The 71,925-nt window shown below is 47.8% G+C and overlaps 1 protein-coding gene across 1 annotated transcript; it reads left to right on the forward strand.

Annotated features, from left to right (window-relative positions):
- Window positions 1-36,809: 36,809 nt before the first annotated feature.
- Window positions 36,810-51,319, forward strand: STC2 (stanniocalcin 2). The gene is made up of 4 exons (XM_060094935.1): window positions 36,810-37,453; window positions 39,517-39,659; window positions 42,464-42,675; window positions 47,770-51,319. Exons 1-4 carry the CDS (start codon window positions 37,303-37,305, stop codon window positions 48,170-48,172), a joined length of 909 nt encoding a protein of 302 aa, XP_059950918.1. The 5' UTR covers window positions 36,810-37,302; the 3' UTR covers window positions 48,173-51,319.
- The last annotated feature ends 20,606 nt before the right edge of the window (window positions 51,320-71,925 follow it).

Consider the following 71,925-nt stretch of genomic DNA (forward strand, 5'->3'; position numbering starts at 1 on the left):
AATATTTTTCCTTGGGATGGGCCAGATTGGATAAACTTAACAGGATGCGTGTTTCCCTGACATGATATGGTCTGTCTTAAAATTGATAACTTCTGGTAAGGATCTGCATGTTACTTTAGGTTCCTTCTTGGAAATTAGAGAACACTCTAGTTACATCAATATCACACTTAAAAATCATCAACTAAGTTAGCCATTTTCTAAGATATTTTTAAGAAATCAATCTTGTCATATTAGTTTCCAATGTAGAAAATAGCATATTATCTTTATGAAAACTCTATGAGTACATTGGATTTCATTCACCTTCACGCACTCAAAAAATTTTTATTTCTCCATCTGGAAGAAACATGAAGTTAGACCCTTACCTCATACCATATAAAAAAATTAATTCTTAATAAAGTTCTAAATTAAAAATAAAATAATATCAGAGGAATATTTTTATAAAATCTGTAGGAGACTTTCCTAGTAAGCAGGCATAAAAATTAGAAACTCCAGAAGAAAGAATAGCCAGATCCACCAACATAGTATTTTTAATTTTTTAACGTGTAAGCTTCTTAACCCAATTAAAAGTGAATAAGCAATAAGGACATTTAACCACCAAAAATAAATAAGATAGATCCTGGATTGATTAATGTGGTTTTCAGTATGTCATTGAGAACCCAGGCTCTATGTTTCTTCCCTCTGCAATCCTCAACTTTGGCTTTTGCCCTTGGGCTTGTCCCAAGATGCTACAGTTGCTGCAAGTGCTAAATCCTCCCTCAACAATGTCCAGAAGGCAGAAGTACCCAGCACTCCTTGGGTCCCTTTTGAAAGATGTGAAACCATCCCTTAGATTTCCCTTCTCAGAAACCACCAGTAGACTTCCATCATTGGGGAAGTCTACACTTCCTGCCTCTCAGTGGCCATAATCCCATCACAAACCTATGCCTAAAGCACAGAACTAGTAGGAGGAGTAGGATTACCATAGTTGGCTTGAACTAACCAAAATTCGCCCTCTGGGACTGGAGAGAAGCCCATACCCTACTCCTAAAGCCCACCGCTACCCCATTAGCAAGGAAGAAGAGGGAGATTGTTGTTGGGTAAACAACCCACAGCACCTGCCATGGCTAATATAAAATCTCCTCCTCAAAGTAAACAAGTTTACTGAGTTAAGAATATGTGCCAAGTTGCCCTCTAGAAGCTCACAGTCTAGTGCAAGAGTTGGCAAACTTTTTCTGTAAAAGGTCAGATGATAAATATTTTAGTCTCTGAAAGTCATTTGTTCTGTTGCACAACTACTCAGCTTTTCCATTGTAGCTCAAAAGCAACCATAGATAGTGTGTAAACAAATGGACTGTGCTCCAATAAAACTTTATTTATAAAAGTGGTGGGCCAGATTTGACCCAAGGTCCTATAGTTTGTGAACCCCTGGTCTAGTGGAAAGATAAGTATGTAAACCAAAATCTCACAGTGGCCTGCAGACATGTTTTGTTTGCCAAACCCTGGGTGTAAACAAGATATTCACTTTCTAATTGACCATAGTCCCCACTATTCCCCATTGCCCCACACCATGGCACTCTCACATTTACTGTCGTGACTCTTGAATAAAGGTAAAGGTTGTTTCATCCAGAGTTCCAGGAAACACTCACTTGTTTATTTATGGCATCTTTGGGGACAAATTTTTTTGTACATAAATTTCATTAACAAATACCACGCAATGAAACCGTTTGTGCCACTGTGATCCTTGGTATACTTTGGGACCACAGACACATACACAATTTAACGGAATTATCTGGGCACTGATTTTTCTAGGCATGCAGTCCAGAGAAGCCCCATGATAATCTTTTCTCGGGAATGATCAACAGCCCTGAGTGGTCCCTGTAGACAAGTTCCGTGGTAACCCAATCTCTACATTCTGCTGACAAGCCACACTCCCGTGGTTTATGAGCTCAGTGGAATCCCTGAATAGAATTATACCCTTTTATTGAGTCCTGAACCATATATTATCATGAATACTAAACCAGTTCAAATGGTCCATCCCCTCTGCCTTAACATTAGACAAAGCCTTTAGCAATTACCCTTCTCTTTAAAGAATGTGTTTTCTTTGGCACTGAATCCTACTGAAACCTGATGTGCCTGGCCTTCTGCATTTACCTCCAGGCTCCAAGTTAGGCTGCCCCCAACCCCATCGGTGTCTGGGGTCATTCAGACAAAGTCATTGGAAAGCTAAGTGTCTCCCCTTTCCATAAAGAAAGGATTAGCAAGGAGAATTAAAAGCATGGGCTCAACTTCAGAGGGAAAGATATAACCCTTAAAAAGAGGAGCAGCTCTTTGTCACCTGACATCTTCAGGTGATGTCAAGCACTCGAGAAGCCCGCTTTCCAACCTCAAGGAGTCCAAGGCTCTCCAGAAGGTATTCCTTTCTTTAGTGATTCTAAAAAAGGAGACGTGCTATTTTTTTTCATTCATTCAAGAAATATCTATTCGGCATCTGCTGTGTGTCAGATGCTGTGCCAGGCACTGAAGATAGAGCAGGAAATGGAAAAGATCCGAATGTGACAGTGACAAGTGATGTTGGGGAGTTGGAAGTAGATAATAAATAGATCACCAAGTTCACAACGTGAAAGTAACTCATCGTAAGCAATATGACGGAAAAGAACAGAATGCTGTGTGTATGAATTCCCTGTGGCTGCTGTAACAAAGCACCACACACTGGGTGGTTGAAAGCAACAGAAATGTATTCTCCCACAGTGCTAGAGGCTAGAAGTCCAAAATCAAGGAGTGGGCAGGGCCACACTCCCTCCAAAGGCTCTAGGGGAGAATCATCCTTGCCTCCTTCATCTCGTGGTGGTCCCACATGCTCCTTGGCTTGTGGCTGCATCGCTCTAATCTCTGCCTCCATCTTCACGTGGCTGTCTCCTCTTCTCCCCATGAGTTTCTCCTCTGTGTGTCTCTTAAAGAACATTTGTTGCTGGATTCAGGTCCCACCCAGATAGTCCAGGATGATCTCATTTTGAGATCCTTCACTTAATTACATTTGCAAAGACACTTTCTCAAAATAAGGTCACAAGTTCCAGGGGGCCTGTGGAACCTGGAACTTGGGAGTCACCTTTCAATCTACTACACTATAAGAAATAATAACGGGATAACTTATTTTAGATCAGAGGGTGGGGGGGGTCACCTCTAAGGAGGTGAGATTTAAGAGAAGACTTGAAGGATGAGGAGAAACAAATCATGCAAAGTGGAGGAGAGTATGATATGGTATGATATTCCCATACCATGCATGGGCATAAGAAGAAAGGCATTGCTGACTGAAGGCACAATCTATGCAAAGGCCCCAAAAGCTGCTGAGTTTACAGCCCTCCAGAAACTGAAAGACCAGTAGGGCCAGAGCAGAGAGCAGAGAGCAGAGTAAGTAAAATGGCCTGAGATGTCCTGGGAAGGGTGGGCAGAGGCCTAGCCTGAAGCCACAGTTAGGAGATGGGATTTTACTTCAAGTGCAAGGGAGAGACATTGAAGAGCTTTAAGCATAAGAATAGCATTAAATTTACATTTCATCTTGAAGATATTTTCAAATAGCATAGCTGGCCTCAGTTTAAATTGAGAGTTATTATTTTTACTGGAGTCTTGGCAATAACAAATGCATAGTATTTTATCATTTACACCACTAGATGCATTAATTCATTTAATTTTAAAATGCATATAACCCAAATACAAACCAGGGCGTCATGTGGTCCAGTGTCTGATATCCCATTTCAGGAAGTGCAGTTTAGAGATCAGAAATAATTAGAATTCCAATCTTTGCTGGCATCTCTTCTAGAACATCAAAGGGGATCTAATTCATAATCCATACCAACACTTAATCAAACCCTCTTTCCCCATTTCTCTCCTTCGCATCTCTGATCTCTTCTAACTCACAGCTTCCTCAGCAATCTCCCTCCTCGTGCCCAGTCTTGACTAATTCCCTATCAAAGTCTCTCCCAAAATCCTAACCTAAGGCTCTTGGCTTATTCACCTCCTAAACCCAGCAGACAGACCCACAGCCTCCCTTAGCAGAGAGAGGCAGAATCCGAGCACCAGGGACAGACTCCAAAATCCAATCTCCCTCTCCCTCTCTCTCTCTCTCTCTCTCTTTGAGGAGGTATTGGCAGTAGGAATATAAATATAATTTAATGTCTTCTTTCTCTTCACACACTAATTTTTAAGATTTTAACTGTAACCTCCACGAGGGCAGAAACGACATGTTACACATTTTGCAGCCCCTACATTGTAGAGCTGACCTCTTTGAACAAAGGACACACAGATGCATAACAGGAGCTTGCCTGAGACCCTGAATCCTTGCTCTGTGATCAAGCATTCTTCCCACATCATCTATAAAGTTCCTGAGCTGAAACTGTCTGGTCTTAATTAAGCTTTGGCGACATCTGTCATGAGTGACTGGTGACATTTTTCCATCCACTCATCACTCCTAAAAATGGACTTGTCCCTGCTCAGGAGGAATCAACAGACCAAGGCGGCCTACAGCATAGGTGAGGGAGGGTACAGGGGTCAACCAGGGGGATGTGCAGGGGAGAGAGAGAGGCAGCTGCCACACTGGGCACCCTGTTTCCAGTGGCAGGCAGTGTGGACAGCAAAATCCCCTTCCACCAGAGGCATGTTCTATTGGTAAGACACGATCCTAACAGGATAGCAGAGGATAGCAGAGAGAGATGATCTCCAGGAAAAGCTTGGAAAGGCCAAGAGGCTCTGTGCTTCTCCATGGACTGCAGGCTCCTTCAGGGCAGGAACTGTGCTTAATTCAACTCTGTACTTCCTGCCCCCTCTCCGAACTCCATCTCCTGGCTCCTAGGCCCCCATAGACTTGGACCCAGCACACTGTGAAGCTGGTGGTATGGTTGGATGCATGGTTCGTTAAATGAGCAACTAAAATCTCTAACAAGAGCCTTCCCAAGTGCTGTTCCTCTGAGACTTGACACAGGCCATAAGGTCACATATGCCCCTACTCCCTTAAGCCATCCCCCAACTTCCCAGACTGAGAAAGAAGATTCCTGATTTCTTAGGATGCCAGTGTGGTATAATAGAATTATATAGACAGTATTTGGTCTCTGTCCTAGGTGGCTGGCACAGAGCTCCTAAAACCCTTGGAATTTTCTGAGTGATGGGAATGTCTTTTGTTATTCCTCATGACTTCCTTTGACCTTACCTGAAATTATGCTAATGAGGTGACCTTTGGCAGACCCTCTAGATGGCTTCAGGATGGCAGCTGGATGCCAAAGAAACCGACCACAGGAGTAGAGGGTTGGAAATTTCAGCCCCACCCTACCCTGCACAGACATGACCTCTAGAGAGAGGAGAGGGGCTAGAGACTGAGCCCAGTCGACAATGGCCAATGATTTAATCAACCGTGCCTCTGTAATGAAACTGGGATAAAAATTGGAAACATGAGGCTGGGGGAGCTTTCAGGTTGGTGAACACACGGATGTGACAGGAGGTTGGCACCCCAGAGACAGCACGGAAGCTCTGTCTCCCCCCAACTTCATCCTATGCATCTCTTCTATTTGGCTGTTCTTGAGTTTTATCCTTCATGAAAAAACTATCATTGTAAGTACAGCACTTTCCTGAATTTTGGGTCATTCTAGCAAATTATGGAACCTGAGTGTGGACGGGGGTCATGGGCACCCCTAATCTGTAGTTGGCCAGACAGAGTGAAGGTAGCCTGGGGCCCCCATTCACACCTGGCACCTGAAGTGGGGGCAGTCTTGTGGGACTGAGCCCTTAAGCATGAGGTCTGTGTTAACTCTGGATAGTTAGTGTCAGAATTGAACTGAACTGTAGCGCAACCGGTGGCAGAGAATGGAAGAAGTAGTTGTTATTGGAAAAATGAAACACACAGAGACCCCAAATATGCTCACCAGCTGTCAAAAGGTGCACATCCAAGCCATGCATCAGAGAACCTTATTCATGAAAACGTTCTCATTTTAAGCTTGTATGACCACTTTAACTGTATTCTTTCTAATGTTTTACAACCTTCACTTAAATCCCTCTTCAAATACAAACATTTTTAAGCACCCACTATGTATAACGTGCCATAGGGCCGATGGTCTTTAAACCTTTAAGCTCATATTACTCCTAAAAGAATTTCGATACACTGTGTAGGCCCTTGCACATTTTCATCATAAAGTTAAATAGTACAAAACATGCAATTCCCACTGTATTGTAAATACTGATATTTTATAAAATATAAAACTGTTACATCACTCTTATGTTTCCAATGGAATCCAAATGCCATGGCAATTTGATACGCACCATCAGCTATTTGAAAAAATACATGAACAAACTCTTCTTTACGAGTCAGAAAAGTTTACATTTTTCCTTTTTCCTCCTTGAAATCATACTTACGTTTCCTCACAGAATTTTATCATATTGTAATTTTTATGCTAAAAAGTCTTTTATTAATCATCCTATCATAATTTTATGCAGGAAAAAATATATAAATTGAAATTCTAATTTACATTTTTATTTCTGCAAACATTAGGCTCTGAATGTTAACAATTTTTCCTTTGGATTGAGCTATCATTGCAATTATTTTTTCTACACGTATGATCAAGGCATTGTAGATATATTACAAAGGTTGGTGTATACAGTCTTAATCAATATGAGGTTTTCACAGACATCAGTATTTTGAATGTCATTGTTTGGCACTTTAGGGTTGGGGAGGGCTGAGTCTTTCTTTGAGAAAGTGAGAGAAAAGCATCTGGAAGGAGTAGGGGAAAAGGAGAACTGGCCTCCACAGTGGGTACGTTCTCAGGCACGTGTGCTTGAGCAAAGGATGCTTAAGTGGATTCCTTTGGAATTACCTTTGCTCACATCCCCTTGGAAAGTTCTCCCATACCCCCAGGTGTACCAGGAGTCCGGGTTTGAAGATCAAGTCATAGGCAATTCAGGTAAGAACGAGTTACAATTTTAGTCTTTGGGGAGTTTACATCTGGATAGGGAGTTTACATCTGTAAGCAGTCCACCTGAAATCAATAACAGAAAATGATCTAAAAAATGGTTCAAACATGAAAAGATGCTCAACATCACTAATTATTAGAAAAATGCAAATCAAAACTACGATGAGGTAACACCTCACAGTGGTCAGAATGGCCATCATCAAAAAAGTCTACAAATAATAAATGCTGGTGAGGGTGTGGAGAAAAGGGAACCCTCCTACACTGTTGGTGGGATTGTAAATTGGTACCAACCACTATGAAGAACAGTATGGAGGTTCCTTAAAAAACTAAAAATAGAGTTGCCATATGATTCAGCAATCCCACTCCTGAGCACATATCCAGAAAAAAACATAATTCAGAAAGATACATGCACCCCAATGTTCATTGCAGTGCTGCTTACAATAGCCAAGACATGGGAACAACCTAAATGTCCATCAACAGAGGAATGGATAGGGCTTCCCTGGTGGTGCAGTGGTTGAGAGTCCGCCTGCCGATGCAGGGGACACGGGTTCGTGCCCCGGTCCGGGAAGATCCCACATGCCGCAGAGCGGCTGGGCCCGTAAGCCATGGCTGCTGGGCCTGCGCGTCTGGAGCCTGTGCTCTGCAATGGGAGAGGCCACAACAGTGAGAGGCCCGCGTACCGAAAAAAAAAAACAGAGGAATGGATAAAGAAGATGTGGTACATATATACAATGGAATATTGCTCAGCCATAAAAAAGAATGAAATAATGCCATTTGCAGCAACACGGATGGACCTAGAGAATATTAAGCTTAGTGAAATAAGTCAGAGAAAGAAAAATAATACATGGTATCACTTATATGTGGAATCTAAAATAATGGTACAAATGAACCTATTTATGAAACAGAAATAGTCACAGATGTAGAAAACAAACATATGGTTGCCAGGGGGAAAAGGGGGGAGGGATAAATTGGGAGATTGGGGTTGACATATACACACTACTATATATAAAACAGATAACTATTAGGAACCTACTGTATAGCACAGGGAACTCTACACAATACTCTGTAATGAACTACCTGAGAAAAGAATCTAAAATAGAGTGAATATAGGATATGTATAATTGACTCACTTTGCCGTACACCTGAAACTAACACAACATTATAAATCAACTATACTCCAATAACAAATTTTTTAATTAAAAAAATTGTTCAAGACAATAGAAATGGTGGGCAGCAAAATGGCCCCCAATCATGTCCACATCCTAATCCCCAGAACATGTGAATATGTTACTTTCCATGGTAAAGGGGAATGAAGGTTGCTAATCAGCTGACTTAATATAAGGAGATTATCCTGGATTATTCAGGAGGGCCCAATGGAATCCCCAGCATCCTTAGAAGTGGAAGAGGGAGGCAGGAGACGAGATCAGAGTAAAGCTGTCTCAGGAAGGGCTCAACCTGCCCTTTCTGGCTTTGAAGATGGAGAAAGGCAGCCTCTCTAAGCTGGAAAAGGCAGGGAAATTCATTCTCCTTTAGAGCCTCCATAGGGAAGACAGCCATGCTGACACCTTGATTGTAGCCCAGTGAAACCCATAGTGGATACAGAACCTACACAAGTAAGATGATAAACTGGTGTTGTTTTACCCCACTAAGGTTGTGGGAGTTTGTTACAGCAGTCATACAAATTTAATACAATAGAGATCCGTTCCCCACACAGGAGAACAGGAGATTTGGGGGCTCAGAAAGAGACCCGAAGGGTGTGGTGGTCAAGCACTGACCACACCTGAGTGCGAATCCCGGCCCCTTCCAGCTTGGCCTGGGGGCACGGCCAGCCTGAGGACACAGGTGTGAGGCCTACTCAGCTGCTTGCCACTACTGTCCCCATATCAACCCTGTCAGCTGTGGGGCCCCAGCAGGTCTGAATAAAGGCAGGGTCCTCATGCCCCTAATCCTCACAACAACCTTGCAAGGTGTACTGTTATCCCCATTTTACAGCTGAGGAAACTGAGGCTCAGAGAAGTGGAGGATTTGTAACTGGCAACGGCTAGTCCAGCCATTATCCTGGGAGCTTTTCAAAATCTAGATTCCTCAGCCCTGCTGCAGACCCTCTGAATAAGAATCTCCAGAAATCTCCAAGTCCAAGAATCAAACCCAAGAATCTCTTCTCCAAGTTCTTCAGGAGCTAGGCTTGGGGACTACTGCACGGTGTAGCCTTGAGCTGCCAAGGCAAATCCTCATTTCTGCAGAGTGAAAAATGGTGAACTGAGGCACGTGAAACTTTGAAGACTTTATATGAGCAAGGAAGGCAGGGGCTAGGGTAGAGAGACGGAAGCAAAGCAAAGCAATCATTTAATTGGCTGTAGCTTAAACAGTTACCTTAATTGGGAAAATCTAGTTATTTGACTGATAGGATAGTTGTTCTTGAGTTTCATTTTCTCAGATTCAAGTAAATCTACTTGGCTGTTGATAATTAGTTGTTCCTGGATTTTGTTTTCTTAGATTCGGGTGCACTGACTCTGGCTTAAGCTTGGGTTTGCTTATGCAGGCTACCAAGGTCGCTAAGGCCACCCCAGTCTAGTGGCCTCTTTATCAAACTACCTTAGCAATAGGCAGCTCCCAACCACTGCCACCTGCCCCCCCCTAACACTGAAGTGTTGTTGTCAGTCAAAGACTGGGCTGGGCAGCCGGCTCCCTCTCCACTGTATGGTTCTCAGCCTCAGCTGCACGTTAGGATCATCCGGGGGAGAAAAAAAAAACAGCCCTTCTGCCTGGGGTCCACGACGATGACAAAGGTTCTGATTCCATTGATCTGGGCGGGACAGAGCCACCAGTGGTATTTTGGAGCCACTGCCCTAAACCTGTAATACCTGCAAGCAAAATTCATGCCGTACTTATTGTAGACCAGACACTGTTCTAAGTGTTTTGTCTGTGCATATTAACTTAATCCATACAACTACATTATGAGGTAGATACACTCATAACCTTCATTTCATAGACAAGGAAACTGAGGCACAGAGAAAGATTTGCCCAACATCACAAAGCTAACATGCGGCAGTAGTGGGACGTGAACACAGACAGTTTGGCTCCAGCGTCTATGTGAACCACGGCCTGCTTCCCTGGGAAGCGAGCCCTGCATCACTCTGCCCCATAGCCAGGTCCCAAAGGGTTCATATTTCCCCGTAACTACCCTGGTGTCGGTAAATGCCAATGGCAGCAGGCTGTCGATCTATCCGCTCGCACCTGGGCTGAAAGCCATCTCTGGTTGCAAGAGAAAAGTCAGGATGGGGAGATGCTTTTCCCACCCACATTCTAACTGCATCCTCCGTGCCCTTCCCACAGGAGTCCATGGCTGGGCCACCCCTAGGTGCAGTCAGTCCAGCTCACTGCCACCTCACAGCCCCCTCCTCTCCACTTAGAGTGTACACAGATACTGCATTTTTCCTGGAGAAGCCACATCTCATCTGATTTAAAGTATTATCTTCTTTTAAAAATAATTTTAAAGTGGGGGAGGGATGTAGTGGGAGTGTGGAGTTAGCAGATGCAAACGATCATATATAGAATGGATAACAAGGTCCTACTGTATAGCACAGGGAACTATAGTCTATATCCTATGATAAACCATGATGGAAAAGGATATTTAAAATAAAAGAATGTTTATATATGTATAACTGAATCACTGCTGTAGAGCAGAAATTAACACAACGTTGTAAATCAACTACATGTCAATAAAAAATAAATTTAAAAAGTTAAAACAATCATTTAAAAACATTATGGATAAGACTTCCCTGGTGGTGCAGTGGTTAAGAATCGTCTGCCAATGCAGGGGACACGGGTTTGAGCCCTGGTCCAGGAAGATCCCACATGCTGCGGAGCAACTAAGCCCGTGTGCCACAACTACTGAGTCTGTGCCCTAGAGCCCACAAGCCACAACTACTGAAGCCCACGTGCCTAGAGCCCGTGCTCTGCAACAAATTCGAAGCCACCGCAGTGAGAAGCCCGCACACCGCAACAAAGAGTAGTCCCCGCTCACCTCATCTAGAGAAAGCCCATGCGCCCCAACGAAGACCCAATGCAGCCAAAAATAAATAAATAAACAAATTTATTTAGGAAAAAAAAAACATTATGAATAGATGGACATTATGACACGGAGGTAGGGGCTATTTACAAAAAGAATGGCACAACAATTCCCATTTGGTACAAATACATATGTATATACATGTTTAAAACTGGAAGGATGTACAGCAAGATGCTGACAGGAGGGTGATTTTTGTTCAGATTATCTGGGTATTCTAAATGTTTTACAATGAATTTGTATTACTTTTGAAATAAGGTTGGAAAAAATCAAAGAAAATAGTTTTTTAAAGCAATGGTCTACAATAAATTAAGATGTTTGAAATTCTAACCAAAAGTATTTTTGTACCTAATCCTATATTAGTGAGGGTTGCTAAGGAACCATGTGATGCAAATTAGGAATAATCCCCACTATAGCTCAAAAGGGTAAAAACAGAGACAATCAGGTAGACAGAAGCCTATGGATTGGAGAAAGGAATCATGAAGAATGTGTCTAATCATGCTGGCTCCTTCTTTTCCAGCTCACGTGGAAAAGAAAGACGGTTTGTTCCCCAAATCACAAATACTTGGGTGTTGGAGTACAAGAGCCCAAGACAGCCAAGAGCCTCTCCAAAGAGTAGTCAGGGGCAGGAGGAAACTAATCATTATTAGTATTTATCAGATACATCTTTGTGCCAGTCACTGGGCTCAGTGTTTATTTAATTCTCAAAACACCCCCAAAAGGTGGTGCTGTTATTATCCCCATTTTACAGACAACGAAACTGAGGCACAAAGAGTTAGGTGACTTGCCCCAGTTCACACAGCCAGTAAGTGTCAGAGTTGCCCTACAAACCCAGGCAGGCTGATTCCAGATGCCACAAAATGCCACCACACCCAGAAAAGGCGGAGTGAGAGCTTTCATTCTGGTCAGAGCCGAAAATAAGGCTCAAGGGCAGCTTTCAAAGCCAAAGTAAGAGCGAGAAGCAGCGGCCTCTCTTCTTAAAGAGGAATGAGAAAGAGAGAAAGAAAATGATGAAGTATTCAGTTACAAGAGTAGGGAGAAAAGTATGAGATTTGGGGCTGGCATTGATCGTATTAATTTCTGCTAGGTTTATTGCTTCTATAAATAGGGTGTTGTTTGATGCTTATGTTCTCCTACTTAATAAAGGAGCTACGAGGTGAGGGTGTGTCCATGTGTGCGTGAGTGTGTGCTCGTGTTCATGCATGGATGGCGTGTGTAGGGGCACGAAGGCCCGTGAGTGTGTGCACACAGAGGTGCGGGTGCACATGTGTGTCCGCACGGGCAAGGGTGTGTGCATGGGTGCGTGCATGGGTGCACATGCGAGCACCAGACCATCACTAATGCAGTTGTGTTTTCCCAGCGGCAACCTGGCCTAACTGCCAGCAAAATTCCTCATCAGAAATAAACAGGCTCCTGGGAGCCGACCCTCCACCCCTTGCTCCTAAGTCTCCCCTGTGCCAACAGAGCCCCACCGACAGAGCCCCTCAGCCCGAGTTGTTGACAAACTGACAGCCAATGGGGCTGTGGCCGGGGAGTGGCCTGGGCAGGCCGGGTGGGAGTGCCAGAGACACAGTTAGAGGCCACTCCTTTCTGGCCTGACACTCTCACCTTTCACACATTCCTCAGATTTGAAAGAAGAAAAAAGCTTGTTAGTCCATGCTCCCTGCAAATGCACCGGCTGTCAATGACCAGCGCTGTCAAGCATGGTACCGGCAGTCCCGTGTGGCCCGTCCCTTGAGCACCAAGAGGGAGGTCACTTCCCCAACCCCTCCTTCTGATGGGGTGGTCAATTTAACCCACACATTCTTGGGCTGGGCTCTTCTAGCTATGACAATGACCACGAGCTCTCAAGTGTGTCCTACAGATGGTACCATTCTTGCTCCCAAAGTGTGGAGGGGGGAGATTTTTGAGCCTTTCTTGAAACCAGGAAAATAGCAGAAAAGGGAGACTTGATGGAAACTTCTTAGCAGGCAGGGATCTTCCTTGCCTAATCCTAACGTCGTCAGTACCCTCAGATCACACTGCAGATACTAAAAACAAAAGCAGCTTTGCAACCTTTCCTCGACTCAAGACAATAAGCAGAGCCTTCCCTGGGGGCAGCTTGCACGAGACTCCACCTTCATGTGAGAATGAGAATCACTCAGAAAACAGGTCAAAAGGAGAGATGCCCTAAAGAGCAGCGTCTCCACAGATTTGGGGGTGTAGGGGGAGCTGTATAGAAGTTGCACTCCTCCAGGGAGATCCTTGTCCCATCTGTAAGAGAGCTCTGGGATCATTTCCAAAGCAATGGGGCAAGGGTAAGAAACAGCAAATTGCAGGAATGGAGCCTAGTGAGCACTTAGGTTATTTTTTGAAGCATCCAGAACGTGTCAATTCCCCAAGGTGAACTGTGGAATAAGAACAGGCCAGTGGATAGCTAATGTAAGGCATGCTAGCTAATGCAGAGGGGAGACAATGGGGGGTGGGTGCTGATTATTAGACCCGAAGGGAAGAGAGTACTGTTCACAAGTGAAGGACCATCAAAAGTGTCACTGACAACCAAAATCATTCCTTCAATCCACAGACACCTAACTGGGGTCTGCTCTGGACCAGGCCTTGGGCTGCACATTTTCTGAATGCAAGCAGGTGCCAAGAGCCAGGCAGCTCACTAGGCAAAGTGAAAAATAAGGAGGACCCTCCTTCTCCCTCTGACTGTGCCTCCCCACCCTTTGGAGAGAAGCCAGCACCCTGCACCCTCCCAGGCCTCATCCACTCCCGCAGAGACCAACGAGGCCCAACCTCACTTTAGAGACGAGGGAAGGATGATCAGGTCCCCCAACGAATGAGGGGCAGAGGCAGAACTGGAACCCAGATCTCCTTAGACCCAACTCATTGGTGGCACCATTTTACATGCATGGACCAACCCCAAACAGGAGACTGGAGCAGAGAATGCTGCCTGGTTCCTGGGGCCCCTCAAATTGTGTGCAATAAAACAGATGCCGAACAGCACCCAGTGATAAGTGGGGCTCCATCCCAGGCTGAAACCCACACCACCTTTCATCCATAAAATGGGCATGACTCCTGGATCCCTCTATCCCTCTCTCTATCTGAATAGCTAGCACGTGTTCAGAAACCTCCAAACACTTCTTGGAGCCTGTGTACCAAGTACTGGGCCCTCAGGCATGAAGTTTTAAATGCCTCGGGACTTCCTTTGTGGTCCAGTGGTTAAGACTCTGTGCTTCCACTGAAGGGGGCACGGGTTCAATCCCTGGTGGGGCAACTAAGATCCCTCATGTCGCGCAGCATGGCCAAAATTAATTAATTAAATCCCATGCTAGTGAGGCCAGGCTTTATCCTGTAGGAATGGTATAGGGGGTGGGAGGCTGTGGAAAGTCCCTAAAGGACTAACATAGATCAGATTTGCATCTTAGAAGGACTAGTCTAGAGCTACATATGAATTAGAGAGAGCAGAAAGCCTGCTACCAGGTCACTGTAATAGTTCACAAGACAGAGGACAAGGGCCAAGCTGAGGTGTGGACAGGTGGCCATGGTTTCCAGATGGTATTTTTTATAATAAAAAATTCTCTTCTGTAGATGGATAATGATGATGATTGTACAATAATGTGAATATACTAATGTCACTGAACTGTACATTTAAAAAATGGTGAAAATGGTAAATGTATATTTTACAATTTTTAAAAAATCTCTCCCCCTCCAAGTAACACTTTTCGTTTGTCAAAGGCACAAAAGGCATAAATGCAAGGACTCCCTCCCCTAGGTCTCAAATACTATAAAGAATGAAGATGAATAGTATTTATTGAGGGCTTTTCTGTGTTCAGGTATTATACTAAGTACTATACCAAGTATTAACTCATTTAACCTTCTGAACAACTCTACAAGGTAGATACTGTTATTACACCCATTTTACAGATGAGAACACTAAACACAGAGAACTTAAGTAACTACCCCACAGCTCATACGTGGCAAAGCCAGGATTTGAACCTAGGTAATCTGGCTTCAGAACCTGCATGCTTACCCACTATGCTAAATTGCCTCTGTCCAGTTAGATGCTAAATATCTAAATAAGAACCAAAAAAAATGTCTGCCGACCAGCTAGCCCCACTATTTGGTTATTTGGCCTTATAGAGAACAGAAATCCAGACAGCTGACAGAGGTTTTTTTTTCCATTTTCATCCAAATGTTTGGCATCACATAATATGATATGTCCATGAGTGGGAGCCGCTCAGGAATTAGAACTCGATTACCAGTAGAAACACTGTCTTTCTTAATGCAAGGTTGTCATTTCATGAATGAACGTCCTACCCAAAAATGTTTGCCTAACTTCCTAGGGTCTTGCACTTTTTGAGGATCAGACAGCATTTTTGCTCCACTACGGGTTCGAGTAGTAGCTAATAGACGTCCTGCCCATTTCTTTGTCCTCTATCCAGTATTAGCAGAAATCACATGGGATTTTTTTTTTGCATCACAAATAACAAAAACCATGCATATTTTAACTTCTTCTCTAGGATTAAAGTAAATACATAATTTTGGCAAATTACTCGGAATTACGGGCTAGCAGCATCTGGTTGGGATATTCTCAAGTAAATTATTGGCACGGTCTCTGCCACATTTTTAATTTTAACCAAAATGTTTTCAGAAACATGTGTTTTCTGTCCCGTTTGCATGTAATCAGTTTTAGAGGGCCTCGGAGTTTTAAACGGGGGGTTTCAGAAATTAGCTCCACTACCTGGGCGCTGCCCGCAGGCCCCAAAGAGCCCTCCTCCCTCCCAGCACCGCCCTGTCCCTGCCACCAGCTCTTCAGAGTGACAGAGGCCCGCAGGTACTGTGTGTGAGCGCCCTTTGCCCCTCATTCTGCTCCCAAATTACATACCTCGCTTTTATGTCAAGTCCAATATAGCTTCCTTACCAGTTTTTTTTCCTCCTTATTCCACATCAAGAGTACCCAATTACTTTTATAAATACTTGTTTTAAAAATATCACAGTGGTTTCCTGCTGCTTCAAATTCTCAAGGGCTATGCAGGATTTTAGTCTCATATAAATCTTTCAAACAGTTCATATTTTATCAACAAAGTGTGCTTTTTTGTAAACCCTAAATATAACTCCTCATCGAAGGCTTTTTTTTCCCAATTATTTGACCTTTCCATAAAACGACAAAATTAAAGGAATTTGGCCCATTTCAAAAGTCATTTGCCATGCTGTCCTTGGGCTCATTAACCCTGCCTCGCCTACCAACAGGAGTGGTGTTTTTGGTTAAAAGAGAAAGCATGACGGTTTCAAAACGTCCCAGCAGAGGTAAAGCAGGGTTACGTACTAGGTCTTTAAAAGAAAATTCCAGGAAGGCCTTGGCTTTTGTTAAAACTGAAAAGCTCCCTAGCTCAAGGCAGGGACTCCTTGAATGAATGACACATCACCAGGGACCCAGAAGGAGTCAACCTGCATGGTAGAGGCTGGGCTCCAGGTCCTGAGGATGCCCTGGTCCTGCAGTCTACTCAGCTACCTGAACGTATATGGGCACTTCTGTGGTTTTCCACTTGGAGCTCCCTGGAGATACCCAAGGAATGGCCACTTAGGAGGCAAATCCAAGAATGATATTCAAGCATGAGCAAGATGCAGTTCTAAGCACTACAAAAATCAAGGTGTATCCACCAACCAAATGACTGTCTGGAAGCACAGGAGTTTCAAGTCTTAATCTCCTCTGCTATGTCTGAACTTCTATCTTATGATCTGGAAACCATTGCTGGGCAGGGAGTGAATGAACAAGGGAAAGAAATGCAGTCTGGGTATATTTTAGAGCCTCAGGCCTCAAACACATAAAGAATAAACCAACTCTTTGAAGAATGACCTTGGGTTAGATACCCTTGATTCTCCCCACTGAAAATCCAGGAAAGAGTAATCAGCTTAGAGTCACCACCATCCCCAACTTACCACCAAATCCGCCCACATTCATTCATCCAGCAAATAACTTGGTGACCACCTACTATGTGCCCAGTTCTTCTGGGAGCTGAGGAAGAGCCAAAGAAGCACAAAATGGACCTAGAGATTATCATACTAAGTGAAGTAAGCCAGTCAGAGAAAGATAAATATCATATGATATCACTTATATGTGGAATCTAAAAAAAAAATGATGCAAATGAACTTATATACAAAACAGAAATAGACCCACAGATGTAGAAAACAAACATGGTTACCAAAGGGGAAAGGGAACAGGGAGGGATAAACTAGGAGCTTGGAATTAACATATACACACTACTATATATATAAAATAGATAACCAACAAGGAGCTACTGTTATAGCACAGGGAACTATACTCAATATTTTTTAATAACCTATAAAGGAAAGGAATCTGAAAAAAACAGATACATATGTATGTAAAACTAATTCACTTTGCTGTACACCTAAAACTAACACAACATTGTAAATCAACTATACTTCAATTAAAAACAACAAGAAGCACAAAAGGAATACCTCTCCTCAAGAATCGAATTGTGGGATGTTCCCTGGTGGCCTAGTGGTTGGGATTCTGGGCTTTCATTGCCGTGGCCTGCATTCAATCCCTGGTCGGGGAACTGAGATCCCGCAAGCCACACGATGTGGCCAAAAAAAGAAAAAGAAAAAAAAAAAAGAATCTAATAGTGAGTGTACAACTTTAAAGCTATGTAACCCCACCAGGCACTATGTGAGCAAAGTCAGGGAGGGATCCAGACAGTCAAGGCACTCGGAATAGGTTGAAAGGCACAGCTTCTGGAGGCTGGCTACTCAGAGAAGGGTTCAAGAAAGTGAGGTCTGGGCCAAGCCAGAGCGGGTATACCAGTTAGGGTTTGCAGAGAAACAAACCCTAACATACAGGAATACATACATACATATCTATAGGCATGTATATGTATATACGTGTGTATATGTATATTTACACACATACACACACACAGAGAGAATGATTTCTTGTAAGGAACTGGCTCACGTGATCATGGGGGTTGACAAGTCTGAATTTTTAGGACAAACCGTAGCCTGAAAACGCAGGAGGAGTTGATACCGCAGTGTGCAGGCAGAATTCCTTCTCGGGGACACCTCAGTTGACTGGATGGGGCCCATCCACATCATCTAGGGCAATCTTCTTTACTTAAGGTAAAAGGACTGTAGATGCTAACCACATTCACAAAATACCTTCGCGGCAACACTTAGCTTTGTGTTTGATTAACCAGCTGGTACTATGACCTAGACAAGCTGACGCATAAAACTAACCTCCTAGGATGCCTCCAGAGAGGGAGCAAGAAGGGAACTGCTGCTTGGGATTCAGCTCGGGGACTCTGAACTCTGTGCTGAGAGGATTGGGGCCTGTGTCCCGGTCCCTGGAGTCGTTAAAGGTTTCCCATGATACAGGCAGCACTGCAATCTGGAGGGAGCCTGAGGACAGACCAGGAAGAACAGACCACTGAGAAATCTGCACGAGTCCACCCAAGGGAAGGACCAGATCCCAGGCTGGTGAGGGCAGAGGAGCTGAGGGGACGGAAGAACAGCTGCAAGAGGCAGGCTGCCCCGAGGGATGGGAGGGACGGACCCAGTGCTGGGGGACTGAGCCGGAAAGGACTTCCCTGTCCCCATGGTTAGCAGAGGGAATCAAGAGGAACAGCCAGCTTCGGGGGCAGGCTGGGGAGCTTGGGTCTCAATGTCTCGAGGGTACGCGTACTGAGACCAGCGGGGACACACAGCCACACACAGAGCAGAAGTCAAGGTCACTATAGAGAGAAACTAGCGGTGCTGATGACGTCTCCAAGGGAGAGACCTAAAGGAGAACAGGTCAGAGAGTTGAGCCTTGGAGGGTGGCTCCAAAGAGCCCAGAAACCAAGGGGACGGAACCAGAATGTCAGACCATCAACAGGTGCCAGCCAGGCCACAGAGGGAGGGGAGAGCCGCAGTGAGGACCAGGGTGTAAGGAAAGGCCTTCAAAATGGCAGAAGCAACACAGTGACCGAGCGGCTAGGAGTGACCCCGGGAAGCAACACGGGCTGCGCTCAGGGCTTCTCCCACGTGCAAGGGACCCTGAGAGAAGAGTTTATGGCAAGGGCACGGGCCATGTGGTCGAGGAGGGGTCTGAGGCAGAGAGGAGAATTTTTCCCTGGAGTCAGCCCTTCTGGAGCCCTGAGGGGGCAAGCAGAGGACCCCCAGGAGACGATGGATGGGTCTGCACTAGACTTCAGTGGAAGCCTACTTAACACCTGGACACGTAGCAGGATCGAGGTGGGGCAGGGCTACTGAAAGCGGAAGAGCAGGAACAGGGATGAAACAGCAGTAAACTGGGAGAAAGGTGAGGCAGGTGATCATGGGGGGAGGGCAGGAAGACTGGGGGGAACAGAGCCTTGTTACTTGACAGAGTTAAGCAGGGTGGGGGAACAGATGCAAATTGGATGATACACGCACAGCGGGATACAGGATACCCAGGCTCAAGGATGGAAGGTTAGTGTGGCAGCAGTTATCAGGAGGTGGGCACCAGCCAACACTGCTTCAGACACCTGCCTAGTACAAAAGGGGTGGTGGAAAAAGAGGTGCACCTGTACCCTGAAAAAATAAAAGACTACTTTAAAAAAGGGGATGGTGGAGGCGGGAGCCCCAGATGATGTCAGTAGCTCACACTTCTGCATGGTGCTTAATGCCCACCAGACACAACTCAGGACCTCTATATGCTAATGTATGTCAAGCCTCTTAATCATCACAACCCTAAGAGATGTGGTACAATAATTATCACCATTTTACAGAGAAATAGAGGAACAGAGAGGTTAAGAAGTTGCCCAAGGTCACACAGCTAGCAAGTGGCAGAACTGGCATTCAAACTAGACAGTCAACTTAGATGTGAGAGGTTAAACGACTTGTCTGAAATAAAGCAAAAAGATAAGTTCAGAACTCAAACACAAGCATATGCATATGGTGGCTGGTTTACCCATCCAGAAGCACACCAGCCTGGGTCACCCTCTGAGTAACCTGATCTAGAGGCACGAGAAGAATACTCGCCAGGAGCTTGCAAGGGCTCCTCCAGTCCTCAGCCAGGCACACTGGTTCCCAACATCCTTGCAAAGACTTGTCCTAAACTACAATGATATTTGCACAGGAGCCGGAGGTCTGGGGTCCAGAAGACAAGGGCTGCAGCTTCAGGCATCAGCAGCCTGGACAATGCTGGATGGGCCCTGAAAAGCTAGGAGTTCACCTGCCAGGAAAGTCCCTCACCAGACTCATGGTCAGACTCGAGTTGCCGGGTATGCCGGAAGTAGCCCAGACAAGGGGCTCTGAAGAGATGCTTCACACCAAGGTCCCTACCAGCTCCAGGAGCCTCTGTGTCTACAGTGAGCCAGAACACAGCAGATTTGGAATCTGGAGGTTTATTGATGATCTGCTGTGTCATTTGACCTCTTAACCTGCTGAAATCCAAACTGGTAATTAAGCCAAGTCTAAACATCCAAGACAGAGGGAATGAGGGAGAGAATCTTTACCCTAAGAATAACCCTATTGTTTTTACATTTGTACCTTGCCTTGTACTGTAAAATCTTTCATCCTGCAGAAGGGTTACCCACTGCAAGATAAGAACCAAAATGTTGCTTTTGTGCTTGTCCACCCAGCCAGCAGCTCAAGACTCGAGAGACAAATATGCACTGTGCTGTCTTCTTGTTCTCAGCCAAAACCGCTTTCCTGGGGCAAAGTATTATGGTCAACCCTCTGCACCTCTCAGCCCCCTCCCCTCCATTTTCCAGGCCCTCATCCTGCTCTCTCTGCCTCCAAGCCAACTGCCAGCCTTTGTTCTACAGGCCCAGTTCCCCTTCCCATGCCACGAGGCCTACCCTTCCTCCTCCTCCCCCTCTTCCTCCTCCTCCCCCTCTTCCATCTCCTTCCTCTCTTCCTCCCCTACCCCTCCCTTCCCCTCATCTCCTCCTCCATCTCCTCCCCCCTCCTCCTCCTCATCCTCTCTCTCTTCCTCCTCATTCCCCTCTTCCTTCTCCGCTCCTCCTCCATCTCCTCCCTCTCTTCCTCCCCCTTCCCCCCTCTTCCTCCTCATCCACCTCCTTCACCTCCTCCACCATAGCTGTTCTCAGGACTAGCAGCTGACAGGGAAAGGAGAAGAGTGAGTTCTATTCCGGCAGGAGGAGCCTGGAACAGGGCAGGAGGGAAGCAGCAGGGAGTCCCCAAAGATGAGAGAAAGGCACCAGAGCCTTCCTTGGGGCCTCTTGCTGGTAACCCACGCTGCCTCTTCAGTGAGGCCCACAGCAAGTGGCAGCCCCTGGCTGCCATGCCCACACATCACAGAATGGCAAGTTGCCCAAGATCCAGAAGTGTGTCCAGGGCCAGCTGGCATTTTTCCGAATGCATCCTCACCCATCATATACATCAGAATTCCCCAAAGTGTGATGTGTGTGTTACTGGACCTCTCAAGATGATTCACAGGGCAATGGACACGTGCTTTCTATTTAAGAGATGTGTATCTATTTTTACAATCACCTTCTGTTTACAGGAAGGTAAATACTCGTTTTCATGCACAGTCAATGGAAGAAAGTTTCCTGTTAAAATAAATTTTCTAAGTGAAAAATGTGCGTCACTTTAAAGAAAAGCAGAAAGTAAGTAGTAATTGCATGGGTGGAATGCAAATATGGCAAAAGCCGCAAAGGCGGTAAGTAAAGGACTGATGATTGGTGATTCTGACATTTACTGCATAGATATGGACACATCCCATAGACCCACTTTGGTCCTTGGTTAATTGAGAATAGGTTAGACTCACAAACCATTTTCTTTCTTTTTTTATTCTTTTAATATTTATTTATTTATTATTTATTTTTGGCTGTGTCGAGTCTTCGGTGCGGCACGTGGGCTCAGTAGTTGTGGTGCGCGAGCTCAGCAGTTGTGGCGTGCGGGCTCAGTAGCTGTGGCGTGTGGGCTCAGTAATTGTGGCGTGCGGGCTTAGTAGTTGCGGTGCACAGGCTCAGTAGTGGTGGTGCGTGGGCTCAGTAGTTGTGGTGCACGGGCTCAGTAGTTGTGGCGTGTGGGCTCAGTAGTTGTGGTGCACAGGCTCAGTACTTGTGACGTGTGGGCTTAGTTGCCCCACGGCATGTGGGATCTTAGTTCCCCGACCAGGGATGGAACCCGCGTCCCTTGCATTGGAAGGTGGATTCTTAACCACTGGACCACCAGGGAAGTCCCCTCACAAACCATTTTCAATTCAGTGGACAAATATTTGCCAAGAGCCTTTGCCGTGTCCAGGACCGTACGAGTCACACAGAAAAGGGAACCTCCCACAGCCACCCCTGACTTCGGGTAGTTTTCAGTTAACTCGGAAAGATCAGGTCTACACTCGGGGAAACTGCTAGAGAATGGAACAGAAGTGTGTGAGAGAGAGAAGCAGACTTGAGCAGTGGGGCGGGGGGGGACAAGAAAAGGGAGCCCAGGATTCACTGGGGTGACTCCAAGGTGAGGCTCAGGATGGGTCATGGAGATCTCAATCAGTTCTGAGGAGCCTGGAATGTTCCCTCTGCTCCAACCTCATCACCTGGATCCCAAGAGTCACTCCAGACCCTGGTGACCTTGTGGCAATGAAAGTCTTCACCAGAGGACCTCACTTCTAAACGTGTGAGGAAAGGGCAGACACCAGCAAGTCACGTCCTGGGAGGCTCTATAATCCTGACAGCCACCTCCGGAGTCCACACAGCAAGGCTCTTCTGTGGTGGCACCAAGACCTCGGCATCCTCTAGCCAGGCTCCGCCTACTCTCTGCTTTCCTATGTGGTTCTCTTGGCTCTCAAACTCCTGATGCTGCCTTCTCTGTGGTGCCTGGGGAGGACCATCTCCCTTCCCAGTCTGAAGCTGACCTAGGAACCCAGAGAGCTGGGTGTAGCTGAGTGGGAACAGAGGCAGACTCACAACTGCTGCGTTTCCCTCCAACTCGTGAGAGTTGACACCTTTGGGTAACTCTTGGTGCCCTGATTACAGTGAGGCTCCATCTTAGGGAACTGCTCCCTCAGCCATATCCACAGAGTCCCAGGGTGGGTACCCGTCCATGAGATCATATCCCACGGCCCTACCCCCTTGACCACGAAGCATCAGAGCAGAGATCTGAGCCAATCAGATTCTCCCCCTGGAATCAGGAACTTTTGGGAATTTGGAATTACAACAGAGAGATTCCAGCTCACTCTGGGCTGATCTCTGGATGGCAGAGATGCAAAACTCTACAGTTAGGTGAGGCCATCTTTGGCCACGTGGCCCAGAAATGCAGAGAAAGTGGATCCGCAGAGAGAAGCAGAGATGTAAGGCCAGAAGGGATAAGCCCTAACAAGCCATATGCTCTCCCTCAGCCTTTGGCCAAGTGTTTTTGCTACTACAGTGCCCTCCTCTCCCTCCCTCTCTAAGATAACTGCACAGGACTCAAGGGTTCCATAATGCTTAACAGTGAAATTCATTGATACGGACGGAATGTTTGTATCTCCCAAAATTCATATGTGGAAACCCTAACCCCTGGTGGAAAGGTTATTTGGAGATGAGACCTTTGGGAGATAATTAGGATAGATGAGGTCATGAGGGTGAAGCATCCCATGATGGGATTAACACCCTTATAAGAAAAGACCACAGAGTTTACCCTCTTTCTTTCTCTCTCCCCCCCCCCATGTGAAAACACAGCAAGAAGATGGCCACCTACAAGCCAGGAAGAGAGCCCTCAGCAGAACCCAGCCAGGCTGGCACCCTGATCTCAGACTTCCCAGCCTCCAGATGTGTAAGAGAATAAATATCTGTTGTTTAAGCCGCCCAGTCTATGGTATTTTGTTACAGCAAGCCTTTGCCCTGGCCATTGGCCTTAACTTTCTCATCTACTGCCACTTTCCCTATCACTCACTAGACCTCAGCCACACTAACCACCTTTCAGTTCTTCGAACAAGTCAACCTTGGTTCCAGCCTCAGGGCCTTGGTTCTTACTCTGCTTCTGGCTGGGAGTAGCCTCCCTCTGTCTTCATACGGTAGGCTTTTTCCTGTCATTCAGATTTTTATAGAAATAATCCTTATTCAGAGAAGCCTTCTCAGACCCCCCTCATTGACATAGGCCCTTAGACACTCTCTTTTCTCTCTACTTATGTGCAGCATGAGACCAGCTACCTTGCCCATCTTATTCACCACTATATCCCACAAAGCCCAGCCCAGCACCCAGCACAGCAAAGGTGTCCATCGGATATTTGTTGAATAAATGACTGAGACACAAAGAGTCTGGCCTCCACGAGTCCAGACAGAGAGCCAAACTGTGGGGGGGAAAGGGAAAAGGGTGGCACTGGCAGAGGGCACCACCATTAGCTTGGTCTGCGTTCAAAAGATTCCCAGTCAGCAAACCAGCTCACGCAAGCCCTCCTAAGGAAACACAGTGCAGAACTCGGGAAATGTAGCCCAGGGCTGGTCAAAAGACAGTCATACTCTAAAATATGCACGACCAGATTTTGTGTACCACGTGTTTTATCTTTGACTGTACTTATGGAAAGATTATTCAAGAACATCGTGAACACACAAAAATAAATCTTTAAAAATATCATTTGGATGACACACACATACGAATGAAAGATTTTTCTCTTCTTACTATAGCATTCCATTAAGGCATTTTGAAAAAGCAAATGTGCTAAGTAACGGCACACGATAACCTGCAAATAAAAATGGACCCAGTTGCTACCCACACAGCTGACCCCAGATGAAACCCACCCCAATCTCACCATCAACCAAGGTAGAAGGAGGGGCAGCTCGCCAACTCTGTTTCCCGTCCTCTGAGGACCTGATAGTGTCCAAAGCAACAGAAGGTCACGGTTCTTACTCACACTTGGATGTGGGTCAGAGAGCGGCCACAGCCACCACTGCCTGCTTCGATCACTGAGGAAAACAATGGCTATTCAGTGAGTGCCAGGTGCCAAAAGCAAGACATTTGACACGCTATCTCACGTAATCCTACAACAACCCTATGAAGCACACAGTATTATCCTTGAACTTATGTTGAGGCTGCTCAACATAAATTCAAGCCTCAACAGAGAGGCTAAGTAACCTGGCTGAGATCACACAGCTAATCGGCATCAAGGCTGAGATCTGAAGGCCACAGTGCCTAGATCCCTACCTACCCAAGAGCTGTCCCTCACCTCCACACTCCATAGATTAGCTCTCCTTACCCTTCTTCATCTCCACCATCAGTAACTGATGTCCAGGTCCCAACACCTTCCTCTTTTCTGTCCCTCCTAAACACCCAACACCTGCCAGCCTGCAGTGAACTTCACGAGGTTGATGATGATGGACCCAGGCTTCTTGGAGAGCATCCCCTTCTGGTCCGCCTCTCCCTCTCTCTCCCTCTGCCTTATCCCCTAAGGGCTCTTTTCTCATCAATTATCAGCCCTCTTGCTTTAGTTTTGTATGCCTAATTTATCTTGTCACCCACTTCTTTTTGTTTGTTACCTAGCCAAAAAACAAGAAGAGTGGGCTTCCCTGGTGGTGCAGTGGTTAAGAATCCGCCTGCCAATGCAGGGGACATGGGTTCGAGCCCTGGTCCGGGAAGATCCCACATGCCATGGAGCAACTAAGCCCGTGTGCCACAACTACTGAAGCCTGTGCACCTAAAGCCCACAACAAGAGAAGCCGCCACAATGAGAAGCCCGCGCACCGCAACAAAGAGTAACCTCCATTCACTGCAACTAGAGAAAGCCCGCGCACAGCAACGAAGACCCAATGCAGCCAAAAATAAATAAATAAAAATTTTTTAAAAAGATAAAAAACTTAAAAAAAAAAACAAGAAGAGTCTAAAAAACATTCTTTGGCTTCCTTTTAGATTGTAATCTTACCTTAGTTCCTGTGCATTTCTTTCTTCTGAGGACTTTCTTTTACTTTTCTCTCTTTTACTTCTTCCTACTTCTTCTGCCTCTCAAGGTTTTAAGGTCTTAAGGAGAAATATATATATATATATATATTTGTGTGTGTGTGTGTGTGTGTATATATATATATATATATATATATATATATATATATATGCACATACATGGGCACTGGATTCCTCTGGCCATCAGGCTAAGTTCACTTTGTTCATCATCAAAATGAAAGTGTTTTGGGGCTTCCCTGGTGGCGCAGCAGTTGAGAATCTGCCTGCTAATGCAGGGGACATGGGTTCGAGCCCTGGTCTGGGAGGATCCCACATGCCACGGAGCAACTAGGCCCGTGAGCCACAACTACTGAGCCTGCGCATCTGGAGCCTGTGCTCCACAACAAGAGAGGCCACGATAGTGAGAGGCCCGCACACCACGATGAAGAGTGACCCCTGCTTGCCACAACTAGAGAAAGCCCTCGCACAGAAACGAAGACCCAACACAGCAAAAATAAATAAATTAATTTAAAAAAAAAAGAAAAAGCGAAATTGTCATATAATTACCATTATCTGGTAAAATAAAACATATCAGGTCTTTAAAAAAAATGAAAGTGTTTTGCAACATGATCTATAATACTTATTATTCACTGGTGGGGCTGGCGAAGTGGGTTCTGACTTCAGAACAATAATAAAATACAAAGATCTGGCAATCTGAATACCCAAGTTCAAATCTGGACTTGACCCTTCCAGCTGTATGTGCCTTGGACAAGAATCTCTGGCCTTGAGGTTTTCATCTGTAAAATGGGAATAATAATTCTACTCCCTCCCAAGGCTGTAGAGAGGTTTAAAAAAGCCGTGTATATGAAAGCACTTTCAACCTAGAAATAATTTCAGCATAAAGCAGTATGGAATCAGGGCCTTGGCTGAACTATGAAATGCCACAAGAAAGGGGAGGATGCTGTTGAATTGTGCATTGGATATCGCACCTGGGTGGCCCACTAACTCTTTACATCCACGACCTTTTCCCCAAACGGGGTTTCCTCTCTGGAAGTTCCAGTTCTGCTAATGGAACCAGGAGGCATTTCATCATTCAATAACCACACACACACACTTAATCTGCTGTGAGTCAGGGACTGCAGTGGGTGCTAGGGATTGGACATTGAACTTGCCAAACAACATCCTCTCCTTCAGGGCCCTTATAATCCATTTTGGATGGGAGAAACAGTAAGACAACAAACAATGAAAATAAATAAATAAACAAGATAATAACTGATCAAGGCCCCTGATTTGCAGGAACAGCCTGCATGAAGGCCCTAAGGCAGGAAAGAGGTTGGCTTATTTGTAGTGTAGAAAAAAGGTGCTGGAAGGGAATGAGTGAGGGAGTGGTTCCCCTGAGGTCTGCAAAATCAGCAGGGCCAGATCTTACAGGGCCTTCCGGTCTGTGGTCAGGGGTGTGGACTGGATTCTAAGGAGGCCTCTGGAGTGATGGAGTGATAGGACTGGGTTGAGGGTTTATTTTTGTTGGTTGCTTGGCTTGGTTGTTTTCTTAATCAGTCTGGCCGCAGTGCAGAGAATTAGGACTGGAGAGAGTGTTGGTGAGCGAAAGTGGAAGCAAGAGAGCAGATAGTCAGCTCCACGGTAGGACGAGACAGAGATGACTGAGGCTTGGATGGTGGAAATGGAGAGAAGCGAACAGAATCGACAGGTATTTTGGAGTCAGAAACAACACAAATTGGTGATGAGTTACATACAGAGGTGTGAAGGGAAGGAGAAAATGGCTCATTTTCATATCAAAGAGGACTCCTGGGGTTTTTTTTTTTTTTGCTAGAGCAACCAGAAAAGCAGTGATAGCACTGATTGAGATGGGGGTGGGAGATGGAAGAGAAGTGGAAGAGCACGGGGCAGGTGAAGGGGGAACTGGTAAAAGAGAGGTAGAAGAGAGGCTTAGGGACTTCCCTAGCGGTCCAGTGGTTAAGAGTCTGTGCTTGCAATGCAGGGGGCATGGATTCAATCCCTGGTTCAGTATCCTTGGTTGGAGAACATGTAAGATCTCATACGCCACGTGGTGTGGCCAAAAAAAAACAAAAAAGAGAGAAAGGCTTAAACTTCCATCATTTTCCCCACCTACCCCTCAAGTGCAAAAGTTGGTTATCTTGCCAGTTTGTCCCCCACAAGCTTGTAAAAGTCGCCTCTACCTTCGCATCTCCAATTTGCCATGTGACTTCTCAATGTGTTTCCCCCCTGGAGGTCTCCTCCTCCAAACCATCTCTGCACCCTCACTAGCCCCACAACCTCAGGACTTTCTGGAATGGGGAGTAACGCACTTACCTTTATTGTTTAAGACTTCTGCATTGGGTTTTCTGTTACTTGCAGATGAAGACAGGCACACCAGGCCCTCGGGATCAAATCCCAGTCAACGTTCAGCCAAGAGTCCTCTCCTCCAAAGCACCATCCCCATCCTTCCCTGCCACCCCAGACCACCCAGGTGTCCATCCTGCTTGCTCTCACTCACTCCTCTGGGCCTCTATGCATGTTGGTCCAGCTGCCTGGGATGCTTTTTCTCCCTGTTTCCACCTTCTAAATGCCTCCTAACCATTCTCTTAACCATTCTTCAGTTCCTGTTTTTTAAGCGAATGTAAAAACTAAAAATTTTTCATCTTTGACACCTTTCATGAGGTGTCAACCATTGAGGGGTCAGTGGTTGAGGGCAACCATTCTCTTAGCTCCCAGAGTACCCTGCCCTCATCTCCATCATAACGCCAACCACACAGTGCTGTAAAAATTATTATTTCCTCCTCTCTAAGTTTGTACTGCTGTAAGGGCAGTGCCTGGGTTTATCTCTTCCTTGCTGTCCAGTATGCAACACGGGGTCTAACACACAGACACACACAAGAGTTGACTGAATGACTGAATGTCAAAGTGGGTTAGTGCTCTAGACTGAACACGTCTGTGTCCTCCCCAAATTCATATGTTGAAAGCCTAACCCCCAATGTGATGGTATTTGGAGGTGGGGGTCTTTGGGAAGTAAGTAGGGTTAGATGATAGGTTATGAGGGTCAGACCCTCATGATGGGATTAATATCCTCATAAAAAGAGGAGTAAATATGAGATGGATCTCTCTCTCTCTCTCAATATCTCTCTCTCCCCCTCTCTCCCCCTCTTTATGCATAATTCAAGGAAGTAGGCCCCCACTAAGAACCCAATCACGCTCTCACCCTGATCTCAGGCTTCCAGCCTCCAGAACTATGAAAAAGAAATATTTTTGGGAATTCCCCGGTGGTCCAGTGGTTAGGACTCTGCACTTTCACTGCCGAGGACAAGGGTTCAATCCCTGGTCAGGGAACTAAGACCTCACAAGCCGTGCAGTGCAGCCAAGAAAAACAGAAAGAAAGAAATGTTTGTTATTTAAGCCACCCAGTCAATGCTACTCTGTGACAGAAGCCCCAGCAGACTAAGACAAGTAGGTTCTAAAGTCTTCAAACAGGGCCTCCCTGGTGGCGCAGTGGTTGAGAGTCCGCCTGCCGATGCAGGGGATACGGGTTCGTGCCCCGGTCTGGGAGGATCCCATATGCCGCGGAGCGGCTGGGCCCGTGAGCCATGGCCGCTGGGCCTGCGCATCCGGAGCCTGTGCTCCGCAACGGGAGAGGCCACAACAGTGAGAGGCCTGCATACCGCAAAAAAAATAAATAAATAAATAAATAAAATAAATAAATAAAGTCTTCAAACAAAGTAAAAATCTTGAATGGTCAAAATTAATCTTAAAAATCCTGCCTACCACACATAAAACACAGTATCCATGTTTTTATTATACATAATTCTTATCCCCACTGAATTTTGAGAAGTACTGAGTTCCACTAAAGGGGAGAATAAACAGAGAGGTTATATGACAATGTCTCTCATTCAAAGCACCCCGCTGTAAAACAGTCATCAATCCTTAACAGGGAGTTTTAAGGAAGATGGGGTGGGGGAACGGCTTCTTCACTGGCTCCTTCTACACTGGCTCCTGCTTGCCTGAAGGAGTTTACTTGATTTTTGTTTTAATAATCTTGTCTGTAACCTCAGCGCCCAATACAGCAGGAAAAAGTTGTCATCATCATTTGGTCCAATGAAGCCTTTTTATTTTTCTGAGTAACTTACAGAAATAATAATAAAGGGACAGTTTTTAAATTTTTATTACAAAATTGAATAATTTAAACATAGCAGGGACTTCCCTGGTGGTCTACTGGTTAAGACTCCATGCTCCCAATTCAGGGGGCCCGGGTTCGATCCCTGGTCAGGGACCTAGATCCCGGACGCCACAACAAAGATTCCGCACACAGCAAAGACGATCCTGCGTGCTGCAACTAAGACCAGGCGCAGCCAAAATAAATAAATATTTCAAAAATAAATAAATAAACATAGCTAATTTTCATTCCCTATTTTCCTGACTTTGAAGGTATATAAACTCAAAATGAGCAACATTCTCTACATGCAACTAACTATTCATCAGCTGTCAAACATGAACCAGGGGCAGATCCATCTCACAAATACTAATTCCAGATTTCAAGTAAATCTCTAATAAGTTCTAATTTATTGTTATTTCTGGTTCTTCTTGCACTTGCATCATAAAACTAGTACTTTTCAAACCTTTGATGGGTTGTAATTTTCCTAAAGAGAAGACTGTCATCTTCTTTTCTCCGTAATTGCAAAGCATTTTCATTCTTACATTTATAAACACTAGTAAGAATATTCTTTGGATCACCTTTGTAAACACACCTGACTTCATCATTTGTCCCTTTCAAACTGTATCAAGGAAACTTTGCTAAACAAACACCACGAAAGGTACAACAAGATTGGCCTCCCCTTCTTTGAGCAAAACAGGATAGTCCAGGTTCTTGTTGCAAAATATTGGGTGATGAAATCATTCTTGTTGAATGACTAACTGGATGAGAATACCATATTTTTTGTCCTCAAAAATATATTGTTTATTGATCGATTCTGGAGTGTGAGAAAACTGATCCAGATTGTTGTATGGTAAAACTCAAGAGTCTGAGACTTTGCTTACAGAGTGAATTTTACTGTTAACATCAGAGTCAACATCGCTGCTGTCCTTTCTGATTTGTCTAACTACTGTAAAACATTTTCCTTTGTCAATTTTCTTCTCTTTACCATTTTGTGCAGGCAATGAAAAATTCTGTATTCTCCATGGCATGCAATGAAAGTGATAATAAAACTACAAAGATGATGTCCTCGGGGCTTCCCTGGTGGTGCAGTGGTTAAGAATCCTCCTGCCAATGCAGGGAACATGGGTTCGAGCCCTGGTCTGGGAAGATCCCACATGCCGTGGAGCAACTAAGCCCATATGCCACAACTACTGAGCCCACATGCCACAACTACTGAAGCCCGTGCGCCTAGACCCTGTGCTCCACAACAAGAGAAGCCACCGCCATGAGAAGCCCGTGCAACACAACGAAGAGTAGCCCCTGCTCGCCGCAACTAGAGAAAGCCCGTGCACAGCAACAAAGACCCAACACAGCCAAAAATAAAAATAAATAAAATAAATAAATTTATTTTTTAAAAAAGATGGCGTCCTCTATCCTCTTTTATACCTTCTTGAAAGATGATGTAATACTCTAAGCAATGTAATAAGAAAACTGAAGGGTGATGCAATCGTGATGATTTATTTCACTGTTGCATCAACCTTCTGGATGGTGATTCCATCATTCTTCCATTTTCTTACTATTTTAGTATTTTTAGCATAATTGGCAATAATTGATGGGTAATGATGAAATAATTCCTAGGATGATAAAATGGAAATCATTTCAAGATATAAGAAAAATCAGATCACTAAGATCCCGTGAAGTCTTAGATTTATAAATGGCTCCAATGGTCCCATATGTTATATTCAAGATAGAATGAGTTTTAGTCTGTTCTTGTTAAAAAGTAAATGTTCTCTTTGATCTTTGAAAATTTTCCTTTCAAAAGAACCAAAGTCATGATATATAAAACTTTACAAACAGTTGGAACTGCTCAGAAAAAAAAAAACTCAAAAACTAAAATTGGGTCCCATGGACCCGGATGGTATACTGATGGTTAAATCACATTAATAGATTTGGTCATTTTGTGAAAATTTTCAAAATCTGACTCCCTGGTAAACTGTCCCACAAAAAGACCCTTCCTTTACCCATAGTTCTCGGACAAAACCCAGTCAGAGAGAAAGCTCCATAGTATTCCAAGACCATGGATGCTCACCTCTGGGCTCCACCAGCACTCCCCATGGAGATCAGGCTGCTCCTGGCCTGGGACGTTTTCTCCTAGAGCCTGTCTCCACACACAGTGAGGAAGCAAAAATCAGGACCCGAGGAAAACGGAGAAGACTTCTGGAACACTCTGCAGGCTTCAGAGCAAGGCACTAACAAAACTCAGACCACAATCAGACACCGAAGTTTACTGCTTTACACTCTTTCCAGTAAATGGATTTATTGTGAGGAGACAGTGGTCCTATTCTCTTGGGTTTTTTTTTTTTTTTTTTTTTTTTTTTTTTTTTTTTTTGCGGTATGCGGGCCTCTCACTGTTGTGGCCTCCCCCGTTGCGGAGCACAGGCTCCGGACGCGCAGGCTCCGGACGCGCAGGCTCAGCGGCCATGGCTCACGGGCCCAGCCGCTCCGCGGCATATGGGATCCTCCCAGACCGGGGCACGAACCCGTATCCCCTGCATCGGCAGGCAGACTCTCAACCACTTGCGCCACCAGGGAGGCCCTCTCTTGGGGTTTTTAAAAATTCTTTTTCATCTTTTGTGTTTCCAGTCAGTCCATGACTATGGTTTGACTGTTAATCTACAACAAAGAGGAAATGTCCAGTTCACAAAAGTGGTGTATTCCAAACCTTTGGAAGTTGGTTGTTTCGGGAACTCAGAATATTTTCTTCTTAAATAAACAATATTATAAATGATGGTGAGGTTTCCAGACCAGCCCCACAAAAGCCCTCTTAACTCATAATGTTGTTGAGGCCCTGGATTTTTACGGTGAAAATTAGTAGACAGCAATTTTGTTGTAGTACCAATAAACAAACTCAAATATAGAAGATATAGTCTCCTTTCTCCTGAATTCTATTTAATGAAACAACTGGTTTAATGAAAGGAGATAAAGGGAAAGACAGAGAATTTTAGGGAGAGACCTCTACTTATAAGAATTTTGGAGCCTTATAGCAGCATTCTATTGTTATTTTGTCTGTCCAGTTTCACTTGGATTCCTTTTTTTCATTTTCCCTCATAGAGGCATGACACAAAGGAGCCATGATGAGGGTAGATTTGGGGCTCATAGCAAAGGATGGGGAAGGAAAACCAAAAAGTTTGAAAGAGATTTTCTTGATGGGGCGATTAAAGCACGTCGTTGCAAGGGGGAGATTGCCTAAATCGGTATTAACTGATTTGCTAAGGAAATAGAGGAGAAGGTGGAAGACCCAGTATTTAGTGCCCTAGGCCCTTGAGCCAGGAAGAGAGAGAGGAGGAGAGTCCACTATTTGGTCAGACAGTTCCCTCTCTAACCATAAGGTGGTGCCATCAGCCCAGAGAGTCGGCCCCAAGGGGGCGTGGCTTGCAGGAGGAAGAGCTCTCCACGAGGAAGCCACGTTTTCCACTCTGGCTTTGGAACTCAGAAAGCCTGGACCAGACACCAAGTATCAACCTATGCGATATTGCCTCACCATCCAACAACTTCCCATCCTCCAAGAACACCTTTCTAGGCACAGCAACCCACATCAAGATTCCAACTAATTACTTCCCATTCCTCTCATCCATATCTCCCTTCACAGGGTCAGCACTGGGCCCCTGACCTTTTCCTAACTCCAAAAGAGAATCTAGTCTAAGAGCATCCTGGAGTTTCATCCTTAAATGCCATCAGGATGTGAAAACAAGATCTCTGGTGAGCACAGATTTGTCACAAAGACCCCACAACAAGGCCCCAGATGCCCTTGCCAGCTTTATCTTCCACTTGAATACCAAACTGGGCAACCCCTATTCCCGACACAAAACGCACCACATCTCCTCCGTTCATTTACCCCTGCTGGTCCTCCCTCCTGTGATACCCTCTGTTCCTTTTCTACTTGTCAGTATCCTCTCTCCTTTCAAAGACTAACCCGAATTAACCTACTTATTGTTTGGATTTAACTGGTGGAGTTAGAGAGGAAAACTTGGGTTCCACGCATTAACCACAGACGCCCCAGGATGTCACGAGGTGAGCCTGCCTCATCCCTTCCACTGCCAGTTGGGTCTTAAACTGAGGAGGAGGGTCTGTCCAGCCAAGACTCCCTGCTGAGCCTCAGGGCAATACCAGCTGGACTGTCCTTGCATCTCCCAAGTCTCAATTCCCATCTAGAGAGACACCAAAGCTGCAAGCACAATGCGTGGCCCAGTATCTATTCTCATTCCATGTTTCCTTTATAATAATAATAATGATAATTACTATCATTATTACTGCCCCTTCCCCACTCCCGACTGTCACCAGCCGCAGTCTGCCAAACCAGGCCTGAGTTACAGAGCGAGAGAAGGAACGAGGGGAGATCACAACACAGTCACCAGCCTGAGCTCCCTCCCCACTTCCACCCCAGGCCTGTGGCCTAGACTGGTAATCCCAGGAAACTGCCTCCTGCCGAATTCTGCCTCCTGCAGATTCTGCAGAATTTTCTCAGCCCTGATGGGATGGACTGGGATGGGCATTCTTCTCTGGATGTTTGGCCCTGGCCAAGTGGCCTGAAGATAAAACTTTTAAGAACTGGTATCTGTAACCTGCAACACCTCAAATACAGCTAACTACTTTCCTTTTAGTTCTAAAGGGACAGGTGGCTCAGGTAGGAGACAAGAATGTCCCCTGTGAGACTGGAGCAAAAAGCCCCAAGATGAATTTTTCCATTATGCAAGTCCTCTGAGGGCAGCCCCAGGGCCTCATGGAGGCAAAAGGCCATGCCCCAGCTCTGGGAGGCAGGAGCCCAGAGACCTCCATCTGCCTGGCCCCTGATCCAGGTGGCCGAGAAGACTCAGAGAGTCTGCATCCAACAAAGGTCGGCTTGCTCCCACCCAGTGGACCTCTCCTATTTCTGTGGCTCAAAGAACCAAGAGACCAGATGCCCTTTTTAATGCCAATATTGCTCATGTTCTCACCTACAAAAAAAGGCTCTCCAAGGAAAGAAAGCCTACCCAGGAAATTCAGAGGCTTATGGAGTTCGTGGGAGGCCAGACTGCTGCCGTTTTTTTTGTTATGTTTTGTCTTTTCAGGATCTACAGGAGACGGTGTTTCATAAACTAATAAAGGAAGTTAACTACGCAAACAAAAGCAGGGTGGGAAATGCGAACCACCTATTTTAATGTTCTTGTACCCCACCTCCTTCCCCCAAACCTCTGAGGCTGCAAGAAGTAATTGTTATTGGAATCATGGGCATGAGTGGTCAGTTTCTTGCCACTGCTGCAGACTCGGACCTTCAAAGTGACCATTTCCTTGGGCTCTGAAATCGGGTGGGGATGGTGGACAGCAGGTCCCAGGCGCTGCAACCCCGGGGAGAGCCCACCCGAAGGCGCCTTCCCCACCCCCCCTTTCATTCCTCCCACCTCAAGGCCACTGGATGCGCTGGACAGCCGCGGCCAGAGGCTCCCACCCTGCCCCCACCCCCCTTCCTAACGCCCTCGCGCATCCGGAACCCTGGGAAGGGAGCTTTGGAAGCCGAACGGCGGCCGGAGGATGACCCGGCCCCAGCGTCTCCGCACCCCCTCCCCCAACAGTGTCACATGGCTGCCCCAACGAGGCTCGCAGTGCGCCCCGCCGCGGAGACCCTGGGCCGCGTCGCCACGGGCAGTGGGTGATGAAACCTCCCCGGCGAATTACCGCAGAGGGCAGGGAGCAGAGCGGGGCCCGGGCCGGGGCCGGCGCGGGGGGTGGGAGCTGGTACCCGGGCTCACCTGTTCTCCAGGAGGAGGATGGAGACGGCGGGGGAGGGGCGAGGACGCGTCAAGCCGGGGTGAGTGGCGCGGCGCTCGCGTCCCCGCCCTCCCCCAGCCCTGCAAGCCCCCAGAGCAGCGCCGTCGGACTGACGGTGCCCGGAGCAGTTCCTGTCCCCAGCCCAGGCGCCGGGGAGACGTGAGCGTGCACACGTACACACACAGCGGGGGAAGAGGCGCTCCGAGCGGCGCCCAACTTTCTCCCTGCTTCCGCAGGCCGGGGGAGAAAGCGGTCGGGGGCAATCCAGCCCCGGCCGTGCTTGGGGAGGGAGCTCGAACAAGAAAAAGAGACGGAGAGAATTCTCTCGGGTTTTGTCTTTAGGGTTTGGGGAGAATTTTTTGACCTTTTCCATCCGATGAATGAAGAGTAAAGGGAACCAGAATGGGGTGGCGAGTAGCGCTTTGAGAAAATGGAAGAGTATGTTTGGAGACGCGTAAAGTTGCCTTTCAAGCTCCAGCCTCTGGGGCACGCGATGCTCCTCGGCGGGCTGACTCAGGGCTTCCTGGGCCTCCCAGCCCCCCGCCTGGAAATGATGCCGGTCCAGTCAGTCACCTGGATCCCTGCAGCCCAGCCCGGAATCCGTCTGGACCGAGGGAGGGGCGAGAATCTGACACCAAGGCCCACCAAAGAGGGGCGAAAAGAGGAAGATGGGGCAGTCGCGCAGGCTAAGTCCTATATCTAGTGCTCTGATCCTATCTTAAATAGTTTGAGGGATTTTTTTTTAATGCAAAGCGTCACAACGCCAGGAATTCCCATGTGTGCCCAGTTTGGCCCCAGCATCACTGTATCCAGGAAACTTCTCCAATCCTCGGGGCTGGGAATCTCAAGTGAATTCCAATAGGCAGAAAGAGGAAACTTTCCCAGCCCGATGCGGGTGTGATTTCGAGTCAGGAGCCCGGGCGGACGCTGTCCCAGCGCAAACTGTCCCCTCTCGCCCTTCTTTAGCTGCAACCGGAGCTGGAATTCGCTTTTATTTTTTTAAGTCCGTTCGGCCATTGCCCTCGAGCACCCGCACACGCGCATGCATCTCCGGCCGCGCTCTCACACACTCACACACGCACGCAAACGCGTGGCCGCCGCCAGGTCTGCAACTTTGTCAGGCGCTCCCAGCGGCGCTCGGCTTCCTCCCGTAGTAGTTGGGCACAGGCCACGCCTCCCGACCGTGTTGTCAAACGGGCGGGGGTCTCGGATTGGTCCAGCCGCCGGGACAACACCTGCTCGACTCCTTCATTCAAGTGACACCAGAGCTTCCAGGGATATTTGAGGCACCATCCCTGCCATTGCCGGGCACTCGCGGCGCCGCTAACGGCCTGGTCACATGCTCTCCAGAGAGCTACGGGAGGGCGCTGGGTAACCTCTATCCGAGCCGCGGCCGCAAGGAGGGAAAAGGCGAGCGAGGAGGAAGAGTGGGAGGAGGAGGGGAAGCGGAGAAGGAGGAGGAAGAGGAGGAGGGGAGCACAAAGAATCCAGGTCTCCGGGCGGGAGGTTTACCAAGAACCATGTGTGCCGAGCGGCTGCGCCAGTTCGTGACCCTGGCTTTGGTGTTGGCTACCTTCGACCCGGCGCGAGGGACCGACGCCACCAATCCGCCCGAAGGTCCCCAAGACAGGGGATCCCAGCAGAAAGGCCGTCTGTCCTTGCAGAACACAGGTAAGTGCGTGCGCCCCAGCGGCGGGGAGCTGCTGGGAGAAGACACCCGGCACCCACGCAGAGCGCCCCGGGCGCTTCGCCCGGAACTGGGCGCCCACCCTGGGCCGCGCAAACTCTTGGGGTGGCGTAGGACGTGCAAAGGAAAGCGCGAGGCAAAGCGAGGTCCGCGCCGGGCTCCGCGCGCCCGGAATCCGCACGTGCTGGCAGGGTGATGAAATGGCTGGGGCAGGACTTGTTGCTGTCCTCCCTGGGTCGAGGGTAAGTGAAGCAGCGTCTGACGCGGCCAGTGCCGGCTCCGGAGTCCCCGGTCCGGTTCAGAGCTCCCTGCTCCATCCTGACCGGCTAGCGGGAGGCACGGAGGGTCCCCGGAGTGGGGCTGCGCCTTGAACCCGGAGAACTTCTCTTCCCAGCCGGCGGGCCGCGGCAGGACCGCTTCTCCCCTTCCTCAAAAGATGCCCGACATCCGAGAACTTTGTAGGCGAGACAAATTGCATTTTGAACTTTCCCCTTAGGGGGCATTCCTTTCGGAAGGGGTAGGGGCGGGTGGCGCAAAAGCGTACCTCTGCGGTGCTGCCGCCGTCCCCCTCTCCAGGGCAGGTCAGCAAGGGAAGAAATGGTGACACGGCCCGAACCGTGCGCCGCAGCTGCTCGACCGGCTCTCCGCTCACCCACAAGCTGCCGAGCACAGCCAGGCGTGCAGGGCTCGGGGCTGGCCCTTTTCCCAGCCTCCTGGAGAGGAAGAAAATCTGCCTACAGCTCCTTCGCTCTTCACGGCCCTCCCTTTATTTAGGGGGCCTGCGAACCCGGGGGCGGCGTGCGTGCGCTCACCGCACGAGCAGGAATGCACGAGTGCCCATTAGCGACGCCCGGAACGAGTGAATCGCGGCCCTGCGCGCTCCTGGCCGGCGCGCCGGGGCCGCGCGTGGGGTCATCCGGGAGTCTCCCACCTCCATAGGCGGGTGCCAGCACCCGCGGCCCGCGCCCCGCTCATCCTAGGACCCTCACCCACCCTCTCCTCAGGGAAAGTCCCAGAGCTTTCCCTGAGAATCGAACGTGATTTTCGCTAGTTGGGGACCCTCAATAAATACACGCCCCTCATTCTCTCCGCAGATTTAATCTGAATGTGGATTATCTCCTCCGACCCCGCCCTTCTTCCAAAATATACTTTTCTGATGTAATTTTGTGGTTGGTTTAAGTCAAGGAATTGGGTAGGGGGAGGGAAGGAAGACAGGCTTTGCGCGCGGCAGCCTGACAGTTAACTCCCTCGCAGCCTGTCCTTTCACAGAGACAAATTAGGGCCACGTTCTGCGAAGGAGGGCAGCAAACTCCCGGGCCGCGGGAATTCTAGGGGATGAAGCGACATCTCACCCCGGACCTCTGTTTAAAAGGAGCCTCTAACTGCGAAGGCTGCGTTTCTGCAGACTAGCCCGCATCTGACTCTATTCCTGAGCTTGCTTGCAAACCGCAGCTTCCCTAGCCTGGTATTTTTAATGCGGATGGTTTGGAGGCGCTGCCTTAATAGGAATTTTGTTTTGATTTTTAGATGTTGAATCATAAAGCTGAATTGAAACTGCTTTTTGGACGCTTTCATTGGGGGGTCAGGAAGGAAATGACCTTGATTTAATAGCAGCAGCTTCATCCAAGTAGAGAAGGGTATTTCATTGATGAAGTACAGAAGGGAAAGAGCAAGCTAATCGGTTGAAATTTTATTTTTGTCTGTGGGTTTAGAAAGCTGAAATATCTTATGCTTTCAAACTAAGTATTCCCACAAATACTTTAATAAGATGAGAAGGATGAAAAATGGAGTGTTCAGACCTAACTTCTGATTGTGACTTTCGCAATGTAGGTTTGGCTAATTTTTTACAAATATTTACAAATACATTTTCATAAGTAGATTAAGTGATGAAATGTTCTTTCCCTGGTTTTTTAGATCCTGAAATAGTCACTTCTAACTTTTTTTCTTAAATTTTCTTTTAGTCATTACTTTTATTTCAACCGGCCTCTCTGCACTCCCCAGCATGGCTGAGAATTTTGTATATGATTGTATGTAATTCTCATTTTAGCGGAAATCCAGCACTGCTTGGTCAACGCTGGCGATGTGGGGTGTGGCGTGTTTGAATGTTTCGAGAACAACTCTTGTGAGATACGGGGCTTACATGGAATTTGCATGACTTTTCTGCACAACGCTGGAAAATTCGATGCCCAGGTAAAAAACCATATTGAGCACCAAGAATGTTTTGTGTTAGCATAGCGTGATCGAAATGTTCATTGGAAAGACTTGTTAACAGATTTTCTTAGCTGATCGTCATGGTGGGTTTTAGCACTTGCCAGAGACCTTCTAGGTGAGCAGCAGGCTGCCAATGACTCCCCACTCCACTCCTGGAGTTCAGCTTTCTGGACCTGTCGTGTAGGCTAAATCCTTCTCCACTCTTCAACTGTGTCTCCACACACAGAGTGGAATGGAGACCAATTTGAACACTTATCTGAGGATTCTTAGCAGAGAAGACAAAAGTCATAATAAATAATAAACCCCTTCTAAGGGACACCTAAGGATGTCTGGCTACCCAGAACCCAGTCTGCAAGGCCCATCACATTTAGGAGCAGTAGGTTGAGGGGGGAAGGGCAAGGACTCCAACTGACCATGATGAAAGCGATTTTCAAGAATAAAAGAGACACAAAATTTGTAGAAATTCATCATCTCTTAGAGGGCATGTGGGGGGCTTCCCTGGTGGCGCAGTGGTTAAGAATCCATCTGCCAATGCAGAGGACACGGGTTCAATCCCTGGTCAGGGAAGATCCCACATGCTGCGGAGCAACGAAGCCCGTGCGCCACAGCTACTGAGCCTGCACTCTAGAGCCCGCGAGCCACAACTGCTGAAGTCCGCACGCCTAGAGCCTGTGCTCCGCAACAAGAGAAGCCCCCGCTCGCCTCAACTAGAGAAAGCCCACGCGCAGCGACAAAGACCCAACACAGCCAAAAATAAATAAATAAATAAATGTAGAGGGCATGTGGGCGTGTAGCATGGATAAATCAGGGCCTCCACAAGAGCAGACTTTTCTCCCTCCTTGGTAGTAGATCCTCCTTTCCCAACCTGAAAAGTCAGAACCCTGAATGAGTCCTGCTCTATATAATACATATAGTCAGGGCCTGACCCACTTCAGTTTTCCCAGGGTCCCCAGGGTAAAGCCCAGTTGCTCTGTGGGCAGGAAATGAACCCAACAAGCAACTTTATGGCTCCAGTGCCCACGATCCAAACACATTTCAGATGGAGCGGAGCATTAGGCTCATCTCCTTCAGGTCCTCCCCAGCCCATATATGCACTATGAAGTACCCTGTAGTTGTTACAGACTTCCTCTCCCATTTCATTGGAGAGCCATGACAGTGTTTGGAGGAGGCCAACAGTTTAGGTGTGATTTATGAACATCACCAGTCACCATGTACTGACATCCTGTAGAGAGCCTGACAAAGCAACGCCTGGGAACCAGAAAGCAATATGACAGGGCTGGCAGCCTCCCTTACAGAGGATGTGGGGTGGCAGCAGGGGAAACAGAAACCGGGGAAGGAAAGAAGAGTAGAACGTTTGAACTCCTTGAGACTCCCTAATAAAGCATCCCTTCTGGATTAACTGGAATTAGGAAACGTAATAGGAAATCCGGAGGAAAGATGTGTATTTCAGGGCGATCCCGCAGGATGTCAGGGAAGAATACCAAGAACATATTACTGCAGCCCTCGCATAAATTAATCTTCCTTTTTTCTTCTCAACCAACAGCAGTATGTTCTCAAGTTAGAAGCATCCCTTTCAAGTCAGACCTCAGCCCATAACTACTTAATAAACTGGCACACCCTACCCTCCATCCTATTTGGCTCCCACTGGAGAGTCAGAGGAAAGGGGGCTACGGGGAGGTGGTTTTTCAGTGATCAGACACTATCTGTAGACATTTCAACTGCTTCTAAAGGAGAGAACTGAAATAAACATGCTGGCTGGCTTCCCACTTCCAACCTAAACCCATTCACTTTCTCAACCCCGGTACGTCCGCGCCTGTCTAAAAACAGGGGGTGGCCTCTCCAACGACAGCTTGTTTCTATAGTAAGCGGGGTGTGGGGATCCCTGGGTAGGTATCCCACAGTGCCTCTCTGCCCCGAGAGGTTGATAAGGGAGCTGCCGGCCCGGGCTCACCGCCACACCCCGAACAGCTGTCTCCTTTCTAGGATAAGAGCAATCTAATGGGGTTGCCAGGAAAGAGAACTGTAGGCCAGATGTATGCCTGGCTGCCTTCGCCACTCAGAGGCCGGGAGCATGGGGGAGGGGCTGTCAGTTGGGCAGTTCAGGCTCCAGATGCTGCCAGGCAGTGTGCCAGGCGGGCCTTTTAGAGGCAATAACCCTAACAGTTTAAAGGAGTCGAATTGCTTTCAAAAAGGAAAAGAATGCTCCTCCTTAAAGGCTAGGAGGAGACAAGAGAGAGTATGGGCTGGGGGTGGCAGGAGGCACTGAGACAGAGAAGGGAGGCCCAGCTAGCACCCGATCTTGACATCACTAGAAGGAACAAGGAAAGATGTGAGATTTGGACAAACAGGCGCTTTCTACTTGAGAAAAACTCTTGCTGGGCACCACCAAGGAGTTCTGGATTTATGCCTGGCCAAATTCCCCTTTGTGTTCCAGAAGCGTTGCCACCAAACGGCCAACAGTGGGCCGCCTTGAGGATAGAGGGCCATGGGAGGCCCAGGACCAGGAAGCCTAGCAGAGCAGGTCAGGAGGAAGGAGGCCGATGCGTTTGTCTCCCGAGGAACATTCTTTGGGGCCGAATGCGGGGGTATCACGTCACTCTGGACGGACCTCCTGATGTAGCCTCAGCCTGTCCCCTGCAAGGGTGTCTGTGTGCGGCAGGGCCTTGGAGTTCAGTTGTCAGAAAAATCCCTTGTAAGCCCCAAAACGGTAAAAAAGTCGAAGTGTGTAACAAGGACTGGTCTCTTCCGCCCCCCTCTCCCTCCGCTGTCCCCTCTGCTCTCAGGGCAAGTCCTTCATCAAAGATGCCTTGAAGTGTAAGGCCCATGCTCTGCGGCACAGATTCGGCTGCATAAGCCGGAAGTGCCCGGCTATCAAGGAGATGGTGTTCCAGTTACAGCGGGAATGCTACCTCAAGCACGACCTGTGCTCTGCCGCCCAGGAGAACACCCGGGTGATGGTGGAGATGATCCACTTCAAGGACTTACTGCTGCACGAGTGAGTGCTGCCCTCTGGGGGCAGGGGGGTGGGGGGGAAGGGAATGGTGCAACTAGGATAGAGGAAGGGGAGGCCTGCTGGGGCTGGAGGAGAGTCTTCCTCGGTTTGAGGGGCTGGTTTGTAGAGGCTGAACTCTCCTGTCAAACTGGGAAGGTTGTGGTTTACCTCAGAAAGCTGCGCACTGACTCCCTGGGAGTCCCCTTCCAGCTGGCCTTCAGGAAAAGCAAAAGAAATTTCCACCATCGGTTTCGAAATCCTAAGCAGTAGCCACAGGAAATATTTTCACCGAGCATGAGATGTGTAGAATTCGGAAATACCTTTCGTCTTCCCCTCAGCCAAGATCCCAACAGTGCCAGAGTGTTCCAAGTAGCCATGCAGGTGTCCCGGCAGACGGCCGAGAGCTGATAATATATGTTGTGCATGTACTAAGTGCCAGGTATTGTGCTAAGGGCTTCATATGAATTTTTCACTTGATCCACATGACAGCGCCGTGAGCTGGGTACCATTCTCATCTCCATTTTACAGATAAGAAAACTGAGATTCACTGCGGTAAAGGTCGCACAGACAATGAAAGGCAAAGCCAGTGTAAGGAGCCAGGCGGTCGGACTCCAGGACTTACACTCTTACATACCAATAGCTTTTTTTCCTGCCTCCATAAGCTCTCTTTTCCTTTAGAAGGTCCAGTTCACCTTCTCTAACATTAACGCCGTCCCAGAGAAAATGCAAAACAAATGACAAAAACTTTAATCAGCTAAACACCTTTATGCCAAAGTGAGGAAATAGGAACATACTTATTGGAAGACTTGCAATTCGATCCTAAACCCAGGACATCTCCTTCCTTAAAAAACATCCCTATAGAATCCTAAATTTTGCAGAGTAGTAAAGCATGTGGGCACATAGTTGCTTCTAACACAGTAGCCCCTGAAGGTTACAATGGCGCCTTCCTTGGGGACTTAGGGCAGAAAGCAAGCTACTAGCTAAGCAGCCCAGTACAAGTCACAGCACTGTTAGTCTTTACACAGTGACTTACTGAGCCAAATCAGTACAATTTTATGAACTCTTGCTCCTTAGTTTGTGCCATGGCCTCCCCCAGCTATGTCGCTAAACAGGCCACTCCCCACCCCCACATACACCACTTAGATCACAGAGGACAGCAACCGTCACCTGTCACTTTCCACTTGATTATGAGGCTCTAGGTATCTTGCAGCACCCCTTGGTGCAGTGTTAGAATTATAAGATTCACCATGAATCTCTGCCAGCAGCTCTTGCCAAGAGCAAACCGATGTGGCTTTTCCTTGAGTTACACTAACACCTGATAAAATATTTTCTATTCTTCCAAATCCCTATAGAAAAACAAAGCAACAATAACATCAACAACAATAGCAATAACAATAACTATCATTTTCTGAGTGGGCCAGGCCCTTTGGCCAGAGACTTTACCTGGATTATCTCATTTATCTTTCCCAACAATGCTACAAGCCAGAAAATCCTGTCCCCATATAACAGAGGAAGAAAGTGAAGCTAAGAGGTTAAAGGTCTTACTCTGAGGTTCAATTCCTACTTTTCAACTTAGGAATTGGTGATTCTGAAGCCAGTTGTCAGGAATAGACCTCAAACCTCCTTGTAACCTAGGCTGCATTCTCCCCCCTAGACCAGCTAAAGGCTCAGTGGTCCCCAAATGTGGCAGGATTTTTCCCTTTTCTCAGAAACAGCCCCATTACACCAGCAGAGCACTGTGAAATTTCCTCCCTTCAAGGTGCCCCTGCAAGAGGCAGACACCCCATGGCTGAGAAACTCATGAAGTCATTTGTCCTCAGCCCACTGTCATCCTTTAGAGATAGTTTGTTGGCCTCAAGAATGGATGACGGGGCACTAGTTTTTAATTCTGTGGTACATTCTTGGAGCCAAGAAGACTTTGTCTTTCTGGGGAAACGTCTTCTGTGGGGAAATGAAGGTTTTGAGGTTTTTCACCACCCTCCCCACCTTGAATTTAAGGAGAGGTAAAGTGCTGTGGCTTTCTGACATCTCCTCTATGGAAACATGGTCCATGGGGCCATGGGACCCTGACTTCCAAAGGACTCCTTACATCATTTAGAGCCAACACATAGCCCCCACCCAGGCCTGCTCTGGAAATGCTGGTGGTCCATCCCAAAAGCAAACCTGGGCCATTTTCTTAAATTCTCAGTGTGTCTGCATACAAGTCATCTTGCCTCCTGCTAAGCCGGCACCTCTAGCTCCCCACAAATCCCCACTGCCTTCCCTTCTGAAGCCACGACTACACACTGCGTCAACTAGTACTTCAAGCTGAACTGAGGTTTTTGTTTTTTAACTATCTTAACTGATTTGGGCACAAAAGATCCCATCAGTCCCCAAATATCAAGAAGACCATTTAAGAATGTGTGACATTGGCCACAGATAAGAAAATGAAAACTGAATTTGCTCTTCCCTCTAGAGAGGAGGAAATCATAGTCACTCCAGATTGCACGTCACCCGCATCCCTCAACCGGATCCTCATCCACCCCAAAACATGTTCAGTTAAAGGGACTTCCTTCGAACCCTCCGTTCCCCTCACCCCTTCCCATCCCACCTCCTCCATATCAACCGCTTGGCCACCACACCCCCTGTCACTGAGTGCTGGCAGCCTCCAGGCACGTCCCGCTCCAAGCATTTTAAAAACTCTTTTCGCCTTGCTGACGCCCAGTGGAGAGAGCTGGGCTTTGTCATTAGACACGGGCTCAGCTAGCAGCCGGAGGAGGCACCGTGCCAGCTCGAAACAAGCTTCGATGAACACACAGCCCTCCCCACAGTTCACAGCTTTCTCCCCAGCCGACAGCGCTGAGGGCAGAAGAGAGCGTGGGCTAGTCCAGCCTTCCGGGACCGCCTCGGGATTCAGAGAGCTCATCTGGTGGGCAGGACGCCCTGGCAAAGGAGGCCAAGAGGCAGTCTGTGCATTCCCAAGAGGGTCTCCCCTTACTCTGGGGAAAGACACGTGAAGGAGAGCATCCCAAAAGGACAGATGCTCAGCCTCCACGATTTGCCCATCTAGCCCCAGGGGGTGGCCGGTAGGATCAGGTGCTAAAATCCCGATGCTGCTCTAGCAGATATACTCGGTGACCCTGACCTCCCTGAGGCAGTCAGTTGCTAGTTTTCAAAAGATGGAAGGAAACAGACCTGCAGGGAGCATTTCCCTTGTGTTGCCCCATGCCCTCGTCTCTTAACTCAAGCAGACTTGGGTCATCACTGTCCTTGTCACGGTTAGGGGCCTGCCTTAGAGAGTTTCAGCACCCTGCCCATCAGCCATGCCCAGACTCTCTGACTCTGAAGGCATCAAGTAGGCCTTAAAAGGCAGCTTGATCTCTATCAGCCAGAACAGTCCTCCTCTCCACTCTCAGCCCAGCCCCAGGCCTTCCCAGCCCAGAAGCTTCCAAGCCACCTTCCCCCCCACCCCCCCACCTCGTCTCCTTTTTTATATCGATGAAATGAGGACAGTTCACTCAATTACAACTTGAGGACTAATTCATAAAAACGGCAGTAAACTACTTCACAAGTCTCAAAACACAATCTGCTCTTCCTGCTTGGCGGCAACTGTCAACTTGCAGAGAAAAGATTAAATGGGCTATAATGCAGCCCCCCAGGCAGTCCAGGCTCACAGAGGAAAAAAAAATTCTTGTTCTTCTTCTTACAAATGATCTCACGTTCCAGAGTGACTTCCTGCCCAAAGGGATGGCCCAGAGCTTCCATGTTCATGATCAGAGATATCCAGAAATTCTGCCAGTAAGGACTGCTTAAGAAAGCTGGTTAGCCACATGGAACACTCCATACCCCTCTCCCACCTTGGGGATCTTAAAAGGCCAGTGAGATGTAAGAAAGGCTCAGTGAGTGGGCCAGGAGAGCCCATTGCCGGGGGGTACCTTTTGCCAGATGGGCCCCAAAATATAAGAAGCAGGCACACACTGCTCCAGTTTTCTGCACACACCTCCCACCCGCAGGCGGAAGGTTTGCATGACGTGGTCCTCCAGCACTTTCCTAAACAACAACCCGGGGCAGCTGGGATGGCCTGAGCAACTGGCCCTCCCCTTGGGATCCCAGCGTGCTTATTTCACAGACAGCTGGCTCTCGTCCCAAGCACATAGACCCCTCTCAGCCAGCTCTCCCCTCCCTCATCTCCCGTTGTGGGGAAGCCCAGATTGGAAGCATAGAGGTGCTTAGACAGCCATTCCCCCACCTCGGCCTCTGCTACCAAGGAGGGGAAGAGCTCTGTGGGAATTCACATCCCCCCCCCCCCGCCACCCTTCTCTGCCTGTTCCGGACTCCTCCAGGTACAGAGGAGAGTGCACCCAGAAACTTCCCAAAACACCCTTTATCACCATGAGCCCAAACCAGGGGCAAACACAGACCATGGGTAAGATGGTTTCTTGGGAGCCTCACGTACAAAGCTCACCTAGGAGAAGGACACCGAGTGCAAAGCCAGCCAGCTTCGCTTCCCTGCCATAAAGACTCCTCAGTTTGGTATTTAAGGCCCTTCACCATTTGCCTAAGTATTCCACTGGCTCGAAGACCCAGTTCCACACCCGCTAAAACCCTCCTAGTTAGCACACCCTAAACAGACCCGGAGCGCCCCTGCCCTCTTATTCACTCAGCTGGCGTTCTTGCCCCCCGTCCCCAGAGATTCTTCCTAGACTTCTAGCATATGCACCTGTGAATTGTCACCGGCCCTTTTCTTTGTGCATGGCATTCGGGATCTTAGTTCCCCAGCCAGGGATCGAACCCAGCCCCCTGCAGTGGAAGCGTGGCTTCCTAGCCACAGGACAGCCAGGGAAGTCCCTCACTGGCCCTTTATCTTGTGGTAGGCTCTCTCCCCAGCCTCCAATTCTCTTCAATGCCCAGCATGGAGCCCAGTCCTTAATGGCCACCCAGTCCATGTTGGTTGAGACCAGTACTCCAAAGAATAGGGGTAAAGGCTTCAAGTAGTTCCAGAAAGATCTTCCACCAAACCAAACCCAGGCCAAGTGTTGGTCACATCCCTCTCCCCTGGTATATCGGTCCTGCCCTCTGCAGGCATACTGCATCCTGGGTCTCTCTCTCAATCTCCAGACCCTACGTGGACCTGGTGAACCTATTGCTGACCTGTGGGGAGGAGGTGAAGGAGGCCATCACGCACAGCGTCCAGGCTCAGTGTGAGCAGAACTGGGGAAGTCTGTGCTCCATCTTGAGTTTCTGCACCTCGGCCATCCAGAGGCCTCCCACGGCGCCTCCCGAGCGCCAGCTCCAGGGCCACAGGGCCAAGGTCTCCAGGGGCCACCACGGCGAAGCAGGTCACCACCTCTCGGAGCCCAGCAGTCAGGAGACCCGCCGAGGTGCCAAGGGCGAGCGAGGTAGCAAGAGCCACGCAAACGCCCACACCCGGGGCAGAGCGGCCGGCCACGGGGCCCAGGGAACTTCTGGAAGCAGCGAGTGGGAGGATGAACAGTCCGAGTATTCTGATATCCGGAGGTGAAACGAAAGGCCCGGCCGGGAAATCGTTCCTCCACGCCGTCCATTTTCTTCTCTCTGGACATTCCAAAACATTTGCCATTCAAGAGGGGGGATGTCACACGCAGGATTTGATGGGGATTGCAGACTTGATGGAGGTGTACGTTAGCGGCATGAACAGGTGAAGCGGAGACTCCCTGGGCAGCAGCGATGCCCGCTGGGTCCCGCACCTGCACATCCCGAAGGGAGGGAGCCATCCGGCGTCCTCATTGCAACTTTGCCTCCTTTCCATCCGCGGAGCCCCTGGGCGGCATCCTGCGGTTCCCTCTGCTGTGGGAGGCGATGGGGAGGGGCGGGGGTGACCCCTGGGGCTGGATCGCGGCCCAGACCGCAGCTTCTGGTGCTGTCTTGGTGGAGGGCAGCTGGATTCCGGTGAAGGAGTGGGTGTGAAAATCTCCCTGGGAATCGGGAGAAGGGTGGAGAGGAAGCAGGGGCCGTGTGGGTGCTCGGTGCCAAACCAAATCCAGTTTCTTGCATGGGACCTTGAGATTTGGAGCAACTTGGGAAGGGGCGGGTGAGGGTTCTAAGTGTAATTTCTGAGCCATTGTTCTGTCTGGGGTACCCTGTCCGAGGGAGTGGCCCCTGTGTGTTTGTATTTTAACCACTGCTTCACGTCTCGATTTCACTTTTTTTTTATTTATCCAGTTACATCTCCATATCTGTCGTCTAAATAAATAGCTTTCAAACAAAGCAACTGGGTCATTAAAACCAGCTCAAGGGAAAACAAAAAACAACCCATCTTTGGGGGCTGAATTGTTTTTAGTGCTATTTTTAAAGGAATCAAAGAGCAGTGTAGCCGTACATCTGACTGCCTGACGTGGGCGCATTGCCACTTAGGGCAAAGCCACACCTGGAGGAAAATGCACACAGGAGGAGTGCATTTGACAGATTTCCTTTTGCATTTCGGCATCTCACCTTGACCCTCAGCCAAGACAGATAAAGCACCGTACCCTGGATTCCATGAGGCCAAGTTGGAAAGCTGGCCTCTCCGTGCTGGAGGATGGAAAAGGGGAACACAGAAGGACTACTCAGTAATTTTCACCAAGGAATGCCGACCTTTTGCATAAATGGAGGAGACTGCTGAAAATCGCTGAGGGACGAGATTTCCCAGATCCAGATAGAAAATTTAGCAATAAGAAAAGGAGTCAGAGTAAACAAAAGAAAGGCAGAGAGGAGAGACAGAAGTAAAGATACAGGGAGAAGATTAGAACAGAAATCGTCAGCAGTGGATGGCTCGTGGTTACTGAAGAGGTTTCAGAGATAGGCCTTTACTTCTCTTTCCCAACAGGCTACAAATTAAAGCTTATCCTTTCTTGCAGCCAGTACTCAGACAGGAGCCCAGTATTGCAAGGAGTGGATGGATGTGCTGGGCCAGGTCCTTCTAGAGCAGGGGTCGGCAGACCTTCGCTATAAAGGTCCAGATAGGGAATACACTATTTTCGGTTTGGCAGGTTGTATGCTTTCTGTTGCAGCTACTCAACTAAGCCTTTGTCGCCTGAAAGCAGACATACGTAGACAACACATACCAAATAGGCTTGGCTCCACGCCATTAAAAGTTTATTTAACAGGGACCCAACTGGACTTGGCACTTGGGCCTGAGTTTGCTGACTGCTGTTCTAGTGACTGGGCAAAAAAGTATGCATCCTCCATTTACATAGCTTTCCCTGAAAGCAACCTGAAGCCAGAGATAAAGAAGCTAAATTTATCTACTCGAAAATGATTTGTTCCACAGAATGCCCTTACCCAAAGCACAGCTAGTGTTTATATAACCCAAATCCAATCTCATTGCTGCCAAGACCTGGTGCCGGAGCGTCATTTCCCCAATCTTTCATGATCCATGTTGGAAAGAAACCATTTGGGTGTCAGGGGAGGGGGACAAAAGGCTGAGAGAAGCACCTAGAGAGAGCTAGAGCTGCAGAAAGAGGAGGAGATGGTGCACTTAATCCGGCTCTGCCCTCGGAGGGAGGAGGACCGGTGTGTCAGGCTCTGCCATGGCAACCGAACATAAACCGTGTTCGGTTTACGTTCAAGCCACAAACATAAGCGGTGGATGCCCTCACTGCTTATGCCTTGAGAACGTGTCTCAAGCCGCGCAGCACGTGGACTGTTTTCCTTACATCACTCAAAAGCTGAAGCAATAACATTCTCTCGCGTTGCTGGGTCAGCTGTTCATTTGTTCGCCGGCTCCTGGGCTGGATGGGTGAAAGGCATCACTTTTATGTTTTCCTCAGTGTAACTATTTTACGTGTTCGCTCCTGACGTCCCATGTGTTGCTTCTATTGTAAATATTTGTCATTTGTATTTATTATCTCAGTGTTTTCCCCCAAGGCATAAAATTGCTTACTATGTTGATTTGAACCCCCTCACTGATCTCTGTTGTATATTTTTCATGCCACTGTTTTGTTTCTTCTCAAAAGTCGGGTAGAAATCCTTGCATTCTGGTTCCTAATGTTTTGAAGCCTACAATAGTATTTATTGCTGAGATTTTTTATCTCAAAACTGAGGAAAATCCAAATTTCTGTAAGCATGGACAGAGGCATTTGTACAATCTAAAATGTAAGCAAAATCATCCTTAAAAATAGGCCCTGAACTTGGGGCTTCGTACTTCATACAAATTTGCTCTTGAGCCTTCCTTTGAGGAAGGATGTGGATTCCAAATAAAGATATGATGTTTATTTTGAGCCTTGCATCTTAACAAGATGATCCAAACACCTCTCCTTTGTATCAATAAATAGCCCTGTTATTCTGAAGTGAGAAGCCTGAGTAGAGTGAAATGCTAACACTCAAAACTAAAATAGAAAACGCCAGCCCAGAGCTATAGTCATACTTTGACACACACACACACACACACACACACACACACACACACACACACGGAGAGAAATTTCAACTCGAACCAAGGAAAAGTCTTCGTTAGAACAACATGGGAAAACAATGCTTCCAGGGCCCATTTCCTAAGGAAGAACAACCCTCATCCGATCTCAGCATTGGTACCACGTGAGCTCGCTAAGTCATAATATCTGTTTCTGTTATGGATTTAGGCAGCAGGACCTGTACATTGTCACACTGCATTATCTTTCTCCAAGCATTAATAAAGGTTTTAAATAATTGACTTCCCCTTGAGTAGCGTTATTGTCTGAGAGGGCTTTGGATGGGCCAAGGGAGATGACTGTGAGCAAGTGGGGTTTGAGTCCATTTTAAATGCTGTATGTTCAGATATCTACAAAAAAGAAACAGACTCACAGACATAGAGAACAGACTTGTGGTTGCCAAGGGGGAGGGGGTTGGGGGAGGGAAGGATTGGGAGTTTGAGATTAGCAGATGCAAACTATTATATATAGAATGGATACAAAACAAGGTTCTGGGACTTCCCTGGTGGCCTAGGGGTTAAGATTCCGGGCTTTCACTGTGGTGGCCCAGGTTCAGGGCAAGATCCTGCAAGCTGCGTGTTGCAGCCAAAAAAAAAAAAAAAAAAGACAACAACAAGGTCCTACTGTGTAGCACAAGGATCTATATGCAGCATCCTGTGATAAACCATAATGGAAAAGAATATGAAAAAAGAATATATATTCTATGTATAATTGAGTCACTTTGCTGTACAGCAGAAATTAACACCACATTGTAAATCAACTATACTTCAATAAAGATTTTTTTTAAATGCTGGATGTTCAGTTTACAGGGAGGGGAACCCAGGGAAGAAGACCGCCCTGGGCTTCTCCTCCATCACAGGAACTCTGTTCAAAACCCTGCCTGGATCACCCAGACAAAGAGGAGGATGAGCTTCCTGTGATTGGCCCAGGGCCATCAGGGCGGTCCTCACAGCTCCCTCTGGAGTCCACAGACCTTGGAGTTGGCCACCCCTTCTTTCAGACTGAGCCTGCAGTGGACGCCACCGGAATAAAAGCTCAATGGCTCTGCACAGGCAGGGAAGCCTCAACACAACAGAGCTGGAGTCCCTGATTTACTCCACCGTTGGCATACCTACTATGTGCCCAGGACCACACTAGGCACGTTGCATACGTAATCTCATCCCCAGTATGTCCCACAAGTAGCAGGTCTTATCCCCATACTACAGATGAAGAAACCAAGGTATAGAAAAGTAAAGCAACTTCTCCCAAACCATGTGGCTAGTGAGGGGGGCGGGGTCTGAACTCAAACCCAGATGTGTGACTCTAAGCACACATGCTTTCCCCCACTTCAGGCCTAGATCCTCCACATCTGATTTCTTTTTAAATTTAAACCAGTCAGTATTATTCCTATTTTACACAGGGCTTAGAGAAAGAATAAATTATACTCTTAGCTTTATAACACCAGGCCTCTGAGGAGTTCTGCTTTAGAACGGAAAGGAAAATTGATGCTCTCACCTTTCCTCTCTGCAAAGACTCAGATTTTGGTTCAGGTTAAAGGAAGAGCAGGAACATCACGGCATCTCATTGCTTTTCTGTGCATGTGGGTAATTTTTTTTTTAAGGCGCTTCTCAAGTGTCCCTGAGGAAATCATTTGGGCAGTGGCTGGCTTGTGTCACCATGTAGATTGAGTTGTCTCCACTAAACCCACCTGATCGCCAGCCCTGCCTGAGACGTCAGGCTTCCTTGAAATCTTCACCACTGTCATCACCCTCATCACGATAGTTGCAGTTTCTTGTGCATCTGTTATGTGCCCCATGCGCTGCCTGGTGCCTTACAGGTATTATTTCTGAGCCTCATTTTACATATAAAGAAACTGAGGCTCAAAGGCATCTTAACTTGCCTAGAGCCCATCGCAAGGCTAGCGAGCTCCAGGGGGTGGCAGGGCTCACCCTGCTCTGCCTTACCATCCATCCCCCCTGATGTGAAACTGTGGGTTTAATACCCCCGAGTTCAGAAACGCAGCTGCCTCCCCGCAACCTTCAGGACTGCTCCAGTCCACCGGTTCAGGAACAATGAGGCTGTGGGAGGGTTAGAAGATCTTCCAAATAGGCTAGTATTTAAGCAAAGTTTCCAAAAGGAGCAATTGTGGGTCCCGCAATCTGGAGACGGAAATTTGAATTTATTCTAAAGTCAAAAAAAAAAAAAGAAAGCACCCTACTGAGGAGGGGACAAACCTTGTCCAGAGAACACGTTTTATGTAAAAGTATTTGCGGGGAGGGGTGGCGAAAAAGAAGGAAAAGAGCAATACAAGCTTTGAGCTGGGAGTCATGCGTGGCTGCTAGCATAAGCAGTTCAGTTTTTATCACTCCCCAGAAAAAGCAAGTTAAGATGCCTTTGAGCCTCAGTTTCTTTATATGTAAAATGAGGCTCAGAAATAATACCTGTAAGTGACTCAAAAGTCACTCACTGAAGAGAACGGTGTGGGGGGGGAGCCACAGAGCCAACCTAAGCTTATGCGTGAAACGAGCCCCACCAGGATGAACTCTGATGTCCCAGAGAACCCAAGCCTCCTGGCACTCGAGGGTGTATTCCCACCTACCACCATGTAACATCAGGTCTGCCTGGCGAACTAAAGCATGGGAAAGACAAGAGAAGCCCCTCCAGGAATTCTCAGAGGCAGGGCAATTGTCCACAAGGTGCTGAGGAGAATCGGCTAATTCCACATTCCATTGGAGAGTTTCCAGGATCGTTTATAGTTCTTAAAGCTAAGGGGGAGCGGCCATGTAAAAAGAAGTGACAACCTAATAAGAATGGAGACCACTTGCCTGCTTGCCCTGGTGAGTCATGCAGAATACTCCGCAGAGGACTGGGGGCACCAAAGAGGGCTTCATGCAGGGTGGATGACCAGGCCCTGGAATTTTGTCCTGGTTGTTTATTGCAATGTTAACAACAACCCCCAAAACATAGTAGATTGAAACAATGATTTTATTTTGCTCACAATTTTGTGGGTCAGAAACTTAGAAAGGGCTCTGCTGGGCGGTTGGTCTCTTCTCCAGATGGCGTTAGCTGCCTTCCCAGATGGATGGATGGGCCCTTTAAGATGGCATCTCAGTGCTCCTGGCCCCCACCCTCATCCCCTTCTCTCTCTCTCCCTCTCCATGTGACACCTCATCCCCCAAGGCCTCGCAAATCATGGCTGTCTCAGGGTGGTTAGTCTCCCTTCCTCCCTTCCATGGTAACTGGCTTCCCCAAGACAGACTGGAGGATTTTACAGCACATTCTTCAGATCTAAAGTAGGGTTTGAAGTTCATCCTTGGAAATGAATGTCACAAGGGCAGACACTGACCTCTGCACACAGTTCCATGTCTCTCCAGAGGCCCAGCCATCACACAGTGGGAATGAATGAATGAATGAAACCTCTTGTCCTAAAAGGATGCCAACTTGTCAAATCAGATAAGTTTCAATTCACTTTAACTCCTAAAGGAAATATATCCTTGTGTCCTTGTAAGGGGCACTGACATGTCAGAGAGTCAGTGAGTGGGTGTCAGAATTAAAGGTCACTGGGAAGCCTAATAATTTTAGAGTCAGGAGACATAATATTGATCCAGACACTTACTTGTCTTGTACCTGGTAAATCTCTTTTTTTAAAAAAAATAATGACTGAAAAACTAAATCAGGACTGACCCTGAGATCTTGGCAAATCAGTTAAACTTTGTAAGCCTGTTTCCTCAGCTAGGAAACTAACAGCTACGCTGCTTCCCTCACACTGGGTAGTGAGGAGAAATGACTGAAGCTATACGAAAGTGACAATACACAGGAGATGCTCTGAAGACCATGGATGCCATATCAACAGTGGGGATTATTCCTCCTGGCCATTTTGGAAGGTTTGAGCCTAAAGTCAAGAACACAGAAGGGGTGAGCTGTCCCATCCTTTCCACTGTCCTGGCAGTTGTCTGAGGCAGGTACAAAGTATTCTATGGCCAGGATAGAGGGGTCAGCCCCACACAGTGGGAATTTGAACCAGGCATAAGGGGGCAGAGCCTAACTAGGTGGATACTGAGCAGCTCCAAGCGGTAGGTTGGGCCAGGCAGCAACAACACGCTGGGAGCAGAGGGCCTTCCTGCCAGGCTCTCTCTCTGCAAACCTCAAGGCAAGGGACCCACAGAAAAGCCAGTTCATAAACTCCTTAATGAGAAAGAAAGCAGAGACTGACAGAGATGAGGGAGGAGAGAGATTTGGGGCCAGAGCCCACTCCACTGGATGCCAAGGTTCCTGAGAGTTGGACATTTGGAAAAGATCTGGCCTGGAGTAGCCAAGGATTTGGGACAGGGCTCCTTCCGGCTGCTGGGACTGTCAAGAAGAGAAGGAGGGGGAGGAAAATGACTCAGCTGAAATGAAGAGGAATGTATTTTTAAAAAGGAAAACGATGAAAGGCACAAAGGAATGAGATGGAGCCCCAGGATAGGGTCCAAATGCCTTCTCAGAGGAAGTGGGGCCGATCTGCAAAACGCTAGTGGACTCACTAGGGTTTCCAGACCAAGAATAGCACCTTTAAAATGAAGAGTGCCTTCCAGGCTTGCCAGGCCCACTGCCCTTGAAGCCCTCCAGGTCCGTGGTCCCCAGGGACTGGCGCCCGCCTCTGCAGGAGAAATGATGGGGGTGACCCAGCAGTGTAGAAGCTTCTCCACACTTTTGATGCTGAAGATGGGGGCAGTTCTTGAACAGAGGAGTTAGGGAAAAACTCATTTCACATTCAGGCTCACACTCACCCAGCAGGGCAAGCCTGAGCACAGAAGGGATAAGCTGTGAAGAACACAGAAGGGATAAGCTGCCCCATCCTTTCCTAGGAGGGTCTGTGATGCCCTGCGACTCCTCCCTTGCCCCATTCTATCCACTGAACCCTGGTTGGGGGTGGCGGGGGGAAGGGAGGGGTGTGGAAGCAGGCTCCCTCCCCAGAAGCTGACACAACTCCAATCCCCCACTCCCAACAGCCAAGGTCAGATGACCCTGATTGCAAAAGTGTCAATGGAGGGTGAGAAGAGATATGAGAATAAAGAGAAGCTGCTGTCTGACAGCTCTGCATCTCCTTCCCCCCGGCTTATCCAACTGTTGGGTTCACGCTGGGGTCCACCTCCCCCTTAGCACTGAACTCACGTTTCTAGAAGAAGGGAGATTAGGAAGAAGAGTTCAGCTCAGCATGGCCCAAGAGCTATGAACCCCTCGCACAAGCATGTCAAGGCCATCAGCCTTTCTGAGTCACTCAACGTTTACCCAGAGGCCCCCGTCATTGGGAAAATCATCGTGTATCCTCCTGGGAGGATATGAAGCAGGAAAGCCAGCCTGCTGGAGAGCACAATGACAGATGCAGAGGAGGACCCAGGAGGGGGTCGGCTGACCAAACCCCACTGCCCCACTGTCCAGAAGCAAGGCTGGGGTGGGAAGCCTCCCCTGACCCTTTGTGAGAGAGCTCTCTGACTACAACCCTACATTCTAACAGAAAACAGGAAACCGGCAGAGAATTCCTGGCCCTCCAGACCCTGGGTTATCCCAGCACCTCTGAGAAGAGAAGCTGTCCCTCTGGGCCATTCAGATGGCTGCCAGCACCTGGCAGGGGGAATCTCCGGGCACCTAGTGACTGTAGCTACACAGAAAGAATGGGGCCAGCTGCCCTCTGAGGCCCCTTCCGCCAGCTGTAGCTGCCCTGAGGTTCCTTCAACCTTGGACTTTCAACACAGACCTCTATAGGCAGCGCTAGAAGCACCTACACACCTGTATTTCCAGGGCCTGGGGCCTCGGAAGCTGGGCCAGTTAGGGAAGGCAGAGACAGAATTAAAAGTGCGAGAGATCTGTTGGAAGAAACACTGTGAAGGATCAAGTGGAAAGAAGAAGCAGGCAGGTGGAGCCTCAGACCGCAGTGCAGGGCTGACACCTGAGAAGGGAGAGAGGGAAGGAAGGAGGGCTGAGCAGGACCTCAGGGCAGCTCTGAGAAAGTCGCAGCCAGGATGGTGGGGAGCCCAGGGTAAAGCGTGCTGCTCTGTGTCAGGCAGGCATGCCTGGCTCTGGCCCCCTATTCATGGGCTCAGTCATCTCCAGGAGCAGCCTGGGAAGAGGGTGGCTCAGCCCCAACACCCTGATGGGCCTGGAAGGAGTGGGAGGTGGAGGCTAAACTAGCTGCACTCTTCACAGCAATGAGGTCTGAGCAGCACACTCCCACAGCTACCTAAAAGCCAACGCTTTTTTTTTTTTTTTTTTTTTTGCGGTACACGGGCCTCTCACTGTTGTGGCCTCTCCCGTTGCGGAGCACAGGCTCTGGACGCGCAGGCTCAGCGGCCATGGCTCACGGGCCTAGCCGCTCCGCAGCATGTGGGATCTTCCCAGACCAGGGCTCGAACCCGTGTCCACTGCATTGGCAGGCGGACTCTCAAGCACTGCGCCACCAGGGAAGCCCCAAAGCCAATGTTTTTTAAAACCTGCTTCATAGTAAGTGAAGTTAGTCAGACAGAGAAAGGCAAGCATATCTCTTATATGTGGAATCTAAAAAAAAAAAAAGGTACAAATGAACTTAATTACAAACAGAAACAGACTCACAGACAGAAAACAAACTTACAGTTACCAAAGGGGAAAGCTGGTGGAGAGGGATAAATTAGGAATTTGGGAGTAACACATACACACTACTATATATAAAGTAGATAAACAACAAGGACCTACTGTATAGCACAGGGTATAGCACTCAATATTTTGTAATAACCTATAAGGGAAAAGAATGTGAAAAAGAATATATATATATATCACTTTACCATACACCTGAAACTAACACAACATTGTCAATCAACTATACTTCAATAATTAATTAATTAATTTTTAAAAATGATAACAACTGAAAAATAAAAACCTTCAACAGAGCACTTAATTCTTGAGACAGGTTCTACCCATGACCAGCCATTTGGCAAGAGGCTTTGTCGGGTTGTGTGCAAAACAAGTTAAGAGAATGAAGGTAACAGTGATTGGCAAACTAGAAGGCCCACACTAGAAGTTCACAAAATGGTGTCTCACAGGTCACGTATGACCTGCGGGTTTTGTTTGACTCATACATTGATTTTTTTTTTAAGTTAAATTAGCTGCCAGCACATATAAGCCACAAAAATCCAAACTTTCAGCTTTTCTTCAAAAATAATAACGTTGGACTTCCCTGGTGGCGCAGTGGTTAAGAATCCACCTGCCAACACAGGGGACACGGGTTCGAGCCCTGGTCCAGGAAGATCCCACATGCCGCGGAGCAGCGAAGCCCATGCACCACAACTACGGAGCCTGCGCTCTAGAGCCTGTGAGCCACAACTACTGAAGCCCACGTGCCTGGAGCCCATGCTCCGCAACAAGAGAAGCCACCACGATAGAAGCCCACGCACCGTGAAGAGTAGCCCGCTGCTCACCACAGCTGGAGAAAGCTCATGTGCAGCAACAAAGACCCAAAGCAGCCAAAAATAAATTAATTAAAAAGAAAAAAAGAATCAAAACATCCATCAGTCCTGAGCCCACATTCCAGTCCACCACAGTCCCAACACTCCCTATTGTCTTGCACCCTACCTGCTTCACTCACATACTTGACCAGACTGGCCTCAGCAGGCCTCCTGCCTACCCTCATGGATGTATCTCAGCCATTCATGGCCATTCCATTTCTTAGGTGGAGACAAAGAGGAACATTTAGGAAATCTAAAAAGAGCTCTGGGAAATTAAAATAGAAGAGAGAAAGATGAAAAATATCAATAAAATAATTGGGAGATCAATTTAAGAAAATCCCTCAGAAAGAGATGAATTATGAAAGAGAAGGAGACTCAATCTAGGAGATTTAATGTCCAATCAGAAAGAGTTCCAGAATAAAGGGATGGAGAAAATGGTAGGGAGAAAATTATCTAAGAAACAGTACAGAACTGAAGGATGAGAGTTTTCAGACTGGAAAGGCCTAAAGAGGACCCAAGACAGTGAATGAAAAACTCCCCAATAAGATGCATCCTTGTGAAATTTCAAAACTCCTAAGGATAAAGGGGGAAGAGACCAAATGCTTCCAAAGAGGAGAGAAGAATTACATGACAAAGAATCAAGAATCAGTATGGCCTCAGACTTCTCACCAGCCACTCTGGAAGCCAGAAGACAAAGGAGCAATGCTTCAGCACCCTGAGGGAAAGTAACTCTACCCCCATTCAGGTCATCAATTAAGTGGAGTACAATCCAGATATTTTTCAAGCATGCCAGGTCTCAAAAATTTTCCTTCTGAAATATCCTTCCACAGGAAGCTCCTGAAGGCTGTGTGCCGCTAGAATGAGGGATTAAAATTAGAACAAAGACACAATCAGATCCAGGAAGCATAGACCTAGCACAGGAGAGAGGGAAGGGGCTTCGCAGGATGACAGTAAGAAGAGTCCAGGGTGGCAGCTGAGCAGCCAGTCCAACTGGGACTGCAGATGATCACTTCCTGGTTCTGCCAGTGAGCTTGGGGGTAAGTTAGTGATGGTTAAATTAGTTACAGGAAACTAAGCAAACCAAAAATGAGCAAAAGACTTGAACGGGCATTTCACAAAAGAAGGTCTCCAAATAGCCAATCAGCACATGAAAAAGGCTTCAACATCATTAGTCAATATGAAGAATACAAATTTAAGACCCCCGTGATCATCACTATCCACCCAGCAGAATAGATCAAATGAAGAATGACAGACTGTCCCAAGCGCTGGCAAGAGAATGAAGCAACTGGCCGTCTCACATGTTGCTGGTAGGGTACAAATGGTCCAAGCACTTTGGGGAACTCTTTGGCAGTTTCTTATAAAGTTAAACATATAACCATCCTATGGCCCAGAAACCCCACTCCTAGGAATATGTCTACAGAAATGAATACATAGAGCCACAAAAATATTAGTACAAGAACATTGTACTAATATTAAAAAAATAGGGCTTCCCTGGTGGCACAGTGGTTGAGAGTCTGCCTGCCAATGCAGGGGACACAGGTTCGAGCCCTGGTCCGGGAAGATCCCACATGCCACGGAGCAACTAGGACCGTGAGCCACAACTACTGAGCCTGCGCGTCTGGAGCCTGTGCTCCGCAACAAGAGAGGCCACTATAGTGAGACGCCCGCGCACCGCGATGAAGAGAGGCCCCTGCTTGCCACAACTAGAGAAAGCCCTCACACAGAAACGAAGATCCAACACAGCTAAAAATGAATAAATAAATAAATTTAAAAAAATATATATATATTAGTACAAGAACATTGGGTAACTTTATGCATAATAGCCAAAAACTGGAACCAGCCCAAATGTCCATCCAATAGGAGATGGATTAAACCAAGCGTGATACTTCCATCCAAGGAATATGAGTTGGCAGTTGAAAGGAACAAGTGACACACAAAGCCACGTGGATGAATCTTCAAAACACAACAAGGGGGGGCCTCCCTGGTGGCGCAAGTGGTTGAGAGTCCGCCTGCCGATGCAGGGGATACGGGTTCGTGCCCCGGTCTGGGAGGATCCCATATGCCGCGGAGCGGCTGGGCCCGTGAGCCATGGCCGCTGAGCCTGCGCATCCGGAGCCTGCGCGTCCGGAGCCTGTGCTCCGCAACGGGGGAGGCCACAACAGTGAGAGGCCCGCATACCGCAAAAAAAAAAAAAAAAAAAAAAAAACACGACAAGGGGAAGAAGCCAGACAGAAAAGAATATAGGCGGTATGAGTCTACTTACATAAGGTTCAAACCCAGGAAAAACTGATCTATGGAGTGAGAATTCAAAATAGTGTTTTTCTCTGGGAGGCCAAGACAGACAGGTATTAACTGACAGGACACAAGGGAATATTCTAGGGTGACAGATATGTCCTGGTGTCACAGGCATATCATATGTAAAAGTCATTAAGGTGGGCGCTCATGATACATTTTACTACATGTAATTAATTCCCCAATAACATACTGGAAAAAAAAAGAAAATGAAACAAACCAAAAAAGATGCATTATTAATTCCATGAAAAGTAAAAACTCATATTTTAAAAAGAAAATGTAATCAGAGGACACTCCCTGTAGTATGGACTTAGCTTGGCTGTGAACAATAATTACACAGTTGTAACAATGGATAAATACACCATATATGGATTCAACCAGAAATCTATATTGGCAAGATGAGCAGAAGGGCAGTGTTTGTGTGTAGCAGAGGGTTGGGGGGCTGAGCAAAGAGAGCTAAATCCTAATAGTTTGTCGTAGGAAGTCAATAGATAATGTCTAAAATCAAATGCACAAATAAACAAGAAATAACAGGGAGTTGTGTTCTTCAGACTTCTGAAGGTAAATATGAGCTAAAGGGCAGCAAGTGGTTGTCTCTGGGGAGTAGCATTCAATGGTGGGAAGCTGTGGGGCAGGTCATTTGGATCTGCTAGCATTCGATTTGGCAGAAAGAAACGCAAAGGAGCCCAAAACAAAATCCTTTAATTAAAACAGAAATGTAAAAGTCTGCAGATAGAAGACTCTGGGCTGCTCCACAAAGGTGTCAAAGATGCAGGCTCCTTTTTCTCACTGCTAAACCATATACAAGTTACAGTTCCAAGACTACCTTAGGGTTCAGTATGGTTGCTCCAGCTCCAGCCATCATATCCACGTTTCAACCAGTAGGATGGAAAAAGGGTGCCTACCAGCTGTCTTTTTAGGATATTTCCCCAAAGCAACCCCACAATACTTCTGCTTAAATCTCACTGGTCAGAACTGAGTCCCATGGTCATTCCTAGCTGCAAGGGAGGCTGGAAAAAAAAAAAAAAAAACTCTAATCTGGACAGCCATGTGCCAACCATGGAAGAGGGGAGAATCTCTCATTAGGACTTGTGTTTAAAATTTTTCACTATATATAGGTACTACTTTGATTAAAAAGTAAAAATTGAAACAAAAAAGAAGTAGCATGAGCAGTCAACAGACAAAGTAAAGAGTAGTTCTGCTGGGTGGATCAGCACTGCGGGCTGCACTGATCCTGAGCACACACCTGGGCAGGCAACAGCAAATACCTAATGAGTGCATAACCACCACCACAGGCCCCCCACCACAATAGGGGAGCCAGAAGGAAAACTAAGGAGGTGATATACGGAATTAAATTATTGGGTGGTGCACACAGGGCCAAGAACCCACCAGAGGGCCAAGTAACTCCACGACAACAACCTTGCAGATAGCCCCAAGGTCTGAAATCTTTCCTAGCCTTCCACATTTAGACCAGTGTTTAAAAAGATAAAATCGCACAACACCCCAGAAAGGTGGAAATTGTTATTCCCCCTTTACAGAAAATGAAACAGACTCCCAGAGGTTAAGTAACTTCCTCCAGGTCATATCTGGAGGAGCTAAGACTTGACCTCAGGAATCCCTAAGACAGAGTCCTGGTTTCTCTCCTCCATGACACAGGCACTCCTCCGAGGGGTCTGGGTGGCCACCCGCGGCTTTTGGATTCTCTGCAGGGCCACATCAGGCCTGTCAATAAGTCACAAGATGTAATGACTCATCTGAAGACAAGATAAACAACAGGGAGGCCTGGTGGAAGTCACCTTCTGTAGGACTGAGAGAGTACACAGTTAGCAAGCAGGAACCCAGTCTGCAAACACCAGCACAGCCGTTTGCAGACAAAGAAAAAGTGCTGTTGGTCCTAGAGATGGACGGCAGAGCTGGGAGCCGCAGAGTTATTTCCATCCTGAAGGGGCTTTTGTCAAGCCTGGGCCATGAGCCTGAGGATATAGAATTCCAAACCTTCCCCTTCCAATTCCTCCAAAACCAGAAGGGAAGGTCCTTCTGCACTGCTCTAATAATATTTCTCTGCTGCATCCCATCTGAGAATCCCAAAATACTTAACCAATATTTCTGGATAAAACTGCAGACCCTCCAAGTGACCTTGGAGCAGTTATTTCCTCTCCCTGCACCCCAGGTCTCAGGGGAGAAGAAGATGCTCTCAGGGAAACAAAGGTGATCTGGCAGAGGGCAGAGGGAGCTTACTGCCTCCAGAACCCATCCTATCAGGTCTGTCTGGATACAGCAGGCTCATGGGGACCAGCCAAAGCTCAGAGCCCAGATGGCCCAATAAGAAAGCAGCAGGCCATCAGGGAGGGACGGGCAGAGAGTGTGGAGGCCAGCAGGAGGGACCCAGCCCACAGCTCAGGGACAGGGCTCAGCTCCTGCAAAGACTTGGGCCTCAGCAGGACCCTGTTCCCAGAAGAAATCTGCTCTCAAATGAAGGATCCAGGTAGAGCCTTGAGGTTTGGTCGTCGAGAAATAAGACAGGAGATGGGCCTCCTGGGCTGTAGGTCAGAGTGAGGTGACATAATGCTCTCAGTCAGAGAGAACTTAGAGGAAATTTTTATACTCCCTGATCGGTCATGGAACTTATGCCTGACTCTGTAATTGAGGCAGCTTTGAAAGTCTGGGGACAACAGAACAGGGAAGGCTCAGAGGCAATTCAGGAAGCTGCATGTGCCTGGCCACCTCCCTCCCATCCCCCTGCTCAGGAGGCCCTTCTCCTCCAAATCATCAGAGCTAAGCAGGTGACCTTCAAAGCAGCCCCAGGACTCTGTGACAACATTCAGAACAAAGCCCTACTCACCGTGACCCCTTCCTGGACACCCCCAGCTTGAATGGACCTTCCTAATGCATAAGTTTTATCTGTGACCCAATTCAAATCTTCTATCATTATTTTAAAATGATTTACTCTCACTCAACCCCAGCACCCAGCACAATGCAGTATACTCAAAAGAGCTCAGTAAATATCTTTGTCTTTGACTTGAAAATAATCTAGTTAAGATTTGAAAAGAACTACATGAGAAAGTGACAATATACAAATAAGCACAAAATGATGCCGTGCAAATAAAAGTCATAAATCCCCAGGGAGCACTGAAAAATAAGTGAGTCAGAAAGAAGGGGCATTAATCTGGGAAGGTGCTTGGAGAAGGTGAGTTTTGAACCAGCTACTAAGAGAAATAGAGTTTGGGCTTATATATTAGAATTATTTTGGTTGCAAGCAATAGCAATCTAATTCAAAGTAGCTTAACCCAAAAAAGAAAAGAACAAGTAGGAAGGAAGGAGGAGGGAAAAAGGGAAGGGATAAAGGAGAAGGAAAATAGGGGATACTGCATGAAGGCGTGGCTGGATCCAGGGGCTCAAAGACGGATTATCAGGAACCCGCCTTTCTCTATTCTGGTTTCCTCTGTGATAGCGTCATCCCAAGGCAGGGTCCCTCTAGGGTGGCTCCCTAGACACAGATCCTACAGCTTAGCAACCCCAAGAGGAAGAGAAAGCTCCTCTTTTCCAGCAGTTGAGGGGTATTAAAAACAAAAAAACTTCTGTTGTAAAGAGACCCTGAGGGGTTTATTTGTTACTGCAGCTTAATCTGGTGTATCCTGACTAATACATGCCTCCTTGGTCTAGCTTGGGACACAGGCTCACCCCTATAGCCAGCAGGATATGCTGATCTGATTGGCTAGGCTGACTCAGGGTATGGTGCTCTGATTGGCCAGACTGAGTTACAGGCCCAACCCAGGAACCAGAGAACTGAGGCCAGCCCCACCCTAATCATGTGGTCTGAGATTTCCTCAAAGAAATATCAAGATCCTATTACCAAAAAGAAAGGGGAATGTTCACTGGGCAGCAAAAATCAGCAGAGCTTAACACACACTTGACAGAGGGTGAAGGGAGGCTGGGCATACTTCACACCAACCATTCCTACGTCTGGGGCCCACCATTCTGTCTGAGGACTCCCCTCCCTCCAAGGCACTCCCTGCCCCCACCCCCCCGCACAGGAGATTCCCGAAGTGAAAGCTGGGTTTCTGAAGAGAGCTTGGGGCTCCCAGAGCAAGGATAGATCTGCCCCCTTCACCCCATCTTTGCAGCTCACCACCTGCTCTGGCCAAGACTCCCAGCTGTGAAACCTCCTGGCCCTGCAGGGAGACTGCAGGTGTCCAACGGCGGCCTGGAGGCCCAGCGCCCACACCTGCAGCCTCTGAGGGCCACCAAATCCTGCCGGGATCCTCCCAGCAGCAGGCGCACGGATGCTCACACAGCATTCCAGCAGGGCCCACTCCTCAGGGAGCTGAGCTCTGCCATTCCCTTACATACTTTTAACCTCCTGGACGAAAGAATTCAGTCGGGCTTGTGTTCCTCTCCCCACAGACTTGAGAATCCAGCCGGAGTCACTACGTCACACTTCCTGCAGCAGCCCAAGGGTCAGGAGTTCACCCGCTGAACTGTTTGCCTGGGGAGCAGGGGTCCTAATAAGCATGACATCCTCCCCCAAAGCTCCAACAGCTGTGTTTCCCCCTGGCTCGGAAGGGAAGAGACCAAATAAAGCAGCAGGAGGAATTACGTGGTGCAGAAATGCTCAGCATGGGACTCCAGGTCCAAAGGTCAGATGCTCAATTATGATTGTAAGCAGGTCAGTTTGGGGGGTTTTGCCTCAGTTTTCCTGTTGGCAAAATGGGGGGAGAGGGGATCATTTCAGGGAAGTGAGCCAGTGTGTGATAAAGTAGGAGCCTCTCCACCCAGGTTCTGCTGGGTCCAACAGCCATCCAAAACCAAGCCAACCGTTTTTATAGAGAACTTTCTAGACTGCCAAACCTACCTTAGGAGAGAGAACTGCAGTCGAGCTGAGCTTGCATCTTTAATTCTTGGTCTAAACTGGGCACTGGATGAAGCAGAAATCTGGAAAGCTGAGCCACCAGCTGAAGACTTATGGCTCCCCAGGCGTCTCTCAGAGGTGACAGGAAGCTGGCAGAGAGCTAGAAGCAGGACAGACCAAAGTGTCCCAAAACCTGGGGCCTGGCCTCCTACATTATACCTGGGAGTGGAGTATATACCTGAGTATATACCTGCTCAGGGCATTATATGTATTTATAAAGGCAACAGGAACCAGAGAGATGGAGGGGCTGCAAATTTTGGGAGGGGGTTGAGGAGAACCAAATATATGACTGGTCAGAACAGGCAAGAGAGAAGGTGGCTCCTGGCTGTTAGTCTAGAACTCAAAATTATTTATTTTTTTAAAAAAGGCAGTAGGAAATTAAAAGAAAAAAATCTGGATAAAACATCTCTATGTACTAGGCTAGGGAGCATACAGCTAAATATAAAGTGCAGATCCCCAGCTGGGGGCAAGACTGACTATAAGGCCCTTGTACAGAAGGTGCTTCCAAAGGACACATCTAAGAAAATTGCTTAAATGGGAATTAGGACAAGTCCTGGCAATTGTATTAGAGGATCTTGGTTGCCAGGGCAGCCGCCCAATTTAAACTGGCTTAAGCCAACAAGGGGAATTTATTGCCTCACTGGACTAAAAAAGTCAGGGGTTCCAGCTTCAGGCATAGTTGGATCCAGGCTCAGACAGCGCCATGAGGACTCAGCCACCTCCTCTCAGCCCTGCTTTCCTCCACACCAGCTTCATTCTAAGATGCCATGTGGCATACCCTGGAGGCTGCGGGCTTACAGTCTCCTTCCTGCTGGCAATCACAGAGGAAAAAGAGCTTCTCCTTCCCAAGGGTCCTCATGGACTCCATTTGTGTCCTCATCACTGTGGCTGGGGAGAAGGGATACAGTGATTTGTCAGACTGGAATCAGGTACTGAGTCTCATATGAGGGTCTGGAACCCTGTGAGAAAAGACTGGGCTGGAGATAAAAAATGGACTCATTGGGATAAAGATGGAGACAAAGTTACCAGTTTTGCCATTACTAGGCTGTGGGGCATCGGGCAAGTCAGTGTCCCACTGTGAACCTCTGTCTCCTCATCTGTGAATGAGTAACAACACCTACTGCAGCTGGCTGCTGTGGAGACCAAGTAAGATAACTTATGTAAAGTACCCAGCACAGAGCACCCAGCAAAGAGTGGCTATTATTCTTTTTTCTATTTGTTTCTCACTTTAGTTCCCCTTTTCCAGTTTCTACCTTAAGACTGCCAGAGGCTCACCCTTTGGCACTACTCAGAGTCCTGGGAAGCACTGGACTAAAGAGAGAGGAGGGGCCTGGGCTGCCAGGCCTTATTATACCCATCCCTCCATTCCCTTTGGCGTGCTTCATCTTGCAGCTGTGGGCTGGGAGACAGGGATTGGCCATGCCAGGTACCAGCCAGGATGCCAAGGCTGGAGAGGGAGGTTCTACCAGAAGCATCATGAGCTATCAAAACTGCAGGGCCCCTGGGAAAGCCAAATGCAGAGCCTCCAAGAATGCACCTCTGGTGCATCAAGGCAGGAATGAGGTTAGGATGACTGGGGTGACAGGGTGGAAACAGGAAAGGGAAGCAAAGATGAGGGGCAGAGAAGTGATCCAAGGACTCCAACCACTCACCAAAGGCCAAGAAAACACAACCTGGCAGCTCCAGGGCCAAGTCAAGGCCATCCCTGAGTTCTAGGGATTAGAGAAATTCTTTGAATTCAGAAAAACATCAGATAACTCCACCCACTGTTCCTGGAAAGGAACCACACAATGACACCAGCAATCATGGCCCAGATGCAGGTGGGAATCCAGTTAGGAGCCGTCACGAGGAAGAAAGCAGGCCACCAATTGGGGGAGGCCATCCCCAAACCTCACCCATCCCTCCTTCCCTTTGCCTTTGCCTTTTCAAGAGATTCTTTTCGGGACTTCCCTGGCGGTCCAGTGGTTAAGACTCCACGCTTCCACTGCAGGGGACACGGGTTCGATCCCTGATGGGGGAACTAAGATCCCACATGCCACGTGGCGCAGCCTAAATAAATAAATAAATATACATTTCTTTAAAAAAAAAAAAAAAAAGAATCTTTTCGCTGAGAACTCCCTTCCAGACCTTCCCAAGTGCAGTCAGAACAGTTGAGCAGGGGAGGTGGGCTGCACCAGAGTGCTTGCAGGAGAGCAGGTGTGAGCAGATGACTCTGGGTTTCTGTCATTCCTGGGTTGAGAGACCCTGGGCAAGTCTCATTTCCTAGCCTAGAAAGCTGGAATAACCACCGGTCACCTCTGCCCAGTGCTGGGCCCAGACAGGGGCAGGATGAGGCAGGGAAAGCCGTTAGGGCTGTGAGCCTGGAGGAAGCTTCAGGGGCTCCTTCTTGCTCCACCCACCAGCCAGGGGAACCCCTGGGGCAAGAACACCCAGCCTGGGAGCTGAGGGGCAACTCTTAAAAGACCTCTAGCTCTTTCCCCTCAGGCCCACCCCTGGCAGCTGACCTCGGCACATCACCGGCCTTCTCTGAGTCGGAATTCCTGATCAGAATGGAAGTACAGCTTGCTGGGAAGCGACAATGCACCTGCCTTTTAGAGCCACCCTGGCTGCCTTCCTGGGCCTCAGTTTTACCATCTGTAAAATGGAGACAATACTTTCTACGTTAAATTAAATAACTTCGTGACTGGCACATAAAAATCACTCAGTGCTGGTAACTGCTATTATTGATGTTATTGTTGTTGTTGTTAGGCTTAGGGGATGAAAAGAGGTCTTCAGGGACTTCCCTGGTGGCGCAGCGGTTAAGACTCCACGTTCCCAGTGCAGGGGGCCTGGGTTCGATCCCTGGTCAGGGAACTAGATCCCACATGCATGCCACAACTAAGAGTTTGCATGCCACAACTAAGGAGCCCGCCTGCTGCAACTAAGACCCAGCACAACCAAATAAATAAAATAACTAAATAAATATATTTTAAAAAGAGGTCTTCAGCAAAACATTTCAAAATTCTCAGATTCAAGAGAGGTGGCTTAGAACCTAAAATTCAGTTTTATTGCCCCTTTACCTATTATTCTGCTTTCTTGTCTCCTGGGCGCCTTGTTTGCAAGATTGCCCAAACATCTGCCCTCCGTCCCTCAGCAGTCCAGAAGTAGATGGTAAAAAATTCAGACAAGGAAACGAAAAAAGCTAATAACAGACAGCAGCTTGAAAACCAGAGTGACTTGCAATGTTGGCATCTGATCAAATGAGTGGGTGCCCAGGCAGCTCTCAGATATGGGTGGTGGTAGCAGCAGTGTCCTGTGGCTGTCTGACACAGATCACACACTCAGTTTTCCATGGGGGCTTGCAGACTACAAAAAGTCTGGTGGTTTCCAGGAGCCGTGTGGTAACAATGTGTTATTCTTCCTATAGAAAGATGACATTACTGGTTTGCAATCTCAAGCACCAGAGCCTTAGCAAGACCTGGAGAGGGATTTTCACGGATCCTCTTCCAAGTCTCCTCGGCCCCCCTCTGCATTTGCCCAAGAACCACGGTGCCCATCTGCGGATCATGGAGAAGTAGAGAGAAAAGTCCCTGACCTGAGATGGAGAGAGAAATCTAGAGGGTTCAAGGGGGAAGGAGCCTCACCCCACCCTAGGTGACACCCGCTCGTTCATTGAGCCTTTGATTCGGCTGATGTTAAGGTGAAGCTGGACCCCTCCAGCACAGCGGCTGATGCTGAGGGTAGCAGGAAGTGGGAGGGAGGTTGCTCAGGGATGCTGGGCAGATGGAGGAAAGCCAGGCAGGGACCGAAAATGGTCCAGCTTTTCACACTAGTGGGCAGGGGTTCCAGCAGCGGAGTCTTTCCTCGGGTGTGAAGATGGCTCGGGGAGTGGAAGAGAAAAGCAAGGAGATGGAGGCAAGGGAGAAGCTGACAAGAGGCAGAACAGGGAAGAGGACGGATGGGGAAAGAGGAGAGCCTGAGGATACAATCTACCTTGGGACTCGGGATGGGGGGAAGGAGAGGGTAGTTGGCATGTTCCATGCGGAGACTCCCCCTGCCCTATGGGCTACACTAAGTGTCCCCAACTGTCCCAAACCCAAGCCAAGAACAAGCCCCTACCTGCCCTGCAGATCACATGTATGGTTTTGTCAGGTCTTACAGAACGTGCCCACACAGCTCCAGGGGGCCCCTAAATGCCATGACTCGTGCAAGTGGCGGCCCCACGGGTTGTGCAGTGAAAAAGCAGGGCAGCCCTGAGCCACAGCCCTGGATGCATCCATCCCTGCTGCGTGCTCTTCTCAAACTCCACCTCTCTTACCTTGGCAGCCGTCACCCCAGCTTTGCCCCTGACATCAAGACAGGTGGTGAAGATGTAGAATGATCACAAAGGCAAGTAGCAAAGCCCACAGAAGGGTAAAGAGTCAGAAACACTAGAACCTGCTCTCTCCCCCATTAAAGGGGCAGAAACTAGCCTTGTTGAATCCACTGCAAGGCAAGGCTCCCTGCACCCAGCCCCTCCCACCTGTGTCATCCTGCTGGCAGCTGAGTTAGGAACGACCCAGGCCCTCACTCACAGGTGGGCCCACATAACAGGCACACACCTGCCATGGCAGCCTCCCCCACTGCCCAAACCTGGACCCCTGCCAGGCCATGCTAGACTCAGCCCCACCGTAATCTAGGGGGACTCTGGTAGTCTCCCACCCCAAAAGCATTCTCGTACATCACCTCCGAACCTGCCTGCCTCATTTTTGTTAGTGCTAATAAAAATGGACATCGTTTACACATCTTGCTGGGTAAAACCAGACTCTCTCTCTCCCAGACCTAGGGGATAAATTAAGCTTGGTCTAAGCCAACCGTGGCCATCCTGTTTCTCCTTGCCAGTGAGAGTCCAGGAATGGGCATGTGACCAAGCTCCGGTCATTGAGATGTAAGAAGTCTGCCAAGATTTTCTGAGGTTGCTGACTAAAAAAAGAACACTGTGGAGAAAGGCCCTCTTGCTATCCTTCCTGCTCTGTGTGAAGACATGAGGCCTGGAGCACCAGCAGCCATACTGTGACCTAGAGGACAAACCTAAGGCCAAAATGCCAATGCTAAAGTTGGCGGAGTGGAAAGAAAGAACAAACCTTGGTCTCACGCAGCCATTGTGAGGTTGCTGAGCCAAAACTGGAACTGCCCGCTCCAGATTCTTTATCGGTGAAATAATTAAATGTTTCTAGGGCTTAAGCCATTGTTAGTGGGGTTTCCTGTACTTGCAGCCAAAAGCAGCCTAGATGATATAATAGTCAGCAAGTCCCTTCCCCTTCACCCCAGGCCACAATCCCACCCCAGCTGCCTGCCAGGGCCCAGGCTTGGGGTGCTCTTACCCAACGGCCATTGCTCACACACATACTTTTCTTGAGTACCCCAGGCACCTGCAGGCCTCCACATGGAGCAGAAACTCCAGCCTGCCTCTGTCAGTGTGGGGTGGGATGGCCACTAACCAACCTGGGTCCATAGACTCAGATTCATTTCGTTTCCTCTGTTCGTCCGTCAGCTGTCTGCTAGACAAGCCACAAACTCTCTGTGCCTCGGTTTCCTTATCTGTAAGATAGGGGTGATGTTTTTTTTATAACTGCCTTATTTGTTCCTAGGATATCATAGGATTGAAACTAGTTGAGAGAACATGAGCAAAGGCATTTTGTGTGTTTTAAAGTGCTCAGTAAATGTCAATTAGCGAAATTTTAAAAAAATAAATAAATAAAATAAACTCTTGAAAAAAATGTCAATTAGCCTTATTATTAAAATAATATCTGGATGGGGAAGCACTTTGGAAAAAAATATAAATTGTCATGGAACTGTATACTTTAAATGGGTGAACTGTGTGGTATGTAAATTATAGCTCAAAAAGCAATGAGTAAAAAATCATTTAATACATATGTATGTATGTATATATATATATATATATATATATATATATATATATATATATATATATATTCATTGTTATCAAAATCATTATTGTGATGATAAAAGAAGGCTTTGGAACAGGCAGGCCTGGGTTAGAATTCTGCCTCTACCACTTACTAGCTGTGTGACTTTAGGCAAGTCACTTACCCTCTCTGAGCCCTATTTCAGCTTTAAAATGGGGAAAATAATACCTGACTCACAGGGCTTGAAAAGGATTAAACAAGATAATGTGTGTGTTCCTGGCACTAAAATTGGAGCACAAAAAATGTCAGTTCCTCTTCTCAGG

Source organism: Mesoplodon densirostris, chromosome 3 (genome assembly GCF_025265405.1).
Source record: "Mesoplodon densirostris isolate mMesDen1 chromosome 3, mMesDen1 primary haplotype, whole genome shotgun sequence".
Classification (NCBI taxonomy): Eukaryota; Metazoa; Chordata; class Mammalia; order Artiodactyla; family Ziphiidae; genus Mesoplodon; species Mesoplodon densirostris.

Coding starts and splice junctions, on each gene's coding strand:
- STC2 (XM_060094935.1), top strand. CDS start 37,303: ATGTGTGCCGAGCGGCTGCGCCAGTTCGTGACCCTGGCTTTGGTGTTG. Junction 37,454..39,516: donor TCTGTCCTTGCAGAACACAG/GTAAGTGCGTGC, acceptor TTCTCATTTTAG/CGGAAATCCAGCACTGCTTG. Junction 42,676..47,769: donor AAGGACTTACTGCTGCACGA/GTGAGTGCTGCC, acceptor CTCAATCTCCAG/ACCCTACGTGGACCTGGTGA.